This window comes from Nicotiana attenuata, chromosome 11 (assembly GCF_001879085.1).
Source record: "Nicotiana attenuata strain UT chromosome 11, NIATTr2, whole genome shotgun sequence".
Taxonomy (NCBI): Eukaryota; Viridiplantae; Streptophyta; class Magnoliopsida; order Solanales; family Solanaceae; genus Nicotiana; species Nicotiana attenuata.
Genome location: NC_031999.1, coordinates 42,021,072 through 42,093,160, shown reverse-complemented (window position 1 = coordinate 42,093,160; position 72,089 = coordinate 42,021,072). Strand labels below are relative to the sequence as shown.

At 38.2% G+C, this 72,089-nt stretch overlaps 3 protein-coding genes across 4 annotated transcripts; 2 read left to right on the top strand and 1 right to left on the bottom strand.

Annotated features, from left to right (window-relative positions):
• LOC109234395 (putative B3 domain-containing protein At5g58280) lies at nt 14,626-19,819 on the top strand. Of its 2 annotated transcripts, none has more exons than XM_019400375.1 (8): nt 14,626-14,748; nt 16,430-16,613; nt 16,934-17,011; nt 17,106-17,201; nt 18,177-18,235; nt 18,312-18,471; nt 18,848-19,054; nt 19,340-19,819. In XM_019400375.1, the coding sequence occupies exons 2-8, from the start codon at nt 16,536-16,538 to the stop codon at nt 19,541-19,543; spliced, it is 882 nt and encodes a 293-aa protein (XP_019255920.1). In that variant the 5' UTR covers nt 14,626-14,748; nt 16,430-16,535; the 3' UTR covers nt 19,544-19,819. The 2 variants fall into 2 exon arrangements, with proteins under 2 accessions (XP_019255920.1, XP_019255919.1); XM_019400374.1 differs by having other exon boundaries at nt 14,645-14,748; nt 16,511-16,613.
• Nucleotides 21,429-23,921, bottom strand: LOC109234394 (60S ribosomal protein L10-like). The gene is made up of 4 exons (XM_019400373.1): nt 23,816-23,921; nt 22,405-22,906; nt 21,788-21,869; nt 21,429-21,687 (listed from the first exon to the last, which is right to left on the bottom strand). The coding sequence occupies exons 1-4, from the start codon at nt 23,823-23,825 to the stop codon at nt 21,616-21,618; spliced, it is 666 nt and encodes a 221-aa protein (XP_019255918.1). The 5' UTR covers nt 23,826-23,921; the 3' UTR covers nt 21,429-21,615.
• LOC109234393 (26S protease regulatory subunit 6B homolog) lies at nt 27,262-34,315 on the top strand. The gene is made up of 6 exons (XM_019400371.1): nt 27,262-27,844; nt 29,125-29,355; nt 32,876-33,034; nt 33,133-33,285; nt 33,483-33,566; nt 33,826-34,315. Exons 1-6 carry the CDS (start codon nt 27,365-27,367, stop codon nt 33,958-33,960), a joined length of 1,242 nt encoding a protein of 413 aa, XP_019255916.1. The 5' UTR covers nt 27,262-27,364; the 3' UTR covers nt 33,961-34,315.

Below are 72,089 nucleotides of genomic sequence, written 5' to 3'. Positions count from 1 at the left end.
CAATGCCTACTCCTACCTTCTACCTTTGTGCTCCAAAAGAATCTTGCAAAGATCTTATGCAAATTCTTAAGAATATTGTCCGGAGGATCAAGAACTGAAAGTAGGTGTACTGGCATACTTTGTAACACACTAGTGATAAGTGTTGCCTTTCCTCCAAATGATAGCAGCTTACCTTTCCAAGAGTGCAGCTTAGCCTTCACCTTCTTGATAAGATCATCATAATAGTCCTTACTTCTTGTAGTGTAGAAGATAGGGCATCCCAAGTAAGTGAAAGGAAACTCTCCTCTAGAAAAACATGTGCCATCATCAACTATTTGGAACAATACATTTGCTATATTAGCATGCATATAGTATGAACTCTTGGCCTTATTGATCAACTGGCCTGAAACCTGCTCATATCTTCCCAATACTTCCATAACCTTACTCAATGAATTAGGATGAGCTGAGGCAAATATAATGGTGTCATCAGCATATGCCAAATGGTTTAACAGATCAGTCCACTTAGGCATTCCAAATCCTACAAATGACTTGTCTTTAAATAGCTTGTTCATGGACCTAGATAGAACCTCGACTGACAAGATAAACAAGGCATTAGACAATGGATCTCCTTGTTTCACTCCCCTAGTAGACTAGAAGAAACCTGAGGATTGCCCATTCACCAAAACCGAATACCAATTGTTAGACAAAAAATTCTATACCATGTTAATGAAGTGTTCTACAAACCCCATTCTCCTTAGAACATGCAACAAATACTTCCAAGATACCCATCATAAGACTTTGCCATATCAAGCTTAATAACAACATTATCAATCTTACCTCTCAACCTTATGTTAGTGACAAGTTCCTGTGTAAGAACGATGTTCTCAAAGATGCTCCTACCCTTCACAAAACCAAATTGATTAGGAGAGATAAGAGAGGGCAGTAACTTCTCCAATCTATTATGTAGCACCCTAGACAACACCTTGTTGATGAAGTTACTCAAACTTATAGGCCTTAAGTCTCAGAATGTTTGGACCCTTGGCTTCGTTGGCAACAACACCAAGTTGGTATGTGTGATGGACTTTGGCAATGATGCACCTCCATAAAAGTGTAGTACCATACTATGTATGTCATAACAAATAATCTCCCATCATTCTTGATAAAATGAACCAGTGAATCCATCAGGACCACTAGCACTATAACCATTAAGCTAAAAAAAAAATAGCCCCCTTAACTTCCTCAAGTGTTGGATATCTACATAGCTCCAAGTTCTACTCCATAGTAACCATAGCTGGCACATTATCAAGCATAGAAAAATCTGTAGGATCGCCCTCTTTAGTGAACTGTCTTTGATAGAACTCAACTGCAGCATTGGCCATTTGTTTATGATCTTAGCCAGTTCCCATCTCCATTCTGAATCCTTTTCAATTGAAGCATCTTCCTCTTGCCATTGACATGATTGTGAAATAAACTAGTATTTATATTACCCTCAGCAAACCATGTCATCCCAGCTTTTTGTTTCCAGTATTGCTCCTCAATACTCAAGTATTTCTTCAATTCTATGTGAGCTTTCTGAAGAACTATTATATTCTCTATATTAGGATCCTCATCAAACAGCCATTCCTTTACCTTTATAATATTTTCCAGTATTGCCAATTGTTTTTAAATATATCGCCAAATGTATCTTTACTCCACTTAGACAATGCTGCCTTCACCTTCTTTAGTTTGTGTTTAAACATAAGAAATGGATCTCCAATAAAATCCGCATTCCAATTCTGCCTCACCACCTCCTTGAAAGTAGCATGTTTGGTCCACAAGTTCAAGAACCTGAATGGCTTGAAAAAAATTATAGACTGTTCTCCACAAGTCATGAGTAAAGGTGCATGATCCAATCCAGTTCTAATAAGATGTTCCACTTCAATTTTAGGAAAGAGATTTTAAAAGGAAGATTCACCAAGATCATGTCCTATCTTTTAAAAATACACTCAGCATTTGGTCTCTCATTCCACCAAGTAAAAGGACTTTCTTTATACCCTAGATCAAACAACCCACTAGAATTCACACAAAATGCAAAGCCCTCATATTCAGGAGGATATACAGGCAGGCCTCCAATCTTCTCATCTTCATGTAGTACCACATTGTAATCCCACCTACTAGCCAAGACAACTCCAGATTACTTGCAAGATAATACAAGCTATTCCACAACTCTAACCTCTCTAGTGCTGAACATTTACATACACAAAAGTCATCATAACATGTTGTCCAATGTCATGGTAAAATAATTTAATAGTCACTTGTTGCTCAGCTTCAATACCAATTCCCATCCACGACAGCATAAAAACAACCATATCTTCCCATTGATATTTGAAAATGCAACTTCCATATATAGTTTTCTTCTATACCTTTGTATATGCCTTGCATTCTGAAATGGTTCCATCAATGCTATGACAAAGAAATTAGGCTCCATTTGCATATTGATCACCCTAGGAAAGACCAATTGTGTATTCACAGACCTTGTGTTCCATATCAAAGTCTTAGGCAAAACTCTTGGTTGTTGAGGTGCTTCTTTATTTTGTGCTTTCTTCATGATTTTATTGCCTCATTTAGCACTAGCTCTAGGTAATAAGTCAGCCTCTCTTGCCACTTGTTTGAAATTTCCAAGAGTAGACTCATTATCTCCTTCTTCCTCAAATTGTTGTTGGTTTATTAGAGCTTTCTGAATCTCCAAAGGCGTCACATTATGTGTCACTGAGTCATGCATGGTCTGAAGAGGTGTCTTCAAAGGTACATTGAGTTGAAGTTGCATGGTCTGCCCAGTTCCTGATGCACATGCCATTGGAAGTGGTTCATTGTCTCATGTTGCCTTTGGTACTATAGCCTTCTCATTCAGACCTTGAGTCATCATGTTTGCCTCCTTTAAACCCTTAGAATTATGCTCTATAGCTCTCAATGCCTTCTGCATCACCCTGAATTTAAGATCATAAACAAAACCCAAGCTAGGGTTTACTAATAGCAACCTGTGCAGAAGTTACTGTTCTATTAATATCAGAGGTCTTGCCATCAGATTTTTGACGGTTTGACCTTACTGTATCCTTTAAAACCTCCATATTATCATTCCCAACCTAATCACCACCCAAAATCTCCACCCGGCCCACCTCCAGAATTGTCAAAAACCTGAACAGTTCCTCTAGGGTTTAATGTTCTATTGGTGTTCTTCTTCCCAGATGCCTTAACAGCTGATCCACTAGTGATTTTAGCTTGTTCTAGTGATCCTTTATGACCTCCAGTTGGTTGATTAGCCTGCTGCTGAGCTTCTTCCATATTTTCAATCCCATGTTCCTTACTTTCCTTCCCTAATCCCTGTAGTAATAGGATTAGCATTACCATCATTAGCCGTTACAGTAATCCCATCTTTACTTGGATTGGAGCTGGAATTGTCAGCATTCCTCAACTGCCTCTTCTGCTTGTCCTTCTTGGATTCATTCTCCAGCTGTTTCTTCTTCTTTTCCTTGACATTACCATTTCCTTTGCCATCAGTGACCATCAGTGTTCAACCTCTAATGCATCAAATTTGTTCTTAGTTTCTACTACTTCTTCATTAGTCTTTCCCTTCAATTTGTCATCCTCTTTCTCCTTTGCATTATAAATAATGTGACCTCTCTTATCTCTTTGATATTTATTCTTTCTTCATTGCATCCATTCTTGCTTTGTAGGATTAGAAAGAGGCTTCCAAGAGCTTTTCTACTTGTGAGCACCTTGGTGGTTTTAGTTGCAGTATCTACCAACTCTTTGTGTTTGCTACTTTCATCAACTTCATCAAACTTCCTATGTAACTTAGGATGAACTACCCCGCAATCCAATTCAATATGCCCTTGCTTCTTACAAGTATTGCAATACTTTGGCATGTAATTATATTTAATTTTGATCCACTTAGATTCCTTAGGCCCAAATTCATCTTCCGCATCTACTATTTTAATTCGTTGAGTAGGCTTAGCTAACAAATTTATCGCAACCTTCACCTTTGCACAACTAGGTCTAGTACCATTTTGTGTTGCCAAATCAACATGTAAAGGATTACCTACTACCCTTTCCAAGAAGAAGACAAATACCTTACCAAAAAAATTGGGAGGCAACTCAGGAAAGTTGATCCAAGCTACTGTAATAGGTGTTTCCTCCTCAGGCTTCCACCATGGATTCCACTTCGTGCACCTCATCTACCACATCTCACCTTGAGCTTTCAAGTAGAATGCATGCTTGGATAGAAGTTGAACACAATCCTCCATTAAATATAACCTTATCAACACATGATTATCTTCGACAAAACCTATTGAACAGGCTCCTTTAAGTTCACATTGAATAGGAATGACTTTATGTAATTCATTGATCATCGGCTTGTATAAAAAAATTGCAAAGAACTGCCAGTTGTAGACCTTGTTAAACGATTGATTGTTTAACTTCTTTCTTCTTCCACTTGATTACAGGCTCCCTATGTAAAAACTCGACTGGTTTGATAGGTATTTTGGCTAGGGTTTGCATGGGCGCATTTAATGCTTTGGGTTGTAATAATTGAGCGTAGTTTTGGAATGGATTAGAGTTGGAAGATATTGTTTGGGGCTATGGGGATGGTAGGGACGACTGACCAGCCTCATGAGGAGGCTTCCAGTGTCCGAAGAAGCCATGGGAGAGGCAGCGAGAGAAATCTCCTCCAAATCACCTCTCTCGGAGCTCTCATGCGCGGGGTTTAGGGTTTTGGGGTGAGTTTAGTGTTTAGGGTTTTAGAAAATATATTAAGTTGGAATTGATCCTTAATACTCTTTGTAAATAACTTAACCTTCAACAAGTACACAATTCAAGCTTCTTGTACACAAAAGAAAACTTGCACCTAAAGCTATGGGAGTTTTTCTTTATTTTTCTAGGTGTGGACTTCTTAAACTTTTCACCCGATTAGTTTTATATTCATACATACAAAAATTTATCTTGTCCACTTGATTCTTGGTATTTTTCTATGTTTGTGAAAATCACAAAGAGGTTGTTCTAGAGGAAGAAGAGGATAAGAAAATCAAGAAAGTAAAGGGATGAGTGGTAGTAACATAAGTGAAGAAAGAAGAAGAATGGAGTTTGTGGGTCAAAGCTAGAAGCATTGTTGTCAAATTGATTGCACCGCTAAGTTGAACAATATTTTAACTTTGCACTGTTAGTTCTAGGGTATGAGTAGGGCTGTCTAAGGGGAGGGTACTATACTCTTAAGGGGACTGAGTACAAGGGTGGTATCGGTATGGGAGGGGTTCCTTAAGGGGATATAAGGGTACATGGTAAAGGTACATTTAGAGGCACCAGTGGTCCTAGGGAGTATTTAAGGGCGCGATAAGGGTACTTAAGGAAATTTTTGAATTAAAATTCAAAAAATAGTATATTTAAATACAAACAAACTTTGATGGATGAAAAAATTCAATACTTTTATTTCAATACTTATAAAAATAAAGTTACTTACTTTTTTTGAACGATTTACAAAAAAATTCAATAAATTTTATTGGTTCTTTGCTTGACATTGATAGCACTTGTTCTTCTGCGTCCCTGCTAACTCCGGTAGATAGTATTTCACTATAAGCATCATCGTTTTCTTGAATTATTTCTGGAAGGCCAAAGTTTATTCTCTTCCAATATTTCAGCAAGTCATAATTTTCTTCATCATTGCAAACATTATTTCTAACAATTGTTCTAGGAAATATTAAAAAATGGAATTATACGTTTCTTGTATGTAACGCCTAAATCGGGACTGATTAGGATTTGTTTCATAATGAGGATCCTCCTCCTTAGCATTACCCTTAGTCAATCTATTACACACTTTTTTACCAGTTTAGGATCTATTTTTAATAATAAATAATTAAAATAACAATTAATAGCAACACAAGTATAACAAAAATAAATATGAAACTTAATAATAGTGCTAGAACCATAATTGCAGTTAGCGATAAAGAGAGATAGGAGAAATTTGTGTAAAAACTAAAAGAATGAAATGGATTATTTATGGTTTTAAAATAGGGTCAAAGTGTATTTGAACAAACTTAGAGGTTAAAGACATAAATTATGGAGTAGGGGGTGTTAGGGTGCTAGGAAAGCAAAAATAGCTATTTTTGGCCGTTGACAATGGCTATTTTGTAAACAATAACTGCTGGTTAACGTTACAAAAATGGCTACCTTTAAAAAAATATTAAGGGTATCGGTTAGGTACCGGACCGATACTACCGGTACATCGGTGCTTTTTTTGATACCCTCCCAGTCCCCGTTCCCTTTAACAAAATTCCTTACCTTTATCCCTGAAGCGGACCGGTACACCACGATACCGATACTGGTATGGGTACTCCCATCCTCTTAGATAGCCCTACGTATGAGATCAAAATGATCCACCTTTTACATACATTGAAGACTATTACAGTTAAGGGGTATATATCAATGACCAAAACAGTCCAACCTGTATACATCAAGGACCATTTTGATCATTTTCTTAGAAAAGATTAACAATCTCGGAGCCCTTTGGGATGACCCAGCTAGTTTGGAGGGCGGTTATCCATATAGATGACCTGGGATCGATCCCCCCTCAATACTTTCTGGGTTGAGTCTATCGCACAAGTCTTGTTTAGTGCGGTTTACATCCCCCGCATGTTTGCAAGATATTACACAATGGAGTTTACCCAGTGCGCACAGAGTGCTCACCCGAAGGGCAAAGGCTGTAGCGGTTGCGGGTTTTCGTGGAATTCCAAAAAAAAAAAATTGCTAGTACTTCTCACTTGTCATATTGCTTCCTGAGCCTAGGGTCAATTTGAAACAACCTCTCTATCCTCACAAGGTAAGGGTAAGATCTGTGTATGTACTACCCTCCCCAGACCCCACGGTGTGGGATAATACTGGGTATGTTGTTGTTGTTGTAATCTCGGATTGTTATCCCACATTCATAGGGAGATGGGTTCACGTGAACCTCATCCTTAAATGTGTATATCTCTGTAATTTTTATGGTAAAATAATTAAATACATCTGGGTGAACCCATGCTCAACACATCACTCTGGTCCATTGGTGGTCGTGTGCCCGTTTGATTATCCGGGTTAAGGGTTTCAATGCCCTGCCCTGATATGTTTATCCCCCTTTTTGTTTCTCTTTTATAATTTATCTTCTCTTTTTCGATTTCTAAAAAATTAAAATTTGCAACTTCTCTTTACCCCTTTTTTGTCCCAACATTTTTAAGAACATCGGTCACCCTCTAACCATTTTTTTAATCATTTTTTCCTTTATATTTTTCTTCAGTTTTTTCTTTGATTTTTGAAGTGGGTTTTATATAAATAACGATAATACTATTAATCACTTTTAAAGTACAAAAATTTGTTAAGGATAATCGTGAACTAATGTTTTCTTATGATAATAGTATTAATCACGGTTTACTTGATAAGTTGTTGTCATGGCAAAATTTTAATGCAGTCAAATCAAACGATAGTATAGTACGCTCATACTCTTAGGGGTCGTCTAGTATGGAGGATAAGTAAAAATAATGCTGGGATAAAAATTTAATACCACCGTATACCTTGTTTGGTTACCAAATATGGGATAAGTTGATAACTTATACCTTGTAGGAGGTGGGATAATAATCATAGGATTAATTACAAAAATAGGCCTAAGGTCCTCAAACCCTTTTTCTACATCATTGTTCCCATTCTTTACCCAACTTTGGTAAAGCAACGCCGCTAAAAATTTCTCTGCTCTTGGGGAAGATTTCTTCTCTTTTTTGGATGGAGAAGCTATGTTGTAGTGATTGAAGAACATCTTTGACATTATCTTCCATTTTGCTTTTATCACAAGGTTAAAACTTCTATCAAAATCTATTTCTCTTATTCTTTCTAGTTAAGTTGTTATCATTTATAAGTTCTCTGTTGCATAATTTGGGTACAACCCTCTTCTCTACCAAAATAGTAAAAATCTGAACTCTTTTATGAATTCTACGTAATTGTTTAACTGTAACGACCCGGCCGGTCGTTTGAGAGTATAAGCCCCGATCCCCCATTTATTATTTTCTCCGTATTTTTTCAGCTTATGTGACTTGTCGGGAGGTTTTGTTTTGGTTTTTGGAGTGTTTTGGGACACTTAATCCCTAAACGGAAACCCAAATGTTAAGATTTTTTACCGTAGTCGGAACTGTGTGAAGACGACTCCGAAATGGAGTTCCGTCAATTCTGTTAGCTCCGTTGGATGATTTTGGACTTAGGGGCGTGTCCAGACTGTATTTTTGAGGTCTGTAGCTTATTTAGGCTTGAAAAGGCGAAAGTTGAATTTTGGAAATTTTGATCGGTAGTGGACTTTATGATATCATGGTCAGATTGGATTTTCGGAAGTTGGAGTAGATCCATAACGTTGAATATGACTTGTGTGCAAAATTTGAGGTCAATCGGACATGGTTTGATAGGTTTCGGCACCGGTTGTAGATATTTAAAGTTTCAAGTTCATTAAGTTTGAATTGGAGAGTGATTCGCACTTTTAGCATTGTTTGATGTGATTTGAGGGCTCGACTAAGTTCGTATTGTGATTTAGGACCTGTTGGTATGTTTGGTTGAGGTCCCGGAGGCCTCGGGTGTGTTTCAGATGCCCAACGAATTTAAATTTGAACTTATGCAATTGCTGAAGATTGCTGGTTGCTGGTGTTTTCGCACCTGCGGTTGGGGGACCGCTGGTGCGGGGTCGCACATGCATGAGGTAAGGTGCAGAAGAAAAAATGGGAGGATTTGCCAGGGGTCGTAGGTGCGAGGGAAATGCCGCATCTACGATGCCAGCAGATGCGCTAGAGGAACTGCAGGTGCGGATGGAGACCGCAGAAGCGGGCCATTGTCCGCATGTGCGCACACGCTGGTGCGGCCACCTTATCGCAAATGCGGGTTCAGTGGATTTAAGTTAAGTCCTCACCTGTGATGGAACTTCCGCAGGTGCGGCATAGCAGGTGTGATTTTTGGCCCGCAGATGTGAAATCGCTGGGCAGAAAAGGGCAAGTTCGAGGGTTTTATCCCATTTTCAATTTTTGGACTCTGAGAGCTCGGATTGGGCGATTATTTGAGGGATTTTCAAAGAAAGCTTTTGGGTAACGATTCTTAACTCTTTTATGGTTATATCCCATTAATCTATGATTGATTTCATCATTAATTAAGGAATTTGGTTAAGAAATTTGGGGGAAAATGGTAGAAGTTCTTCAACTAAGATTTGGGGTTTTGATTGGGATTTTGATATTGGATTTGGATAATTTTGGTACGAGTGAACTCGTGAGTGAATGTGTGTTCATATTTTGTAACTTTTACCCAATTCTGAGACGTGGGCCCGGGGAGGTTTTTAAGGGTTATTTCCTAATTTCTTGCTTTAACTTTGATTTTATTAACTAGATTAGTTTCTTATAGTTATATTTATGATATGTAATTGATTTTGTCTAGATTTAGGTCATTCGGAGTCGGATACTCGTGGAAAAGGCATTGTTACCGATTGATTGAGCTTGGTTCGAGGTAAGTGGCTTGACTAACCTTGTGTGGGGGAACTCCCCTTAGGATTTGGTACTATTGTGTTATGTGAGCGTCGTGTACGTGAAGTGACGAGTGCGTACACGGGCTATTTATTGTAAAACTCCATTTTTCACTGAGTAATAATTTATTTTACTTTAATTGAGTTATATTAGCATGTGTAGTTACCCTATTTAGCCTAGAATAGCATGTCTACGTGTCTTTAATGCTTATCTGAACTCCGTGCAGCATGCTTAGTGGATTTCCTGCTTCTTCCTTGACTTGTACTTAGTCTAAATTGTATGGTTTCGTGTTATAACTGTTCTCCATTGTTTGAGCTGCGTATTTACTTTGGGACTACGGAACGGTATTCCGAGAGATCCCCCTGAAAATTTACTTTGGAACAACGGGACGGTATCCGAGGAGATCCCCCTGCACATTTACTTTTGGGACTCCGAAACGGTATTCCGAGAGATCCCCCTGCATATTTACTTTGGGACTACGGGCGGTATCCCGGGAGATCCCCTGCACATTTACTTTTGGGACTACAAGACGGTATCTCGGGAGATCCCCTGTTGTTATTTTTGTTCACAGTGCTAATATTTTCTGTGATTTCCTTCTTGTTAAATTTCAGTCTTTATTATACTGCGATATTTCTTTGTCTTATATATATATATATATATATATATATATATATATATATATATATATATATATATATATATATATATATATATACACCAGTGGGGACCTGACCTGGCCTCGTCACTACTCGACCGAGGTTAGGCTTGGCACTTACTGGGTACCGTTGTGGTGTATTCATGCTACTCTTCTGCACATATTTTCGTGTGCAGATCCAGGTACATCATTCCAGCCTCGCTATTAGTTGTGCATCTGCTGCTGTTACGGAGACTTCGAGGTACATCTGCCGCGTTCGCAAACCTAGGAGTACCCCCTCTATCTTTTGTGTAGTCCTTCCTCTATTACTTCTAAACACCGATGTATAGAACTTTTAGTAAATTCGTAGGAGCTTGTGACTTATGATGTTTCGAGTCTTGGGAGATTTTGTATGTGTTCTTTTTGGGAGTTGTTATTGTATATGCCGAGCAGCATTTCTCTAAATTACTTCTTTACTGTTGATGTTAGTGATTTAGATTTATGTTTTCAATTGCGTTGTTTTTCCGCAATATTAGGCTTACCTAGTCGCAGGGACTAGGTGCCGTCACGACATCTTACGAAGGGTAAATTAGGTCGTGAAATTAACTAAATTTTATTTAGCAAATAATTGAGGAAAAATCATAGCCTTTCAAACCCAACATGTAGTGTCGAAAGAGCTGAAATATATGAAAGGGTACTAGCTATACGTGAAAGAGCTGCAATATGTGAAAATCACAGTTATGGATTGTCCTCCGCCATTTATTAGCCCTTCTCTCTTTATGTTGATGAGAAATCTTAGTTTAGCCTCTTTCCAAATATTCGTTGGGTTCATTTATTTCTCTATGTGCTTGAAAATTATAAAATTTTGCTCATAGATTCCTTTTTCTAATTGAAATTTTTTGTATATTAATTTTTTTTATTATTATGGCAAAATTAAGTTTTCTTATATTGTCCGATATTGAATGCGTTATTATCCTTGAGGAGATATTGTGCCAACAATTTATTATTGTGTTTATATTNACGTAGAATAGGCATGTGATTAGGTACCGTATGAGTGTTCGACTTCCTAAGTTAAGAATGGATAGAAATTCCTTTCACACTTTAGTTCTCCTAAGGAAATTGGAGGTTTGACTGATAGTAAAAATATGTCAAGTAATAAAAAGTTAGCATTATTCTTAAATATCTTGGCTTATCACGAGAAGAATAGATCCATTAAGGTTGACTATGCTAGATCGGTTGGAGCGTAAGTCAAGCTTTCAATAAATGTTTGAGAATTGATCTCAAACTAGCTCCATTGTTACATGTTAATCCCAAACCAGTGCTTGAAGATGAGATTGAAGATCGATGAAGTAGTTAGGTTTAAGGTATGTAGTAAATTTCTATTTGAGCTATTACTTAATTTNACGAAAAGCAATTAATAGTTTGAGATAATATATAATTGATTTTATAGGGATGTCTAGGTGCACAAGATGGTACTTACATCCAAATTAGAGTTTCATCCGAGTACAAACCAAGATACAGGACTAGAAAGAGAGAAATAGCAACTAATGTACTGGGAGTTTGTGATACAAATCTTAATTTTACTTATGTATTACCTGGTTGGGAAGGATCAGCTGTCGATGGTCATGTATTACGAGATGCTATAGTGCGAACGAATGATTTGAAAACCTAAGGGTATGTCATACATATGCTTATACACTCAAATTATATCACAAAAAGAATGCTATATGAAATTTATATTATAGGAAATTATTCTTTGTGCGATGGAGGATATACAAATGGAAATGGTTTTCTTTCACATTAAAGAGGATTTAGATATTAGTTAAAAGATTGGCAAGGTGACAATCCGCCACCTCAATGTCGAGAAGAGCTTTTCAATATAAAGCATGCTAGGGCTCGTAATGTTATCGAAAGAGCATCTGGTCTCTTGATAGGGCGTTGGGAAGTTCTTAGAAGCTCTTCATGGTACTCAGTTAAGATTTATAACAGGATCATTAGTGCTTGTTGTTTAATGCACAACTTTATTCGTAAAGAGATGGAAGTGGATCCCTTAGACATTGATATGGAAGAACAAGTGGAGTATCAACATGACAACATTAATGTTGTTGAATCATCTGAAGAGTGGACCATATGGAGGGATGAGCTGGCTCAATAAATGTGGAATGCAAGTCTAAACAATTGATCATTTCAAATCGTTCCATGCTTATATTATATTTTATGGTGTTTGGGTATTTTTCTCTTTAGTATTTTTGTATGATTGTAAGGTATCAACATTCAGTTTTTTTTTTATTATAAGAAATAGTTACTTACTTTTTTTTTTGTAAATATAGCGTATGTTTAGTTAGCTTTTTTTTGTAATAGTTTTATACTTCCTGTTTAATATTTTTTTTTATGTGTAAAATGTATGAATTTTTATTTTTATGCTAAGTAATGTTAGAGATACTTATGATTCTTGTGATGATAGCTAATACTTATGATGATTTATTTCCCAAAATTATACAGATAAAATGAATAGCCAGGCAGAAAATTCAAAGCTATCGTCAAAAAGATCAAGAAAATCAACACCTTCTTCTCGAAGGATTTGGACTCCAGTAGAAGAAAGTGCTCTTATAGATGGTTTAAAAAAATTGTGTTTGGCGAGCCGATAATGGAACCTTTAGGCCAGGATACTTGATGGAATTAGAGCATTATTTGCATGATCGTCATCCTGGTAGTCAATTAAAAGTTTAACCACATGTCAATTTTAAAGTAAAAGTGTGGAAGAGATGTTATTCAAGCAAAAGTTTATTACAGAGTCGAAGTGGTATGGGATTTCAATATAGTGATGGATCCATAGTTGTTGAAGATCCAAAACATTTGGATGACTTTATAAAGGTAACTTATACTTTGTTTAAGTTATTAGAATATTGTTACTTCATATAGGAATTTTCCTGAGTCCGCATCATAGTTTATAACTGACACATATGTCATTGCTTTGTTTCTTTTCTTATTTTTTTTAGATTGATCCAAAATCAAAAAGCATGAATACTAAGAAATGCCAAATGTTTGAGGATTGGGAGAAATTTTTTGGCAATGATAGAGTGACGGGAGAGTTCGCAAAAGGGCCGCTAGATGCTGCTGAGGAGTCAAGCTTCAAGACTTTCTAATGACATGAGTTTAGGATTTCCTAATAATGTTGATGATGATGAAGAAGATGATGTTGGTGGTGGACCTAATATAGCTATTGGAGAAGCTGAAAATGCTTATGCTGGACCTAGTTTTACTGGAGCATTTGAAAAGGAAGATGCTAGAGCATCTGAAAATGAACATGCTGGATTCCAACAAAATCGTAAACAAAGTGAGCATGCTAAATATGTCCTCTTCTAATTTCAATGAAAAAGAGAAGCAAACAAAGAAAAAGGGTTGTGGAGAATTCTAATGAGACATTTCTTAAGGGTATGACGGAAGTTATGAAAAACTTTATTGAAAGTCAAGACACAAGAATGGGTGCCTTGATTGATAAGATTGGGGATCGTGACCGATTCAATATTCGTGGTAAAATTTATTCCATCCTTGAATCTCCCGCATTTGAGTTGTACTCCGTACAAGAACGTATCAAAGCTACAATGATTCTTTGTGAAGATGTCAAAAAGATGAAATTGTTTTTACGTATGGGTGAACTTGAACACCAAACAATGATGTTCATGATTGTCAATGGTAAACTTTGAAGTATGTTAAAGTTGTGTATATGTGGTGGCACTAGTTTAAGTTCCATGCACCAACAATGTATAAATTTCTTACACCAAAGTTGTTATTTCATGATGGATAGTCCCATTAAGTCCGCATTTTTCTTCCTTTCCCGTTCCTCGTTTCGTTGTTTTCTTTTTCTTTTTGTCTATTCAGTTTGTTGAATCATGTTATTTTGGCATATAGTAATCGGACTTATACTTTATGACATAACGCTTTCAGAATGCCTCCCATATAAATTCAAAAGAATAAAGTGAAAGAGTTTTTGTTCTAATACAGAACAACAAATGCTAACTTCAAGATCATAAAAATTGACAAAGGGTAAGAGAAAATGTATCATGAAAAGAAAAGAAAAAAAAAAACAAGAAAGATATTAGCAGATATATTTCAAAAAATTGAAAACTAGAGCCTCAAAAATTTATTTAATACTTGTTGATGTAAGAATTGAAAATTGACGTATCAAGAAGATGGAGGCATAATAAGATGGAGGGTATTTTTGAAAACAAACAACTTCTTTTTAGAAATTATGCAATACATGTTATTTTTAATACAACATACTAATACCACCATAACCTGTCTTCAAACCAAACGACCCCTTAAAATTCTGAATACCCCTATGCACATATTAACTGTGGTATAAGAACAATATCACAATTGTGAAATAAATAATCTCAAGATTATTATCCTTTATTCTTGTAACCAAACGAGCCCTTGGGTTCCTTTTTTAGCTTAGTGTGTGCACGAAACTCAAAGCAGTAAGGCGCGTGTACTCACTGTTTTCAAATTTCAAAAAGGCGCTTTCTTCTTTCTTCTCTCTGTCTCTCCACATTCGGCCCCTTCAACACCACTGCATTCTCGCCTCAGGTTTGATTTTTCCTGCTCTCCAAAATTCTATTTTTTATTTTGGGGTTGGCGATTTTATTCTCTACGGTTATTTTTCCCCCAATTTTACACATTTGTCTCGTTATGTAGTAATAGGCATAGGAAATCTATATATATATGTGCAATAGTATTCGTTGTTGTGAATTCATTTCTGAGGCTTTTTTTGTTGCTAAAAAGATGCCATTTTTATGAATGACATTGTACATCTTAAGGAAGTGAATACAGGATTTAAAAGTAGTGAACCCTCTTCATAATGTATATGAATCAATTAAAATTTTAATTTAATTTTTTTTAAGCATATGTATATAATCCGAGTTCGAGATAGTGGGTTGCATCCAATACTAATGCTACTCGAAACAAGGTTTTTTGTTTAGTGATTTGCTAATTGCTATTTTAGTATTTCAGCTTCTCAATCTTTTAATTCCCCCCCCCCCCCCCCCCCCAAAAAAAATATTCTTTCTTTTTAAACTAAAAAAAACGAAAGTTTCTTTATGTGAGGTTGAACTCAGTCTATGTGAGCTTCCAAAAGCATAGTCAATTATGAAAGTTGATGACAAATATAAAAGTAGTCAATTATGATGAATTTAATTTTCAATTAGTTTGGAATTGAGGCATAATTGATTGATTGATTTCTTTGTGTGGAGTAGAAGAGTGGACTATAGAGGAATTGACTGTTGTTTAACTATAGATCTGTTTGGTACTTTTTTGTACTAGCATTTACTAAAGGTGAGCAGGGTTATATGAGTTTTTCTCTTGTTTTATTTTGGCCATTTGCTGATAAAGAAGTCATCTAAATATTTCTGTTGGGATAGTATGATTCAAGAGTTTTTGCTTTCTGTTATAACATAGAGAACTTGTGTTAGAAGACCACTATTCGTCTTGAAAGACAAACTTTTGATAACTGGAATGAAACATGTTCAAATGGAGCGGGATGAATATAAAGGATATTGAGGCTCAGTGATTACTAGTTGTTGCTAGACGCTTCTTTTTGGTCACTTCTGGAGGCATTTAGATTTTATGTTAAAATTAAAGCTCCTGATTGGTCCATTGTGGTCAAAGGCGCGCTTAATGTGCGCTTAAGCCTAGAATCAAGGTGCAAAACACGTTGAGCACTCCACCTTGCTTAGCGGGCGTTTGTCATCAAGGCTCTAAGGCATTCTTCTCCTTGCCAATTAGCATAATCCAGAAGAGGCGACACTAAACAGTTGATGCTTCACTTTATCGTAATATTCAAAAAAAAATTCTTTATCCATATATTTGTTATTCATGCTTATAATTATTAGTCTTGGACTACATATATATATTTGTAGTTTTTCTTAATTTGTGCCTTTCTTCATTAAAGCCCTCATTTTATTTTCTCTTTGCGCGTAATGCTTAAAGGATATTAGAGTTTTTCTGCGCTTTTCGCCTTCGTTAATGCTGGATTGGTCAATTGTTGGGAATTTAGATCGTACTGCACTGCAAAGCCACTAGCTTAGAAATGTATTGGCAGTTTAAGGGTGTTATCCATGTATAACATTCTTGAAGAAAGTTTGAATGTATTGGTATTGGTAAACAGTGCAGTAACTAATCTTCCAGTTGGCAACAGTAATTTCTGCTTCCCATGATTGGTTGGTTATCTTTATGCAATTAGCAAATGACCTGTATTTAATATGATTTGCAGGTGAAAAAACGTTAGAGGTGTTTGTTTCACTTTTCAGCTCCAAATTGCATTACAGTAAATACTCTTTCTTCTTCTGATCAGGGAAGGTTTTTGAGTACTACAATCAATGGCAAATGAAAATGGCACAACTAGTTACGAGGAGGTCCGAAGGCAGAGGGTTCTGGACAATAAGAAACGATTCGAGGTAGTAATTTTGTTAAGGCAGAATATCTTTTACTTCTGTTGAGATGGTACTTTTGGGTGCTTCTTTGAAAGAGAAATTAAGTGATTGAAGGCTTACATGTGGATGATATACTAATATCAACTTTATGAAATATTAGGTGGTGTTTGGATTTGATTTGGTTTAAGTTTTCGAAAACAATTTTGGTGGAAAGTAGTATATGTGGATTAGTTTTTATGAACAATGATAAAAGATGTATGTGTTCATAAAACCTACCTTTTGTTGCCAACAAGAAATACTGATTGCCTTCTCTTTCTCTTATTATGTTGCTTTCTTCTTTGAAGGATCTGGGTATTTTGAGTATATCTAAAAACCTTTCTGATCTTGCAAAGTCTGAGAAGAAGTCCGACAAGAAATACGAGGTGACATGTTATGATTATTTTCCTTTCTATAAAGATTTAATGTGGCTCTAATATAAGCATGCATTAGCTGATATTATTTTCTTATCATGCATAGGTAACCCGAGTTAGACAAAAAGCAAACGATGTTTACATGTTGGAGCCAAGAAGGTCTGGACGGGATAGAAATCCTGTTCCATCATACCGCGATGATGTAAGATTTCATGCTTTTCTTTCAGTACACAGAACATTCTACATAGTGAATGATGCACCCTTCAGAATAAAGATAGTAATTGATAAGAATCCACCTAGACTTCTCTAATTGTATGCTCATGCCATTTTCGACATAATACTAGTTTAGATGTACACCTCTTCTCAGGGGCGGATGCACGTGGGCCCAAGCGGTGTCATGTGACACCGCTTCGTCGGAAAATTTAACTAATTTCGTTTATGGTAGAGGATATATAAAAAACAAATAAGATATAAAATAAGTAAAGTGACACCGCTTATCAGCGTCTAGCTCTCCTACTGGAGGTCGGGTGTTCGATTATGCTTGCATGAGTTCACTTTTTTGAGCATTTTTTGCTTCTAATAAAAATAGATGCTTCTGTTTGCACGGGTTCGAACTGCCGACCCTTGCTACAAAATATAATGAACAAGCCAGTAGACCAGACACAATAGATATTTAAGTCACAATAAGAATTATCTATTTGAATACTCGGTAAACTCCTTTACGATTTGCTATTTTTGAATGTGTTGGCTTGCTGCTACTCTACTTGGCTTTCCATCTCTCTTGTCATCTCCCCTACTTCTATGAGTCACCGTCTACCGATTAATTGTGACACTGCTTACAAAAAATCCTGCTTCTATGTAATCATATGCACAATATTGAATCTGGAAAGAGCATCAAGATTGTGATTATTATTATTGAGATTACATGAAATATTTAATCAAGTATATGGAAGCAATTCTTTACTTGATACGTGATCTTGTTACAAAGTTGTGGGATAATCTTATGGTTTGTCCGCTGTTTCTAATATGGGATCTATTTTGGGCTAAGAGTCTAGGAAATGGACTGCTTATGTTGCTAGTGAAAAATTTTCGTCTCAAAGATTTGTTTGCTAATTTTCTTCCTCTGGTTATCAGTTGTTTATTTTTCTCATTTGTTGCTAATCAATCATCACCTCAGATTGATATGGAACTTCCATCTTTTCGGAACAGATCAAGATTGAGTTCCTCATGGGCAAGGTGAGATGGTTAATTCTCAGCCTTGACACCATTGTTTTACGTCCCAGTTCTGGAATAATTGCTTTTGTGTTGGCAGTTATCTAGCAAGACCATTGGAAGAAGTAAAAATGGCTTCATGTCAAGCAAGAGCGCAAGCTATCAAAAGTGCAGAAAAGCTCCAGAGCAATCTACAGTCTGCAAATCCATCTTTTATCAAGTCTATGGTCCGATCTCACGTCTACAGTTGTTTCTGGCTGGTAAGTTGCCATAGACTCTAGCTACAAAAGCCAGGATACATGGAGGAAACAACAAGGGCTTTTTTCATTTTTGGCCTATCGGCTCGAACTAATTACAGACACTAGCCCAAATATACAAAAAAACATATACACGGATATTATATGTACATTCATTTGACATACAAAGCATATACATGTTGCCGGCTATAGTTTTGGAGAGCATCCCAATAAGGTAATTCCCAATGAAATTTTTTTTAGTAAAATCTTGCTAGATTCGCATGGTCTATCCTTTCTGTAAAATTCTTATTTATGATAAATAGATTGCTTATGAAATGAGATGACATTGAGCTTTCATCAACATATAACTATGTTTTCACTAAGCATGCTATGATATCAGGGACTTCCTACTAGATTTTGTGAAGACCATCTTCCCAAATCCACCGTAAATGTTCTGTTAGTGGATGAGGAAGGTTCAGAGTATGAAGCTCTCTTTATTGGCAAAAGAACTGGACTAAGCGGAGGATGGAGAGCATTTGCGCTAGATCATAAGCTGGATGATGGGGATGCTCTAGTATTTGAATTGGTTGAGGCAACAAAATTCAAGGTTGGATTTTAGTATGCAATCCTTTTGTCCATGAAATAAGCTGACTTTGAATATAGTCATATGATATAGTTCAAATTCGAAGGGGAGCCTTGGCGTAACTGGTAAAGTTGCTACCATGGAACACCCCCCCTTGCAGAAATGCAGGGCAAGGTCGCGTACAATAGAACCTTGTGGTCCGGCCCTTCCCCGGACCCCGTGCATTGCGGGAGCCTAGTGTACCAGGCTGCCCTTTGATATAGTTCAAATTCAATGCATTACTAACTTTCTCATTTTTGAGATTCACAGGTGTACATAGTTCGAACATCCCATTGTTCAAGTAGAGAGGATAAATCTGGTGCGGAAAAAGGAGAGAATGAAGCTGAAGAAACATCAAAGAGTGTGACAAAGAAAAGAAAGAAAAGTAGCAAGCAATCAGAAGTTCCAACGGTAGCTAAAGAAGAGATTTCTGTGGCGGCTTCAGCCACGAGGCGCAGTACTAGAAGAAAGTAAATCATGTAAAGAAGCATCATTTTGTAGGCATGTCAAAAATTAAACCTTTGTTGGGGTAAGCATATGAAGTTTACTGAAACAATATGCAGGACATGTTCAAATTTTCGGTGGTAAATTGCATTTACCACAAACTAATTAGACACCTGCCCTGAAAACTCTTGATGTTGGCACCAATGGTATGTAAATGTAACTCGCTGTTCAAACAACTATTCGGAGTTCCTAGAGCCTCCTCGTAAGGCTTACGAAAGAAATACAACTGCAGCTCTTTTGCACAAATTTTACTAGCTTTTCAAGGTTAAGTGATTCATACTTAATAGTGCTCGGACGCAACTTATGTTGTTACTATTGTAAGATCATTTTCATTGTTTTGTTATTATGTGAGTAATCTGGCCATATGGTCTTGTGTCAGATCATCTCCAATAGATGATTGATAGAATTTCTCCCAATTCTTGTCCACCATTAGCAGCCTTTTAAGGTTGCTTTGCATGCTTTGGATCATATTAGGCGGTTTGTTAGTTTGAAGTTTGAAGCCTTGAACTAGATGAATTTGGCTGATTATGCAATATGTTACTACTGCCTCACCATCTGTATAGATCAATTGGCTCACATTCTACATTTTCACTCCCATGTTGGACTAGGGATTATGTTGCTCGGCTACGACTGTGGGTATCCAAATACGAGTGTAGATCTAGCGGTCGGATTCATTATCACATAAATGTTACTCCGTATCTATGGTACAAATCGACACATGTTTTGGGGTTGAAAAATAACATATTCCTCCGTTCAGTTTATGTGAACCTATTTCTTTTTAGTCCATTCCAAAAAGAATGATCTCTTTATAAATTTGAAAATATTTTAACTTGAACTTTCAATTTTAGCCTCAATGACAAGCTTTTATAGTCACACAATTACTATAACATATTTACGGCCACAAATTTTTATTGAATTATAAGCACACAAATGTTATGGCTTGTTTAGAACCACAAGTTTCAACAATCTTCATTTCTTTCTTAAACGTTGTGCTCAGTCAAATATGTTCACATGTATTCAAGTAGATAGAGTATTTTAAGTCAACAATGTCATTTAACTTGATTGATATATAATAAATTAAATGGTCGATGATTATTATGTAATTATGGCTCGAGTTCTACTCAGCTTCATTAACGGGTTTTGGGATACCGTTTGCATATTTGTTGGATTGCCCTTTTATTTCTCAGTTATTCTTTGCAAATGAGAGCCACTTTCAAATGACTAAATTCCGCTTGCATTTTTATTGCAAAGACTCATATTTAATTGTCATTCCGATTTTTTTTTCCCTTAGACCTGATGCGTTCCAAGAAACTTATGATTACTGTCATTCCCTTGATATTCTTCTTACCTGAAAATCTGGAAAAACTTAGGAACCTTCCTTGATGTGATAATTGAGAAAAGTTAATCTCTAAAGAATTGATGAGAAAGCTTATGCAAAATGTGCAGGCTTAATTTGGCTGGTAAACTTACAACTCTTATGTATCAACTCACCATACACAAAATCCTAAGTACTGTTCATTGTTGGAATGACATGAATTTCCGAAAACACCATCTTATTGTATTTGCACTAAAACTACTGAATTTCTGAAGTATTTATTTTCTATATTGTTGTCACTTGCATTCTTGCTTTCGCTTGAAGCCGAAGGTCTATCATAAAAGTACCCTCCCAGGACTCCTATTTCCAGGATTACATTGAAGTTGTAACCTTTTCGGGTGTTTGTGCACCTAGGTGGCACAGAATGATAATTTTTTCTAGGAATGATCTCCCAGAACTAAGAAGCGATTTACGCTGCTTCAACAATTCATCAAAAATAATGTAGGAGGAATTATGAAATAGCTCCCAGAAGAAACAAAGTAAACAGCGGAGGAAATAATATATGTAAAAACCAAATAAAAGCAAGCCAATCTTTATCAGTAAACTAAAATGTTCAAAGCAGTAACAACTCAAGTAATGGTTCATAGGTAGATCGATGATCAGGACACAAAATTTCATTCAACAGAAGTAGAAAACTACTGGTTCAGTTTGGTAAATTCTGCAAACTTCAATTCCCTACTGCTTCCAAAAAAGCTCTTCCAGGTTGACGTGCAGCAAGTCGACCATGGCAACCAAGAAGCTGCAAAAGCATAGAAAAGCAATAAGTTTTCACATACCACCATGGGAAACAAGATCCAACTCTTGTACTGTGTAAACAATAGACTATGAACAAAACATACCTTGGCATTGACACCATCTGGAACAATACGATTCTCTGACTTGTATTTCAGATAATCAGTACGGCTGAACTTAGTGAACCCCCTGCAATCAAAGAAAAAGAACTGTGATGCAAGCACAACTTCTATCCAGTGGAGCACCTTGGAAACTAACAATGATTAATCATGTAGTTTTCTTAAAAGAAAGAAAAATAGTATGCGAACACTTTTGACACCTTAGCACTCAATGATGCTGCAGTACGAGCCTATACAACAGATCCTGTTCTAGTGAGGCCGCAAGTAAAAATGCTAAGTATATTGACATTAAAAGAAGTAGAGCAAGCCAGGTTTCAAGGCACTTAACAAGTATTGGAAGGAAGCAGACCCCTAGGAGTTTATCTCCTATTAACGATGTTAAAAAATAGAGACCAAACTTTGTGATCTCTCTAGTATGAGCTTCTGTGTGATATGAGGTTAGTACATGTTGATCCTTAAAACCTCTATGACTGTTATAATAAAAGAATAGCACCATGACATGCCTATCCTTCATAAATCAATCATGTTTAGTACGGGAAGATATAAAGTGCTAAAAACCAGTGTAGTGACAAAAATTAAAGTGATGCTTTAGATAAAAGTCTTACCACTTCCTGCTGACGATGATCTTTTGTCGGCCAGGGAACTTAAACTTTGCACGGCGCAGTGCCTCTTGAGCATGGTTAGCATTACCATCTTTGCAACGAACAGAGAGAAGAACCTGACCAATAGCAACACGAGCACAGACTCCCTGTGGCTTACCAAAAGCTCCCCTCATACCAGTTTGGAGCCTATCAGCCCCAGCACATGACAACATCTTGTTAATTCGCAAAACATGGAAGGGATGGACCCTAACCCTGAGGTGGAAAGCATCCTTTCCAGCGGACTTGGTCATGTACTTGTTGCACGCAATACGAGCAGCTTCAAGTGCCTCACTTGAAACATTCTCCTTCTCCCAACTGACCAAGTGCACACAGAAAGGAAATTCATCAACTCCCTTTTTCTTCATACCCACATCATAGATCCTGATCTTTGGATCTGGCACACCACGGCAAAACCGTGATTTTGGGTAAGGCTTGTTCTTAATTTGGCGATAACATCTTGCAGGTCCTAAGAAAAAAATCCAAACCAGTTACATATGTTTTGAATGACTCGCACAACTACAAGTAACAGGGATAGGGTCAACTAATTGTTGTATAAAACAATAGTAATACCAATAAGGAGTCTGCATCAACAATGCACTCATAACTCCATATTAGTTTAAAGTCCCCTTATCACCAAAAGGAAAGAGAAATAGTGTAGAACACCTTGTCAGCAAAATTAAGGAGTGCGCTTTCACTCATTAAGATTAGCAAAAAATAGTGGTCACTGCTTGTCATACTTAAGATGTTCTGCTTCATACACAAAATTTAATGCTTCTTAGATACATTTTTTATCACCAACTTTATTGTTTACATTGATTAAACAATTCATCAGACAAACAATACAACTACTACTGGATCCCAACTATCTCTAGCCCTATATGAGTCCCATTATCCATTCCGCTACATCTGATTCAGTGAGAAAACCCCAATAATAACTCGTCTTATGGATAAATTAGGGTTCTCAAACGCTATAAGTTCTCTACATTTACTATGAACAGATGAACAAAAAGCAGAATAATGGAAAATCAAATGAAAGCCTCAACCGATTACCATCTCAAATCACCTCTAATATATCACTTCAGAAATAATAATTTGTCTTGCCGAAAAATTAGGGTTCTCTAGCACTATATGTTTTCTACATTTACTCGAGACAAATGCACAAAAGACAAAATAAAAACAAAAACAATCAAATGAATGCTAAAAACACATCTAATAATATCATTTCATCAATATATCCTAAAAATAACACAAAAGCTACGAACAAAAACATATAGATCCAACAAGTTTTTGGGCAAATTGAAACAATAATAGCTAAATGAATAAGAATATGACAATTAACGTAAAAAATAGAGAGATTTGGGAGCAAAGAGCTTACTTCTCCCCATGGCTAATTCTCTCTGCGATTGGTCTGCGGCTTGAGGAACACGGTTATGAGAAAACCCTAGGGTTTACGTTCTTTATGTAGGAGTTGGTAACAGGTGAATGAATTGATTGGGCCTTATGGGCTTACGTCTGGGCTTACGTCTGGGCATGCGTCAGGTAAAATGGTTGGTGGGCCGATATATGCTGAACTTACTTCATGCCCAAAAATTGACCCATTCAGCATACACAATATTTTGAGAAATATATAATTTTAGCCTTTCCCAAAAATAATAGCAACAAAAATATATTTTTATATATATGTATATTATATACAAAAGATAGTTATATTCTCAGCTAATGAATGCAATTAATTTCAGCCGATTGGCTAGTTTTATATTTTTCCCCAATTTTTTGAGGATATTTTGACAAATAGCCACTTTTATGGTTGCTGATGGAATAATCGGTCATTGTTTCTAAATAAATTAAAATAAATTTATTCTTCAATAAGTAAATAATATTTGAATAATAATACTTCTCCACATATCAACGGCACACAGCAGCTTCTTCTCCAAAAAGCGATTCTTTTTCTCCTTCTCTTCCTCCTTCCCAAGTTTTACTAGTAGAAATTGAAACTCACGAGTAAACTCTAAAGGTACCTGATAAAATAGGGATAATTTAGATAATTTCAATCTAAAAACATATAAAGGACATTATAATAGGATAATTTTATGGGTGTTATGGTACTTATATAAAACTGAAATTCTAGGTGGATTCGAACTTACGGAAGTGAAATTTTAGAACAATATATTGATGTTCAAATGGTTGAGAAATTCAATCTTCTTCCCTGCGCTTCTACAAACAATAAAAAGAGAAGAACAATAGAAATAACTTATTTACTTTTACGAGTTTGAAAATCTATCAGTCATCCGCAGACATATTAAAGTAAATAAAGAGCAAAATGCACAAAAATAGTAATTAAATACTGATCCAGAAACCAATCACCTAAGGGTGTGTTTGGTATGAAGGAAAATATTTTTTATGAAAAACGTTTTCTTGGAAAATATTTTCCTAGAGAATGGATGATTTCATTACTTATTTTCACTTGTTTGACTGGTGGATGAAGAAGTTTTTCCGAAAAATATTTTCTAGTACTTGGTTAGAGAGTAAAACCTATTTTGTAGGAAAATAAGTTTTTGTGCTACTCTTCTCGCCCCCTTCCCCCAAACCCCTATGTTTCCTATGCTCCCTGCCTTCGCCCCCCCCCCCCCCCTAGATAATACCAATATTTTAAGGACTTTATATTATTCAAAAATTCAATTATTCTTTTAAAATTCACACAAACTAAAAGGAACTAATGTGCTTCTTTACCTTTTCACGCAAGGCCAACATTAAAATTTGAGTTCCATAACTAAAAAGAAAACGCTCCTTTTTGGTAAAAAAGAAAGTACTCTTTCTACAACAAGAAAGGAAAGTACTTGTTTAGTTGAAATAAAAGATAATACTTATTTTACATCATAAAGAGAAAGTATGCGTTATGTTGAAATGAAAGAAAATATTTTTTTTCACATCATGAATAAAATGTACTTGTGTTTGTTGAAATAAAAGAAAATACTTTTATCTACATCATAAAAAAATACTCATTTTGTTGAAATAAAATAAGAAAGTACTGTATCTGCACCACCACCACCAACAACAACAAAAAATCCAGTAATTATCCACAAGTGGGGTTTTGGGAGGATAAGATGTACACAAACCCCTTCCAAGGGTAAGGGTAAGTATGCGTACACATAAAAAGAAAGTAGTTAATAATATTTTTATTTAATGTTGAGTTGGGGGTCGGAGTAGGGTGGTTTTTGGGTGGTGGGTGAGCGTGGGCGAGGATTAGTGTGAGCGAGGGCGTGGTGGGGGTAGGGATATGGGTGGTGGGGGTAAGGGGTGGGCTGGGGCGTGTGATGGTGGGTTGGTGGGGATGGGGAATAGGTTGGAGAAGGTTGAAAAATGGTTTTGGAAAAAAATAATCATTCTCTTAATAGCGAAAATATTTTTCTTATCATTTAAGTCAACTAAACATAGAATAATTAAAATCATTTTCGGGAAATATTTTCTTTCATACTAAACATACCCCTAAGTTTAAGCTAGCGTTTGGCCATAGATTCCCAAATTTGTTTTGAAAAATCTGATTTGGGTGAAGTTTGGTTTGAAAATGAAAATGTCTTTGGACATAAGTTTTCAAAACTTATTGTACTATTTTTTTTTTTGTTAGAAAAAACATGAAACATGACTTATACCCACAAGTTCTAAAAACTATTATAAATACCCAACGGTACCCTTATCAATAACATTCATTATATTATCGCAAACCATAGTCCCGAACATAAATAAATTTGGTACAAATTTATCATTTTTATAATGAACTACATAATACACTATCAGATAACCGAGAAGACGAAATAGCATTGTTACAAAATAATAAATAATGAGCTCTTTTATAAAATACAAAAGTTTGGGGCAATTTTAAAAAAATGTAATAGTGATATTTGGGCCAAAACCAGCTCAAGAGCTGGTTTTGGGATTTGGGTTTTTGGAATTTGCCAAAACGTAGATAAAATCTATGGCCAAACATGAATTTACCAAAAAAAACCCAAATATATTTTGACAAAATTTACGTCAATACGAGTCCTAAGATTTACTATAAAAATTAATTTAGGAGTCTAATCTATATCGATACTATATTAAAAGCACGAAGGCCCTTAGCGAAATGTCGTTTGTTTTTACCCTTTAAATTAAACTTAACATTAAACAAAATTATAATTTTGGTTATTCCTAATATATAGGACTTTAAATTTAATTAAATTTTTTATTATTAAATCTTTCATTATTTAAATTAGGTAAGAAGTCGTAATATTAAGGACTTTAAAGTAGATATTATTTTGGAAAATAGAAGTAATATTACATTTCTTTTCCTTGTATATCCGACGACAATTTCAATGGATTTTTTTTTTAAAGATTCATTCTTCTTATATTGGGAAACTTATAATTCTAATAAGATATAATACTAAGAGTAAGAGATCTGGTACCTAACTAAATATATATTTTAATTATTAAATATTACACAAATTGACAAAAAGAATAATATATTATTCGAATAGGAAAAAGTTCGAAAAGAATTTGTATCTTCTATCATTCGCACGTGTACCTATATCAATAAATATTAAATTTTAAAATTACGTAAATATTATTAAATGATGTATTTTGAGTTATTGAATAAATATTAAAAATTATAAGTTCCTAAAAATAATGAACTTTAATCGCAATAAGCTAGCTCTGTCAATAATATTTGTTCAATAACTCAAACATATTATTTAATAATATTTACGTAATTTTAAAAGTTATATATATCAATATACCTCAAAAGCGCGTACCCTTAAGTGTTTAAAAATGGTCCAACTTCTAAATCATAATAGCAATAAAAGTGATCACACGTACCCGAGTCCAAACACCCAAAACACAAATTCTGTCTTGTTCCCTACTCCATTCTCTCTTCCTCGAAAATCCCTTAACAATGGCTTCCCCTATGGTCCTCGACCCAGCACCCTTACTTAAGCCCCCTTCAACCCGACCCGAACCCTCCATCCCCTCCTCCTCCTCCGACGTTGAAGATGACCTCTACGCTCGTCTCAAATCACTTCAACGCCAACTCGAATTCATCGAGATCCAAGAAGAATACGTTAAAGACGAGCTCAAAAATCTCCGTCGCGAACACTTGCGTGCACAGGAAGAAGTTAAACGGATCCAATCGGTGCCGTTAGTGATCGGTCAGTTCATGGAGATGATTGATACGAATAATGCGATTGTAGGGTCCACTACGGGGTCGAATTACTATGTTAGGATATTAAGTACGATTAATAGGGAGCTTCTTAAGCCGTCGGCTTCTGTGGCTTTGCACCGCCATTCGAATGCGCTCGTTGATGTTTTGCCGCCTGAAGCTGACTCGAGTATTTCGTTGCTCAGTCAGTCGGAGAAGCCTGATGTTACGTATAATGTGAGTGTTGTAATTTTTGAATTATTTAGGTAGGCTTTATGCTTAATTATACGTTGATTAGGGTTTATTATGCTTAAATATGGTTGTGTGCTGCTTAAATATGTTAAATCTGCTTAGGGATTGTATACTGCTTGTTTCAGTAATTACTACCAGGGTCTTATTCAATCTATCAATTAACCAACCATGACTCATTCTCGAAACTAGTTGGGTTTGGCTGTATGAATTCTCTGTATTTTTTTTAACTCTATTTGGCCAAGAGTTTAACTGCTTTCTTGGCTTCAGTATTTTTATCTTGTTGTTATTCCTTCTTGTTGCCATTACTTTTGCATTCTACAGCCGAGGGTCTCTTGGAAACTGCCTCTCTGTTCTTCTAGGGTAGGGTACATCTCACCCTCCCCAGACCCCACTTGTGGGAAAATACTGGGCTTGTCGTTGTTGTTTGGCCAAGTTTCGTTCCTATACTGTTAAGTCATTGTGTTTTAGGGAAATTAGAAGTTTTCTGAATCTCACACATATTTCAGCATAAATTTCACTTAGATGTTTCTGTAGCTTCATCCTCGGAAAAGAAAGACATAGCTCAATCTTGATCTTGACTATTTTTATGGGACTTCACTTATCTAATGTAGTAGAAAGTCCAATTTCTGTAGATTTTAGTGACCATCTTATCGATGATACTGCTACATGTAGCTGCGGGTGTAGAAGAATATCTGTAGCTACAGAGCAGGTCATAATCAACTAATATTTTTAGGTACTATGGTCTCCTAAGGCTTTGGTATAGTTGTAACTTGTAAGAGGACATCACGTGATATGTGGGTTAGGCACACATCTTGGGTTTGAACCAGATCGTAGACAAAAGTTGTGTTTAAGTGGAGAAGGTATAAGGGCGATCCCATTATCCACCTAGTTTCGAACCGTTGTCACTGTCCTCAAGGATTTCTCGGTTAGAAAAAAATTTCTAGGTCCTATAACATTTCTGGAGAACTATTAATTAGCTTGTTTTAGAGCTGGTCAATTGGCTTCTCGGGGCACATTCTGTATACTTGAGATAAGTTGTGTTTTTTGCTGAAGGACCCAAGAAGGGTAGTTGTTATGTATGCAAAACTTCAATAAACCATTTTGTTTTAAAGCTTTTGAAAGCTCCTTGGCACCCTTCCTTGCAAATTATTGCTGGAACTCTTATAGCCTTCTAATGTTTTTTGATTATGTTTCCTCCACATTGCCACCTTTTCGCAGGTCATAATTTGTTTGTTAGTTACTGAGCTTATATATTCTAACAACAGGATATTGGAGGATGTGACATACAAAAGCAGGAAATCCGTGAAGCTGTTGAGCTACCTCTGACTCATCATGACTTGTACAAGCAGATTGGTATAGATCCTCCCCGTGGTGTCTTGCTCTATGGTCCACCAGGCACTGGTAAAACTATGCTCGCAAAGGCTGTAGCACATCATACAACCGCGGCTTTCATAAGGGTTGTTGGCTCAGAATTTGTTCAGAAGTACTTGGGTGAGGTATGTATTGAAGCCTTAGAATTCCCAAAACATTGTCATTTTTATGCATCAATATATTGTTAATCACCAGTGTAAATGTTTGCTAAATCTGTCTTAACAACACGATATGTGACAAAGAGTTGTCACTTAAAGTGCTTATATTTCCTAAAAAGAGCTTGGAAGAGCATTCAGTCTCTTCCTATGGCCTATATTTTTTATTTTTTTAACTTTCCAATTTCCTATGTAGTAACCTTGTTTGGGAGTGAGAATAAGGCAATGAGCTATTACTATCTCCTTCGAAGTTGTATGACAGCTTCATGAGGATTCGCTGGATTAATGTCTAGCATTGGATGTTGATTTATTTGTTTCTTTTAAATTAAATATTATAAATATAGAAATCATTGAAAGAAGCTACAAGTATAGAAACCATTAGAAATCATCAAGAACGTTGCAACTAAAGAAGAATATTGTTGACTACCTTACTTTATCAAACAAAAAAATGTTGTTGACTGAGGGGCATGATCCTGCTAGTTTAGGGATTGTTGATGAGCTGTGTTCAGCAAACCTATCCATTATAAATCCAAATGAAGGACAAGTTGAAAAGAGGTGATTAGCAGAACAGCTTTCGTCAGAATCATATATGTTTTCTTTAATTGTCTTTTAGCCTAGTGGTAACAAGTAGTATTTAATTGTTTTTTTAGCCTAGTGGTAACAAGTAGTATTTAATTGTCTTTTAGTCTCTAATTAAGAGAGAAGTTCGTATTATTTTTTGTATTCTAGCAAAGTAGCTGGCTCCCTCTTTCCCTAAGTAAATCCTTCCTATATGTATGAATTCTTTTGTTTAAAAAATATAAATTCAAAATGTATTTTGACATTGCAATGTTGTTACAATCGAAAAAGGGTCAAAATTGCCTTATCGTTCTGGTAAATAGTTTAAAATTACCCTCCATTCACCTTTTGGTCCAAAAATACCCCCATCGTTATTTTTATTGTTGAAATTACCCCTTGATTTAACGGCAGAACTTGTGGGCCACGATTTTAATGTGTTGGCATCTTTTTACTAGGCCATGTGGCTCTTTGGGTCAGACAACAAATATGGGTAATAGTACCTTCCCCATTATCCCCACTGCCCCATTCCTTTTGTTACTCGGGTTAAAAAATAACCTTAACAATAGCTAAGGGTCTCTGACACGGCAGTTTAGGTGCCGCACCCGTGTCGGTGTGGGTGTGGGAATAGGATCCGTATCGGATCTGGTCAAACAATTTTGGGTACTTTGGACACGACGGAAGGAAAAATTTGAGATGAGATACAATTTGATTCCCGAAGTCAGAACCAAAATTAGGGTAAATAGCATAACTTATCTAGGAAATTAATCATTTACTTATCTACTACTTGAGAATAAAAAAGAAATCCATACGTTACAAGCTATACGTAAGTATTCCATAAAATTTCTCATAATTTAGAGATATTTTCATTTTTTTTGAATTATTTTTAGCTGGATCCTCGCACCCGTATCCGTGCTAGGATCCATTTCCCCGGATCTTAGAATTGACCTTTCGAAGGATCCAATCTCTAAATCCGCACCCATGTCGGACACCCGCACCTGTGTCCGAGCAACTTAGAACAATAGAACCATTACCAAAATATAGCCCAACTGAGTTTTTCTTTGAATTAACTCTGATATCTCATCACTTGTTCATAATCGTTCATTACAAACCTTGACCTCTTTTGTGAATAACTGATCCTTCCTCCTATGCCCGTTCTGGCATCTTTCGTTTTAATAATTAAACAACCAGAAGAATTTTTTCCTCAGTACAACTCCTCCTGATCACACTATCCTCCATCTTCATACCTTAATACATAGACTAAATCTCATAATCCCCATGCAAAAGTCACATTTAAGTATTACCAAAATTATTCATAACTCCAAATTCTATCTTTACTTGTTCAACGTTGGTAGATCTGAAGTTTAACCCCCCAAAAAATAAATCCCAACCTTAGATACAAAAGCAGCAGAATATTTTCGAATATAAATTTGGGAGCGAGTGAGAAAAAATCGGCGATCATTACCTAGCTAGAAAGTTTCGGCTATTTGTCGATTTCACCAGAAAAGAGATGCTATGGAAAACCCTCAAAATCTTGCAAACAACAGATCAAGAAAGCAGAAAAAATGGTACCATTTTCAATGCATCATCCCTCTTCCATTTTACTGAAGAAAGAGTATTTCAAGAAAAAGAGAGGCTCTTATAATTCTGGTTCATTATCCGTAAAAGAGGAAGAAGAAGTGACAAACGATTTTCCAGTAATTAGCAGCGATAAAATGTCCATAATCCCATCACCATTATCATCAGCTTTATCATCTTCATCCAGGAGGAAATCAAGATGGTGTTTGTTCTTGTTCGGAATTACTAAACTTCCAACGAAGAGGAAATATTTTGAGAGAAATAAAGAGAGCTTAGTAGATGGTCTTAAATTGGAGGAGAACTATTAATTTTTTAACCAGGATAATAAAAGAAATGGGTGGGTCGGATAATGGGGCGGGTAATATTGCCCATATTTGTTGTCTGACCCAAAGAGCCATGTGGCCCAGTAAAAAGATGCCATCACATTAAAATCGTGGCCCACTAGTTTTGCCGTTAAATCGATGGGTAATTTTAAAAGGGCAGCCCGGTGCTCTAAGCATCCCGCATTCATGCAGGGTCCGGGGAAGGCCGCATCCCAAAGGGTGTGATGTAGATAGCCTACCCTATTGCAAGCATTAGTGGCTACTTCTGCGGCATGAACTCGTGACCTATAAATCACACGTAGACAACTTTATGGTTGCTACAAGGCTCGAGGGGTAATTTTAGAAAATGGGGGTATTTTTGGACCAAAAAGTTGATGAAGGATAATTTTAAACCATTTACCAAACTATAGGCGTAATTTTGACCCTTTTCCGTGTTAGAATCCATGTCCTCCCAGTGGTCAATTCACCTTCAGTCTTTGGTGTGTGGACTGATTCCCGTATAGCTCTGTAGAACTTAAAGTCAAGACCTCTCTCAATAGCAATTGCCTAAATAACTTTTAATTTCTGATTACCTTTTTTGGCGTAACAAAAGCTTCGTCCAGATCCTCTCACTACAAAGTAATATAGAATGTCTTGATATTCCTCCATAGAAATGATATAGAGACTTGGACTTCCCTGCCTCGATCTTCTTGACTAGTAAAACATTTGTATACGACAGTTTATGTAGAAGTGGCTGTAGAAACAGATCTTGCTTTCATCGCACCCAACCTAGCCGATCAGTTCAGCTCTCTCAGCAAGTAGCTTTGAATTCAATCATGTTCCCCAAGTCTTTATGCAACTTCAGATCAATATCATGTCACTGCAAGTTTCTATGCAACTTCAGATAATGTACAACTTTGTTCATGTTAAAATTTCATTCTCTTCCTGTCTGAAGAGTGATATCAGATCAGATTGTGTTCATGAAGAGTTATGAGACACCATTTGTTTCTATTACTCTAGTTTTTGTCTTCTCACTTACTCACTGATTCTTGCAGGGCCCACGAATGGTTCGTGATGTCTTTCGCCTTGCCAAAGAAAATGCTCCAGCAATCATATTTATTGATGAGGTTGATGCAATTGCTACTGCTAGGTTCGATGCTCAGACTGGAGCTGATAGAGAGGTCCAGCGTATCCTCATGGAGCTACTAAATCAAGTAGGCTTCTGTACATAGATTTAAAGTAACTCTGGAAGGATACAAAACTCTGCATTGTTTGATGAGCCACCTTTTTCCCTTGGGTTTGTATTCTGTAGATGGATGGGTTTGACCAAACAGTGAATGTGAAAGTTATTATGGCAACTAATAGAGCTGACACACTGGACCCTGCACTTTTACGTCCTGGAAGGCTAGATCGGAAGATCGAATTTCCTTTGCCTGATAGACGTCAAAAGAGGCTCGTTTTTCAGGTGGGGTTTTGGTTTATGTTATATTATGATGTCGTCTGCTTCTTCTTCGTCGTTCTCCTCCCCTAAAAAGAAGTGAAGAGGAAAATATTGTAGAAGTTTAGATAGATGGATTTTTGAATTGCTTTTCTGCTTCTGCTGCAGTCTACCTGTGTTTCGCATGAATGAACCAAACTAATGCTGGATTATTTTTTTGGCAGGTATGCACTGCTAAGATGAACTTAGGTGATGAGGTCGACTTGGAAGATTACGTTTCTCGCCCTGATAAAATCAGTGCTGCTGAGGTTTGTCTTTTAACTCTATACAATTTTGTCGGGTGACTGTAGGATGCTCTGGTAATGTTAAAAAATGTGGAAGAACCCCCACCCCCCACCACCCAAAAAAACAAAAAAACAATGAGCTAATTTTTCTTTCTAATTGGCTGCAACTGTTTTTTCCTTTTTTCCTGCAAGACTGAATTATTTTATGCTGGACTACTAATGCGAAATGAAAATGAATTGGAATTTGTGGGTGCATTAGTGATGTATGTTGCAATATTTGCAGATTTCGGCAATCTGTCAAGAAGCTGGTATGCATGCAGTGCGCAAGAATCGATATGTCATACTTCCCAAGGACTTCGAAAAGGGTTACAGGACCAACGTTAAGAAGCCTGACACTGACTTTGAATTCTACAAGTGATTGTTGTTAAGGCTAAGCAAGTAATTAAGAAATCTAGTATCTATGTCCCTGAATGTTTTCTTTGTAGTGCTGGTGTATTGGATATTTAATGGCTGTTTGCAGCCTTTTAGTACAATCGTTCCTTCATTCAGAAAGTGTGTGTTAGGCTGTCTATTGTTTGAGTTTGGGTACGCCCATCTTATTTGCTGTTTCACGTGTTGTCTCAAGCCATAAGTTTTTCTGATTGTGAGGCGTTTTGCTAAGATCACGTTGAGTTTCCAATGATGCATTCCTGTGGGGTGTTTCTTGTCCCACCAGTGGTGGCGGATTTAGAACTTAGGCACTGGTTTCTGAGTTAAAAGAGTGTGTTCTAATATGTTTACCTATACCTATTATTGGTTCTGCTGGCGGTTTGTATTAGTTATGCTGACATATTATTTTGTATGAAAAAAGTTTTTAAAAAATTATTTAATTTGTCTACCTATATTGTAGTATAGAACTGAATATTTATTTATAAAAAATATATATATATGGTAAGTATTTATTTATTTACTAGGGATATAATTTTATTTCTCATTATTTGAATTATCTTAAACTTGCTTTGATAAAATAGCATATTTTAATCAAGCATAAATTTTGAAGGACAATTTTGTCTTTAACTAAGCTAATGCATGCATTAAAAACCATTGTATTGTTAATATCATGGTTTTCTATACATTAGTTATACATAGAATAATATCAAATAGGGTGTATAATTAATGTATAAGTTCAGAAAGTATACCAAACAAGATATTAATTAATACACAAAGCTAAAGCATATATTGTTTTATCTAGTGCATTCCACCAAACGATCCCCTACTCATTTTATGGAAGAAGTCTACTCTACTTGTTTCAGGAAAATTAGACACTTGAAGAGAAAAATAACATAGACATACACATCAACAGTTAGATTAAAGTGGCGAGAATGAACATTTGACACGTGTAATGAATACTTATTTTAAAAATGATGATTGAATGGCACTTGCTCCCCTCAATCTTTCTTTAGTAAGATGCTTTGCTTTTAATTAGGTGAACAACGCCTTGTATTATTCATGTGAATATTCTTGCATAATTTGACCATGGCTACGTGTGACGCCTCATAATATTTTACTAATGTATTCCGCCGTCGGAATGAAGCTTTGGAGCAATAATAAATTGTCTCAGCAATAATCAAAGGTTTCGGGTTTGAGCCCCTGAGTATGTAATCACTTTTATTTGGGAGTGCTTTATTTCCAATGTGAAACTTCCCGACGCGAATCCGGATTTAGTCGGGCCCCAATGTGGGTACCAAATACCGGGTGGGAAACCATAAAAAAAATATTATCTCAGTGTGACCTATACATTATGAGTTTGGGCCGTCGAAGCAGACACTGACACTTGCATTAGGATAAATTGTCTATATCACACCCTTTGGGATGTAACTCTTTTCCCAGATCCTGCATGAACACGGTATATCTTGTACATAGGACTGTCTTTTATTATTATTTTTAATTCCTCTGCCGACTCTACCTTTTTCTCCATAATAACTTGGAAATAGGTACTACAAGATTCCATTGCCCACCGAAAGAAAACAGGGTCTTTGCATCTTTTTTTTCTCTTCCTTGTGGTTGGAGTATAAATATTCCATTGGTCCTTCCAAGGTCAAAGAAAAAGAAAAGAAAGAAATACAAAAAGAGAATCATATTCGGACCCGAATTTCTAAAATACAAAGTTTGAAAATGCAAAAGAATTTGATTTGAAAACCAAAGTCCTAATCATAAGGTCATATTTGCTTAGGAGTTAGAAAAAAAAAGACCTTACCGTTTGAGTTTGTAAGTGGCCGTTTGGACATAAGAATTGTAAAACTCCAAAAAAGTGAAAAATTCTTTCAAGTGAAAATGGTATTTCAAATTTAGAATTGTGTTTGGACATGGATATAATTTTAGGATATTTTTGAAGTTTTGTGAGTGAAAATTTTGAAAACAATTTTTTTGGAGTTTTCAAATTTTCGAAAAATTCTAAAATTCATCTTCAAGTAAAAATTAGAAATTTTGTGGCCAAACATTATTTTCGAAAAAAAGTGAAAAACAATAACATCGTATATGTAATGAAACAATAAAGAAGAATATTGCAAAGAAAGAGAGAGAGAATTCTTATTGCTTTGGTATGAATTACAATGGAATATGATCCCTCTATTTATAGGAAAAGAGTGACTTAGCCACCAAGTAAAATTTCTAAAATCTCTCTAAAATATAGACATTCACCTTAAATAAAACCCTATTTATGACACCCCCCTGAATGTCTATTCAACAAATAATGTACCTCGTTAAAACCTTAACTAAAAGAAAATCCAGTGGGTAAAAATTTCTAGTAAAGGAAAAAGAGTGCGCATATCTAACAATACATCTTTTGGTTGCCTCATTAAAAATCTTGCAAGGAAAACCTAGTGGGACAAAACCTTGTAAGGGAAAAAGAGCACAACGCATATTAATTTCCCTTGATGAGAGCACCAATTCACATCCTTGAGCCTTCGCATCCCGATCTTGTACACTAGCTTGACGTCAGTACTGATTTGGTGAGCAAATCAGCTATATTATCACTTAAATGAATTTGTTGCACATTGATAACACCATTATTTTGAAGATCGTGTGTGAAAAATAACTTTGGTGAAACGTGCTTTGTCCTATCTCCTTTTATGAATCCTCCCTCCAATTGGGCTATGCATGCTGCATTGTCTTCATACAAAATCTCGGGTAGTTTGTTACACTTCAAACCACATTTGTCTCGAATAAAATGTATTATACACCTCAACCATACACATTTTCGACTTGCTTCATGAATAGAAATTATCTCAGTATGATTAGATGAAATAGACACGATTGATTGCTTAGTCGATCGCCAAGATATGGTAGTGCCTCCACATGTAAACACATAGCCTGTTTGAGATCGAGCCTTGTGTGGGTCAGATAAATAACCAGCATCGGCATAACCAACAAGGTCGGGACTGCAATTATTGTCATAAAATAAGCCCATATCGGTAGTCCCTTTTAGATACCGCAATATATGTTTGATTTCATTCCAATGTCTCCTTGTGGGAGTAGAGCCATATCTTGCTAAGACATTAACTGAAAAAGTTATGTCGGGCCTTGTAGTGTTAGCTATTAGTGCACCAATTGCACTAAGATACGGTACTTCAGGACCAAGTATCTCTTCATTCTTTTCTTGAGGTCGGAATGGATCCTTATTCACATCAAGTGATCGAACAACCATCGGAGTACTTAATGGATGTGCTCCATCCATGTAAAACCGTTTCAATACCTTTTCTATGTAGGTAGATTGATGAACGAAAGTTCTGCTTCTCAAATGTTCAATTTGCAAACCGAGACATAATTTTATCTTTACGAGATCTTTCATCTCGAATTCCTTATTTAAATAATCAATTTCCTTTTGGAGTTCTATAGGAGTTCCAATAAGGTTTATGTCATCAACACATACGACAAGTACAACAAATTCCGATGTTGTTTTCTTTATAAAAACACATGGGCTAATGACAACTTTTATACAGCCTCCTTTAATAATACTCACTAAGACGATTATACCACAGTCGTCCTAATTGCTTTAGACCCGATCACACCCAACTATAGTCCTAAAAAGGATAAGCGGTCACTGCAAATATAATCCGGTCTAAAAGTCCGGAGTCGAATCCCACAGAGAACTAAGGTTTCGCTGTAATTGTTCAATATCGCAAAGAAGACAAGTTTGAACAATTTCTAAATTATAATATTAAGATTTTTATATCTAACTAATTAACCAACAAATACTATAAAACGGTAAAATTATCAACTAACGAGACAAAGGTTTGGAGACTAAATTAAGGAGGTCTAGAGTTATGATTTCCCCAATTGTTGATTCATTAATTGTATGTTTCTTATAGCTTTGACTTAGTTGCCTCTATCAATCATGAACTCTCCAGCTATCATAAATCTCTCTCAAGCAATTATGATAATTTACTAGACGCACTCTCTCAAGCTACGCTAGCTAGATTCACATTACAGTTCACTTAGATCGCACCCGAGGTATTGTTATCTCTAATCCAACCTCTAAACCCTAGGTTATGACTCTCGCCTATACTCCGGGAGTGATGTTGTTCATACAACTACCTAAATATGCACTCTCTCTCAAGCAGATACATAATAAATAGGAACGGCTAGTTGAGGATCCTTTCAATTAACCAGAATCAAAACGTAGTTGAACAAATAGAGATAAACAACCAATTCAAAACTATATTAATATAACAACCAATTCATCCCCAAAAGGTTCCATCAAAACCCTAGAAAACGAATTAGCTATTCATAATAGTATGTAAAACTACAATACTAAAAATCATAACCAACAATGAAAAAAATAGGAAGAAGAAGGAAAAACTCGTTGAAGAATTCCGCGCCTTGCTCCTATTGTGTTCTTGACTCCTTAGGTCGAATCTACGGTCTCCTTAGCCTCCTTAGGTCTAAATTATGTCAAAAGTATGTCCAACTCTTCAAAATAGCATTTTTACATGTATTTATACCAAGTAGGATCGGGACCAGATGAAAAAAAACTTTTCTGCGCGAACTAGGACTTCGCTCTGTAAAAATTGAATAGCCGCGCCGCAGGCTGCGCCGCACCATTCGACGCGGTAGTGCATTTTAGCTGCAGCTTCATATTTTCAAGTCAGGCACCATTTTACACTGCTGCGCCGCGCCTTGTGGTGCCCCATGCGGCGCAGCAGTGCAATTTTCTCAGAGTAAACTTATTTCATCCTCTTTTACAGAGCGAAGTATTGGGCTTTTACTCAGACTTCAAAGCTCTAAATTGATCAATTTAGCTCCAAATTAACTTTTGAGCTCCGGATCGCTTCCTGCAAGGCATAAAACACGTACTAAGTGTAATTCACTATCATTTGAACTCAAACGCACGTAAAAAATGCAGTCATTGGCATGTAATACTACGGCTAAAACACGAGTTTCTAGCCTAACATCAAGACCATACAAATATCTTTGCAATTTGATTGAAAATATTTCCGGGGACTTTGAATTATATGCGTTACGCATTTTAAATCCCTTGGGAATATTCATGTATATCTCATTATCAAGTGAGCCATAAAGGTAGCGGTAACCACATCCATTAAATGCATGTCAAGCTTTTCATGGACAACAAAACTAATGATATAACGGAATGTTATAGCATCCATAACGGATGAATATGTCTCTTCATAATCGACACCAGGCCTTTGTGAAAACCCTTGTGCAACAAGGCGTGCCTTATATCTTTGTACCATATTTTTCTCATTCCTCTTGCGTACAAAGACCCATTTATAGCCAACAGGCTTAACACCGTTAGGTGTTTGGACTACAGGCCCAAAAACTTCACGTTTTGCAAGTGAATTCAACTCTGATTGGATTGCTTCTTGCCATTTTGGCCAATCAAGTCTTTGTAGACATTCTCCAACAGATTGAGGTTCAAGATCCCCACTATCTTGCATAAGGTTAGATGCAACATTATATGCAAAGACATAATCCACCACTATATACGATCGATTCAAATCTATTTCAATATCGATTGGATTTATTGATAGTTTCTTATTTTCTTGAGTCTCGGGATCAGTGATTTCCTCATGTTCTCAGGATTGGTTAAATTGTGGATTTCTTCATGAGACTCTTTCGTAGTGTCATCTTGATTATTTTTTTCCTTTTTCTAGGATTTCGATCCTTCTAACCTAATGGTCCGCCACGTTTTAGGCGTGCTTTCGACTCATTAGCTATGACACTAGAAGATTATCCAACAGAGACATCAATACAGATTGGAACATTCTCTGCAGGGATATGTGATTTTGTTATCCTTTTCAGATCCGTAAATGCATCTGGCATTTGATTTGTTATTTTGTGCAAATAAATAATCTTTTGCACCTCTTTTTTACAAATAGAGGCACGTGGATCAAGATGAGACAATGATAGATTTTTTCACAAAATTTCCCGTTTGGTTTCACCATTTTCTTCCCCTAATTTTGGGAAAAGTGTCTCATCGAATCGACAGTATGCAAATCGTGCAGTACAAATCCCCCGTTAATGTTTCGAGGTAGCGAATAATGGAGCGCGATTCAAACCCAACATATATTCCTAACCTTTCTTGGGGGCCCATTTTGGTGCGATATGGAGGTGCTACAAGCACATATACTGCGCATCCAAAAATTCTTAAATGGGATATATTAGGTTTATGACCCAAACTAATTGCAACGGAGAGTATTTATGATAATTTGTTGGTCTGAGATGAACTAGCATTGCTGCATGTAAAATGGCGTGACCCCAAACAAAAGTGGGCAACCTCGTTTTCATGAGTAACGGTCTTGCTATCAATTGCAGATGTCTAATTAAAGACTCTGCAAGGACATTTTGAGTGTGAACGTGAGCTACATAATGTTCCACTTTTATCCCAATTGATAAGCAATAATCATTAAATGCTTGGGATAAAAACTCAGCAGCATTATCAAGTCTAATAGACTTAATTGGATTATCGGGGAATTGCGTCCTTGATCGAATTATTTGTGCCATTAATTTGCAAACGCGAGGTTGTGAGATGATAATAGGCCACATGAGATCATCTAGAAGATGCATCTATTAAGACCATAAAATATCTAAACGACCCACTAGGTGGGTGGATAGGTCCACAAATGTCCCATTGTATACGTTCCAAAAATGCAGGGGACTCAATCCCAACCTTTGTTGCTGATGGTCTAATAATTAACTTGCTTTTGAGAACAAGAAGTGCAAAAAAATTCATTATTTAAAAGAATCTTTAAATTCTTTAATGGATGCCTATTTTAGTTTTCTATAATCCGTCTCATCATAATTGATTCAGGGTGTCCCAATCGATCATGTCAAGGTACAAAAGTATTGTAATTAGTAACATTTTGGTTTACAATAGAATGTGCATCAATTGCACTAATTCTTGTCCAATACAGGCCACAAGATAAAGATGAGAATTTCTCAATAACCCTTTTCTGGCCAGAAACATTCTTGGTAATGATGAGATATTCAAGATTATTCTCATCTATTATCTCAATATGATATCCATTTCGGCGGATATCTTTAAAACTCAACAAGTTCCTCTTGGACTTAGAGGAGAACATTGCGTTCTCTATGATAAGTATTGTTCCCTTAGGCAGAATTATAGTAGCTCTTCGAGAGCCTTCAATTAGATTACTACTACCAGAAATTGTAGTAACATCTACCTTACACATACTTAAATGAGAGAAATATTTCTTCTCTTTGAATATTGTATGTGTCGTACATGAATTAACTAAACAAATATTTTTACAATTGAACTTTGATCCAAGTTTATTTTGTGACATATCCATATTTGCTTCCCAATGTTTGACATACAAAAAAAATATACAAATAAACATTAGTATTTTTGAAGAAAAAGGGAAAGAAACAAAGTTAAATCATTAACTCAATATTGACTTTTAATACAATTTCGAACAAGCTCTAATTATGATACAAATAATTACGTAGCCAATTTTAATACAATTATAAGTACAACACATATGACTAATACAACATAATAATGACACAATAAATATTATTAGTGTCCGGAAAACGAAAATAAAGTAAAAATCAACGATACAATAGACTTATTATCTAATAAAATTTTAAAAGGTATCATACAAACGAATAAGGCTGAACAAATTAATTATAAATTGATGCTGTTACGTTCCCAAAAACAAAACGTTTCAACTTGTTTCCTTTTGAACATATACCAATAGTGGTAAATATACGTAGCCATTAATAGTATAATTGGAGTCTTTATAGTAGCAATATTTCACATTTTGCAGTGAAAAGCCCCAAGTAGCATTGCTACCATAGATCACACATGAGTTCCACCTGTATTGTTTGCAATTTAGGTAGACTATAATGGAATGTATTTCATTCCAACAGATTTTGTTCAAGACGAAAGACCATTAAGCTCATTTCCTTGGTGTTGTTGTTCGTCACTTTTATTATCCTCATTTGTTTGATTAGTACTTAACCAATTCAAAAGAAACGCTAAGTAAACCAAAATCACTAACAAACAATGATTAATCAAAATAAAATCAGACAGAACGAAAGTTTTATTAAATAAACGACTATAACTAAACTAATTAATACTAATTGAAAAACTAATACTCATGTAAAGACTACGATTACATGATCTTTATTTATTAACTACTACGAATAGGCAAATAAAAAATTAAACTACTCAATCATCTTTAACCACAGATCCATCACGGATCAAGTGGTCTATTTTCCCATCAGGGTGCTCAAAGAAGTCTGCCACATTCAAGTGGGTGATATCAAATTTATTGTCATTGACAAGATTAGCTTCAGGGCCTTTATTCTTTAGCAGTTCTTGATAAAGTTCAACCAAATGTCTTGGTGTACAACAAATATTTACCCAATGGCATTTTCTACCGCAACAATAGCATTCGGTTTCTGAACCATTTGCCTTTGGCTTCTCATCTTTCCCTTTCCACTTTTGGTGGTTATTTTTCTTCGGCGGGTGATTAACACTAGGAGAATTTCTTCCTTGTTTACGGTCACGGCCACGACCACGACTACGACCACGAGCACGACCACGAATAGGGCCACGTCCTTTTCCATGCTTAGCATAATTGAAATACACCTCATCCACTTCAGGCAATGGTGTAGACCCAGTGGGTTGATTTTCGTGATTTCTCATGAGCAAGTCGTTGTTTCATTCAGCCACAAGGAGAAGAGAAATCAACTCAGAGTACTTCTTGAAACCTTTCTCTCGGTACTGTTGTTGCAAGACCATGTTGGAGGCATGAACGTTGTGAACGTTTTTTCAAGCATATCATAATCAGTGATAGTATCTTAGAGTTTCAATTTAGAAGTAATTCTGAACATTGCAGAATTATATTCAGAAACAGACTTAAAGTCTTGGAGCCTCAGATGAGCCCAATCATATCGTGCTTGTGGAAGAGTGACCAACTTTAAGTTGACGTATCTTTCCTTTAAGCCATTCCACAAAATAAGTGGATCTTTGATTGTGAGATATTCTATTTTCAACCCTTCATCAAGGTGATGACGCAAGAAAATCAAGGCCTTAGCATAGTCTTGGGTAGATGCTTTATTTTTGTCTTAAATGGCGTCTCCAAGACCCATTGCATCTAAATGGATTTCAGCATCCAGCATCCATGTCATATAGTTCTTGCCCAAAATTACAAGGGCAACGAACTTTCTTTTCATAATATTAGTCATAATTAAAAGAGGAGAAAAGTTATACCTTAATCTTGTCAAAGAGTTTCTTGAGACGGTAGAGTCTCGTGCTGATAATGTGTAATGAAACAAAAAAAAAGAATATTGGAAAGAAAGAGAGAGAGAATTCTTATTGCTTTGGGATGAATTACAATGGAATATGACCCCTCTATTTATAGAGAAAGAGTGACTTAGCCACCAAGTAAAATTCCTAAAATCTCTTTAAAATATAGACATTCACCTTAAATAAAACCCTATTTATAACAGTATAGAAACAATAACATCGTTTTCCTTTTTTCAGTTTTTGCAAAAAACAACTCAAACTAATACTACTACTTTTATCTCTTGGTGTTGCTCGACATATGTTGCTCGACATATGCACTGGTGCATTGGGATAAATAGTGATGTGCACAAGCTGTTGATATCCAATTTTTCCCTGTATATTTTTTTATATGCAAATACCTTCAAAATAGTATATATATGCATATATAAGCATGTCCAAGTATTTTATTATTTTTTCTAATTTTCAAAAAAGATTTTTAAACCGATTTTTTGCCCTATTTTAGCAATACAAAAGCCAATAAGTGTTCTTCAAAAATTATTATTTTGGGGATTAATCTATTTTATTCTTATATTTATGCCAATATATATCTAAATTAATTTTTACACATTTTTATAAGTCGATTTGGTATTTTTAAGCTAAATTTGCACTAAATTGCAATTCTAGCCTATTTTAAGATTTAAATAGCGTTTATAATTATAAAATTTATTCCAGTATTTTTAGTTTAATGATTATATATTATTAATTAAATTAGTGCCTTCAATTTGTTTCAAAAATCATTTTACTATTTTTTATAAATTAAAAAAGGGAAAAGTGGCTATTTAACTGATAGCCTTATTTGTATTTCAATTATAGCCAAAATCAACCACCCCGATAACCCAATTCCAATTTCAAACGGACCAGCCCAAATCCTAATATATAACCCGACTCCTAACCCGTTAATAAAACCCGCCCGGTTTTTCTTTTGATTCAGGCCGTTGATCATTTTGATCAACGACCACGATTCCCCTTTACCATTTTAATTCACCCAAACCCCAACCCTAATTCATTTCCCTCCAATGACGCTGCCTTGAAACCCCTTCGTCTCTCAAACTCTCTCAAATGTTCTCGAAACCCTAATTGTCTTCTACTGTCTTCTACATCAAGCTTACCGGAATCCATGGCCTCTCAGGCCATGGATGGTTTATACTCATCTCCCTCTGCTCTTAAACACTTGGTACTCGAAGTTTCGAGGTCTGACCTCGAAGGTTTTCGTTCAGATCTTTGCAAACTCAAGGTTCTATGACCATCTCCGGCCTTGCTCCGGCGTACAATGGTGTTTTGAGCCTGATTCTGACTTTCCGACCAAGATCGGACCTTTTCCAAGCCTTTCTCATTCTAGGGTTCTTCTGAAACCCTAACTAGTCGAGGTTTTCTCCGATTTTTTCTTAAATTTGTTATATATATGTGCTCTACTTGAGTTTTTGAACGATTTCCTCAACTTTTCTTTCAAAAATTACTTTCAAAAATTACTTATTTCTGATTTAGGGTTTCCTGAAAATGTTCAAATGTTTCTCTGACTTTTCTTTCCCTTTTTCTTTGTGTGTATTTGTCTCCGCTATGTTCATGTTTTCTTTTCTACCATGCATGCTCTTCTACTGTGTTCTTATGTTTTTCCTTTTATCACGCATGCTCTTCTACTGTGTTTTTTATATTCCGTTCTTTCTTCTACTGTGTTTCTATGCTATGTTTTCACATGCTTTTCCACTATGTTCTGCTATTTGCCTTCCACTATGACTTGATATGCTTCGCCTACTGTATCCTTCTACCACGTTCTTAAGGGTTTACTGTTTCACTTCTACTTTACCTTGTTTTAAGAAATGTTTAGGCATGTTTTTCTCTACTGTTTCTTCTACTCTCATTGTGTTTCGAATTAGTTTCTTCACTCTGTTTGCTTTGAACTTTCAACTGTATTCTCTTGCTTTCTTATGAGTTTTCGAAAGAAATCTCTGAGCCTGCTGCCTCCTCATCTCTGTATTTGACTCGAGGTAGAAACCCTAGAATTTAGGGTTTCTCCGAGTTTGGTCATATGATTGGATTAGGGTTCTGTTTGAGAACCCTTGACTCTTTCAGACTAACCTCTGAGTCTATGAACTAAGTGTGAATTTCTTTTGTTTGCACACAATTCTGATTCCCCTACACTAGACTCTTCTATGAAATAGCATGACAAATTTCTTCATGTTTAACGTGTCTGTATGCTTTTATATATGACGAATCTTTCTTCAAAAGGGTTTTCTAACTTGTGATTGATTCAGAATTCCTTTTAATGAGTCTAATTGATTGTTACAGATTTTTCTTAAGTTAAAATCTTTCCCATCTTTCTGACCTGGTTCATTCATACAAAATCTTCAATTTTTGATTTACTAGTTGTTAATTGATTCCCTTGCCTTATTTGCACAAACCGTGTACTGTCAAGACCTTGTCCTTAAATAAACCTCTATGTATTTACCCCTCTTGTACTGCTTTGTAAAAAGTGTTTGAGTAATCTCTTTCCTTAATTATTTTTACCCGTTTGAAATCAGAATCCTTTAATTAAAGGAAAACCTTGTGTAATTGATTTTCAAACTATTTTCTTACCTATTTCTGCTTGCTTTATACACTATAAATACATGACCCTCTTTAACACAAGACACGATCAACACACATTACACACTTCAGACACTTATAATCTCATAGTTCTCATCTAAACTCATAGCATTCTGACTACTTGTTTGCACTTTGGCTTTACAAGACTACTGCTTTCCTTTGCTTGTTTCCTCGAGACTGGTATGTTCTAGTTTTGGTTTCAGCATCACCCCAACGTGTTTATTTACAGCCTTTACATCCATGTCTACTGTATTGTCTTGTGGAGCTAAATGTTAACTAGCATGTTAATCATATGTTTCTGTTGTGAATCCCTGCACCCCTGTCTCCCTCTATGTGTTTTGAGTTGTAGTTCAGAACATGGCAATATTCCAGTTATTGTTCATGTTTGGACTTGATCCCTTAGGGGATCCTAACTCCCAAAACAATGTGTTCTAACAGGCTGGTGTGGTGTGCCAGCATTTTGTATTGCTGGGTATGACCACTAGCCTGTCTTTGCCACTCCCCTTTTCCCCTTTTCAAAATTCCTTCTATGCACTTACACCCATTCCTAGTTTCTAAGTTCTGCCCCCCCTCCTGTGAGCCTTGCCTTGGGACCTTGAGCTCCCTTTGAACTTGGACACTTGAGGGCTGGCCCTTCCACACTGCACTATGACTCAATCCTGCAATGTATTTGGGTGTGAGCACTGCCCGGAGTCCATTTGAGGCTCTTAGGGAACTCTGACACATCCCAAATGAGAGAAAGGCTTTGGATCTTGATCTTTGGAGTTGATTTACTTCATGCTTCAGACAGGAAGTCTGAATCAGGCTCTCCTTGGTTGTAATTTTAATTTTTTTTATCTGATGTAGTTTTCTTTATTTTATTTTTTGGACTGTAATAATTTTGTAATAAACCTCTGGGGTGATTAGTGAAAAGGGAAGGGTAACCATGCATGCAAAAGGGGTAGATATCATGCTCATAGGGAAATACTACACTTCTGTACTCATGTATCTTGTCTACAGCTTTGCACGTTTGTATATCACACGTAGATACCATGTCTATAAGGAATTCTGCATTATCACATGTAGATACCATGTCTATAAGGAATTCTGCATTATCACATGTAGATACCATGTCTATAGTTTTCTGCATCATCACATATAGATACCATGCCTATAAGTTAACCAGAAATCCAGACTCTACATATGCACTGGTCACTAAGCAAAACTGTTTATAGGATTAAAACTAACAGTATTCAGATACCATGCCCATAGGATTTCTGCACTCTTGCCACGCCCGTAAAAAATGTTTAAAATCAGTAATGCCTAGAGAGCATGCCTATAGGAGCTATCATCAAAGCTGAATCGTTCGTTCGCTTATAAGTCTAAAATCAGTGGTAGTAATAACGTCTGTAGAATTTATGTTCCTGTAATTGACAATTTCTTTCTTTTAAAATCAGTATACTTCTTTTCTGAAACTAATAGATATCATGCCTATAGGTTTCATTTAATACTTAGGCAAGCTATAAGGTAAACCTATAAATCGAATCAGAATTTATTAACTACAACCAGCAGGCAGGCCTAATTCGGGCTTCTTATCTGAAATATGCAATAGATCAGTCTGCCACAACTTTTAAGTTTAAACAGGCCATAATCAGTACGTGTAAGACATGCTAAACTATCTGCTTCTCTCTGGTTTTTAAGGAGGTTTGTCTGAGCCTTTCTATCTGCTATGTGCATCTCCCTATATTTGCTATATATGTGTTTTGATTGTCGCCTTAGCTTTTTATCCTTTGAAACTATAAAGCCTCATACCCCTTCCCTGTAGGATTAGTAGTCCAAGTACCTCCGGGACTGACAGGATTGGGACGGGTAGTAGCATGCAATAAGTAACGAAACTATTCCGCGCTTTAATACCTTAATGGGGTGGGAAATGGTAGATATGGATATGATGACCATGCGATAACACCACGTGTATAAATGGTTACCGGGTGTTGCATGGGGTGATCCATATTATTTGTAAACCTAGGACCCTCCCCCCTACCCCCCCCCCCCCATTCCCTTTACTTGTTTATTTTATTCAGGATTTCAAAAACCGCTTCTTCAACTTCTTTTAATTTTAATTACTTACAACAATTATGTGAAACCCCCCTCATATTTGTAATTTTTACTTGTCTACTTGTTGTTTGCACTTAAAGTCACAATTATAGTATGGCCGGGAACCACACTGGTGGATCTCGAGGGGTGCCTAACATCTTCCCCTCGGGATAATTTCGAGCCCTTACCCAATCTCTGGTTTTCTAAATCAAAGTTCTTCTTAGTGTCCTAATGCACTTAATCATTAGGTGGCGACTCTTCAATTCAAACATAATTCCCAAAAGAGAACGAGTTGTCCTCCCAAATGTCATAAACCCGATTTCGCGAGAAAAGGGGGCATCGACAGCATGGCGACTCTGCTGGGGATTCTTTAAGGCTTTTACCATTTCATGCTATTTGTCACTTTATGCTTCTTTATATGTCTTTACTTGTTTAAATGCCTTTAAGTATTTATTCCTTCTTCTACTACCAAACTGACTTGGCTCTTTGTTTCTTTCCTTTATTAATGCTTTCCTTTAATATTATTATAAATTATGAGAAACTGTTGTAATTATTACTTTATGAACGTGCAAATACGTGACAACTTGTTTGATTATTGTAATTGCATATTCAACATCATATTCCACTCGTGCCAAACAAAATACCATAGCAACGCTTATAATGAGTAGTTGCGCTCTTCCGAAATTATCACCCCCTAAATCCGGCAAAGGCATATTTGCGGTAAAACCAGTCGATCAACAGTGTAGTCGACGATTCCGTGCCTTTCCCTCTTGAGTTGTCCGGTCATGGGTACCAGTCTAATACTCCATAGAAACCTTACTCTGTTTAAAGGTGCATGCATCACTATCAAACCTAGCCGAGTCAGTTATGTTGTCCGCATAATGACTCTTTAAGATAGCCTTGTCCAAGTCCACCGGGTTTTCCCAAAAACCAAACGGACGCTACCATGTTTTGTGCATTTATTTGGAGAACTAAATGCTTGTTATGCTAATTGTTGATACTAAACAGTCGAGTCTGGTAGGGGTGAGGGCCTAACCGTTTGTCTTGCAGAAATATGAGGCACGAAGTCCCCAGATTCGGCATGGCCACCAACATCCACCCCAAATTGCTAAGATGGTGGGAGGATCTTCATTCCAGTGATCAAGCTCTTGTCCGAAAATATCTGGGAAATCTACCTTCTTTCCTGGAAATTCAACCCAACAACAAAATCATAGAAGCGACCACTCTATTCTCGGATTGTGATAGGTCTGTGTTCCGCTTTGGAGACATTGAGATGACACCCCTGCTCGAGGAAATAGGAGGAATGGCTGGGATACCGTGGGAAACTCCGGGTTTGTTAATGCTGGAAAACCGCAAAGGTAGAGGTTTTCTCAAAATGATGGATCTAAAGAAGAATCCTGACTTAACCTGTTTGAAGGAGTCGTATATTTCCTTTGACTACTTGTATGAGAGATACGGTCACAACAAATCTTACGGTACTTATCCTGACGAGTTCGCCCTCACATCATTGGGGCATATCCATCGAAGGGTCTTCGTCTTCATGTTCTGTTTCTTGGGGATGATAGTGTTTCTAATGAAGAAAGCAAGAATCCATACCAGTCTAGCTATGGTCACCAAAACTCTAATGGAAGGAATTGACGGACAACCATTCAGTCTTGTGCCAATGATCATTACGGAAATATACCGAGCCCTAGAAAGGTGTCAACAAGGGGCCAAACACTTTGAGGGTTGTAAGCTGCTACTTCAACTATGGCTTGTGGAACATCTCCAAAGGGGTGAGTACCGACAGGAAATCCATCGAAGGGACTGGGACGATCATATCGCTTTCCATCACCCAAAGGGAATGAATTACATGCCCAATATGTTCGCCCAACCAGAGAATGCTAGAGAATGGGTTGAACTCTTTGATAATTTGACTGAAGATCGGGTACAATGGATGTTCGAGTGGTTCCCTACTGAAGAATTCATCGTTCGTTCCAAGGATGCGCCATTTCTGATACTGATCGCTTTGAGGGGGACCTACCCTTATGTCCCTCTCCGAGTTATGAGACGGACTGGCAGGAAGCAGGTTATACCAAGTGTCGACAAGATGAACCACTTCCGAGCTGACTTCCAGAATGACGATAGTCCGCATAGGTGCCATGCTCAGCATATGTGGCATTGCAAAATTGTCTTGGGAAAGGACACCATTGAACCAGACAGATACCATGCTGGTTATACCCCACACTATTCAGGCTGGCTGGAGGACAATCACAACGGTTTGGGTCAACCCGGGTTTATTCGAGGTCACAGGATCATCGATGAAAAGGCTGAGGCACATGTCAAGTACAACCAATTGCGCAAGAGGATTCGGGAATGTGAAAATGAGCACCGTGAAATACAAGAAGCCAATCAAAAGCTAATTGAAGAATGGAAGGATATAGCTGTCAAAGCCAACAAGAGATTGGTCTATTTGGAGCGAGGTATAGTAGAGTTGGAGAAGAAGTTTCTGAAGAGGGTCGAAGATTGCCGGACTGCTGAAGGAAATGAAGGCGAACATCTGGCCGGAGCTTACCTGCTACTGGGACTGCGCGAGATGGGAGAACTGTTCGAGGGAACTAACAATGCTGAGTCTGGGGAAGGTCCTTCTGGGACCAAATAGATAGGAATTTCCATAAAGATGTAATAAGGCCAACGACATTAGTGACTTTTTCTTATTTAGTGTCATCTTGGATTTCGTCTACCTTTTTATCAATAAAATGAGGCATTTAGCATTCTAAGTTCTCCAAATTAACTTGTCGCTAGGCCTACCTCGGGCACAACGAGGTCCCCCAAAATTAGGACGCGCATTATATTTCCTGCACTATGTGTTTAAATATCGCAATATTTTTTCCTTATGATCCTTACTGACTTATCACCTTTTTGTTTTTACTTTTTTGTTTATTCCCCTCCCCAAAGGTTAGTTCGTGAACTCTGGCAACATCATCATATTTTACAAGATCCAGGGGCCCTCCACCTACTCCTCCTCCCAGTCCTGTCTGACATAAAAGCAAAAGAAGAATGGAAGATTCGAACAACTCAGCTGAACGGGTAGAGGTCACTCGTGGTGCTCTGGTCTCCAAGGAAAATACCTATCAACTAGAACAAAAGCTATTAAAGTTTCAAGAAGAACTTGATCAAGTCCGGAATTTGGCAAGTCCGTCATTTTCCCTCACCACTCCATAAGTTACTTTCCCAAATGATCAGAATCCCATACCCCCACAAAACATCCCAAAGCAACAAAACGATCTCGCTCCTCACCACCACTACAATACTTGCCACACCTCCAAAAATACTCCACTGCTCATCCCGGAACCTTTGAACCCCACAAAGGACCACTGCCACACCCAACACAATACCCCCATCTACGTGGAGACTGTGCCACACTCCACCCAGCCCATCTCAAGCACACTCGAGTCCAATGATAAGGACTCGCTCATCAGAAATTTGGCCGAAAAGCTTAAAAGGTTGACCACCAGAATTCAAGGCGTTGAAGGAAGTAAGGGAATTGAGGGACTAAACTATGAAGATCTATGCATCAACCCGATGTCGAATTGCCCGAGGGGTACAAACCTCCCAAGTTCGAAATGTTTGATGGTGCAGGGGATCCCAGGGTTCACTTGAGAACATACTGTGACAAGCTGGTCGGAGTAGGAAGAGATGAGAAGATCCGCATGAAGCTTTTCATGAGGAGCCTGAAAGGAGATGCTCTGTCTTGGTACATTAGCCAAGACCGAAAGAAGTGGTCAAACTGGGTAAGTATGGCGTCCGACTTCATGGATAGATTCAGGTTCAACACGGAAAATGCACCGGATGTGTTTTACATTCAGAATTTAAAGAAGAAACCCACCGAAACATTCCGCGAGTATGCCACTCGTTGGAGATCAGAGGCTGCTAAGGTCCGACCTGCTTTAGAGGAAGAACAAATGAACAAGTTTTTCGTCTGGGCTCAGGATCTGCAATACTATGAAAGACTAATGCTGATCGAGAATCATAAATTTTCTGATATCATCAAGCTAGGAGAAAGGATCGAGGAAGGCATCAAGAGTGGTATGGTTACGAACTTTAAAGCCTTGCAAGCTACCAATAAGGCTATACAGTCTGGTGGTGTGTCCAAGAAAAGGGACGTAGGGCCATAATGGTTGCACAGAGAACCAAATCACCTGTCAAATAGCAAACTTATCCAACACCTCCACTTACATATCAGCCCACTCCAAATTACCAAACACCCACACCCTCTTACCAAACTCCACCGCTCACTTATCAATCACCTCCCACATATCAGCCCACTTCACCTAAATACTCCCAACCAGCACATGTTTACCAAGCCTACAACACTCAACCATCCCACTACCAATCCCCTCCTCCACGTCAAAACTTTCCTAGACCCCGACCAAATTTCGACCGCAGACCTCCCAAACAGTATACCGCCATTGCTGAACCAATTGACCAGCTGTACGAAAGCCTCAAATCTGCTGGTTATGTCACCCCTATACCTGCTATAACCCCTGAAAACCCTTCCTAACGGGTCAAACCAAATAAAACCTGTGCATACTATTTTGGCATGAAAGGGCATACCACTGATGAATGCCGCTCCCTGAAAGATAAGATCCAGGCTTTGATTGATAACAAGACCATCGTGGCAAAGGAGCCTGCTCCGAATGTCCGCAATAACCCTCTACCAGACCACAAGGGTGGAGGTGTTCACATGATTGAAATAGAGGATGATTGGGATCCCAAGGGATCAATCGGTTTGGTCACAGAAGGTGACGATCCAAAGAAACCAACAGTCACCCTTAATCCGATTGTAGTCCAGATTCAGCCTTCTGGAGACGACGAGGTGAACATGTCCATACCACTTGAGTTTGAAACACCAACCTCTGCGAAGACGCCAACACAAATTGAGGTCGAGTTTGGGTCCCCAAAGGCACCTGTACCATTTGAAGTTGCTATATTACCTCCCAAAGCAAGAGTGCCCATTCCGGCAGCAATGACAGCCGTTACACCATTCCACACAAAGGCCATACCATGGGACTACACAGCCGAGGCAAGAAGGAAAGGGAAAGCCAAGTTCGGGGAAGCAGTTGCGGCACAGGGTATGACGAGAACCGTCAGGGTTTATACCCCGGAACACTTGGCTGAGTCGAGTAAGTAGACCTCTGGTCGACAATCCGTAACTGAAACTGGGCCCGATGATCTCTGAAGAAAGATGCAAGCGAAGGAATACTCAGTCATTGATCAACTTAACAAAACACCGGCGCAGATTTCTATCCTTGCTTTGGTACAGAGTTCCGATGCACACAAAAATGCCTTGTTAAAAGTGGTGAGTGAGGCGTATGTGCCAAGCAACATCAGTAGAGGAGAAATGGCAAACATGGTAGGCCGGGTATTGGAAAGTCACAAGATCACTTTCCACGAAGATGAGCTGCCGCCAGAAGGGTTGAGTCACAACAAGGCATTGCACATCACCGTGCGGTGTGAAGATTATTTTATCACCAGGATCCTGGTCGATGGGGGGTCCAGTCTCAACATTTGTCCGTTGGTAACACTCAGGACGTTGGGAAAAGAGTTCTATGAAATCAAGGACGGGGCCATCAACGTTAAAGCTTTCGACGGTTCTCAAAGGTCTACCATTGGGGAGATTAGCTTATGTTTGCAAATGGGGCCTACTTGGTTTGATATTGACTTTCAAGTGATAGACGTGTCGGCGTCTTACAATCTATTGTTGGGACGACCATGGATTCATGCCGCTGGGGCCGTAGCATCAACACTACATTAGGCAGTGAAGTTTGAGTGGAACCACCAAGAGGTGATCATTCACGGCGACGGTAGCAATCCCATATGTAGTCGCCAGACTATCCCAGCAATAGGAGGCAGAAGAAGGATAGGCGGGGAAACTTACCACCACGTCGAGCGAGTCAACGTCGTTGATAAGGCAAGTGGTGGGACAACAGAATTGAAAGTATATTGAACTGGTGCGGGTATGAGCCTGGCAAGGGACTTGGCAAGAATCTCCAAGGAATCGCTAAGCCTATCAAGCTGAAGAAACACGGCACCACCTTTGGATTGGGGTATGAGTATACCTGGAAAGAATTCAACGAGTGGTCGCCACCCTGGCGCGGTCCTTACTAACCATTGGAGCAGCCGATACCCCGTTTGGAGCAGACCTTCCAACCGGCCGAGTTTATCTATGGGTCAGAAGAAGAATAAGCACTAGAGGCAATGAAGAATTTGTTCCTAGAAGACGATGATATGGATTGTTGTGTCATTTTCGAGGAGGAGGGGGAGGAAGGCCCTTCCATACAGGCTGTAAGCAGAGGAGCATGCCTCAATAACTGAACCGTCAGAACCACCAGAGCCTGGCGAGCCTCGGGGTAGCAAGGCTGAACAAGCATCATGCACTATTTTATTAGTTTACTAGTTTACTTTCCTTTCGCATTTTTATTTTTTGCAAGAAAGAGCTCCAATGTTCGAAACATTTATGGAATTTATCAAAGCATTTCAATTTTCTTATAAATCTTACTCTTATTATTTTCTCTCATTACTTTACTTATACAACATTACTATTACTTATCTTGATGAACCAATGACCGTGACATGCAACAAGACAACGCAACAAACGAACATAGATTCAGAGGAAGATGATATACCAGAAGAGATTGTTAAAGAAGTTGAGAATTTTGAGAATAGACCTAAGTCCAACCTGGACGAGACCAAAATCGTCAACTTGGGAGATGCAGAAAACATCATAGAAACACGAATCAGCGTTCATCTGTAACCATCAGAAAAGGAAGAATACACAGAGTTTCTAAGAGAGTATGAGGACATATTTGCCTGGTCGTACGATGACATGACTGGTCTGAGTACATCTATTGTGGCCCACAAATTGCCAACCGATCTAGCCTGTCCACCAGTAAAGCAGAAGCTCAGAAAGTTCAAGCCAGATATGAGTTTGAAAATCAAGGAAGAGGTCACTAAGCAGGTCAAAGCTAAGGTTCTCAGGGTAGTGGAGTATCCAACATGGTTAGCCAACATCGTGTCAGTACCGAAGAAGGACGGGAAGGTTAGAGTTTGTGTCGACTACCGGGATCTCAACCGGGCCAGTCCGAAAGACGACTTCCCCTTGCTAAACATACACATCCTGATTGACAATTACGCCAAGCACAAGTTGCAATCATTTGTAGATTGTTTCGCGGGGTACCATCAGATCTGGATGGATGAAGAAGATGCTGAGAAAACGGCTTTCATTGCGCCGTGGGGAATGTACTGCTACAAGATGATGCCATTCGGGTTAAAGAATGCAGGGGCCACCTACATGAGGGCCATGACCACCATTTTCCATGATATGATACACAAGGAGATCGAAGTGTATGTAGACGATGTTATCATCAAGTCCAAGAAAGCCACCGATCACATGGAAGATTTGAGGAAGTTCTTCAATAGACTGCGAAGGTACAACCTGAAACTGAATCCCGCAAAATGTGCCTTCGGGGTTCCTGCCGGAAAATTACTTGGGTTTATTGTAAGTCGCCGGGGAATAGAACTAGATCCATCGAAGATCAAAGCCATTCAAGAATTGCCACCACTAAGGAACAAGAAAGACGTAATGAGCTTCTTGGGGAGACTTAACTACATCAGCCTGTTCATAGCACAATCAACATTTATCTATGAGCCGATCTTCAAGATGTTGAAGAAGGATGCCGCCACCGAATGGACTGATGACTGCCAGAAAGCTTTTGACAGAATCAAGGAATACTTGTCAACGCCACCAGTTTTGGTCCCGCCCGAGCCGGGTAGACCTTTGCTACTCTACATCGCAGTATTGGATGGTGCCTTCGGTTACGTCCTGGGGAAGCATGATGAGACAGGAAAGAAAGAACAAGCCATTTACTACCTCAGCAAGAAGTTCACTCCATACGAGGCCCGGTATTCTCTGTTGGAACGCACTTGTTGTGCTTTAACTTGGGTAGCTCAGAAGCTGAGGCACTACTTCTGTGTCTATACTACATATCTCATATCAAGGATGGATCCTTTGAAATACATCTTTCAGAAGCCCATGCCCACCGGCAAGCTCGCCAAGTGGCAGATCCTATTGAGTGAATTCGATATTGTCTACGTAACTCAGAAAGCAGTCAAAGGACAAGCACTAGCGGATCACCTTGCTGAAAACCCTGTGGATGGAGAATACGAGCCCCTAAAGACGTATTTTCCAGATGAAGAGGTATCATTCATAGGAGAAGATATTGCAGAGTCCTATGATGGTTGGAGAATGTTTTTCGACGGAGCAGCAAATTTCAAAGGAGTTGGCATAGGAGCAGTTCTAGTGTCAGAAACCGGTCAGCACTATCCGGTATCCGCCAAGCTCAGATTCCCATGCACCAACAACATGGCCGAGTACGAAGCCTGCATCTTAGGGCTCAAAATGGCCATTGACATGAACGTCCAAGAGTTCCTGGTAATTGGGGACTCAGACCTACTCATACATCAGGTCCGAGGAGAATGGGCGACCAAGAATTCCAAAATACTCCCATATCTGCACCATGTGTAGGGATTGAGAAAGAGGTTCACAAAGACAGAGTTCCAGCATGTTCCCAGAGTCCAGAATGAGTTTGCCGATGCATTGGCTACCCTATCATCCATGATACAGCATCCAGATAAGAACTTCATTGATCCTATTCCGGTGAAGATCCATAATCAGCCAGCTTACTGTGCTCATGTCGAAGAAGAAGCAGATGGAAAGCCCTGGTTTCATGATATCAAGGAATACTTGGCGAAAGGAGAATACCCGGAACTTGAAAACCCTACTCAAAAGCGTACACTTCGAAGGTTATCCAACAATTTCTTTCACAGTGGAGGAATCCTGTATAGGAGGACTCGGGATCTGGGATTACTAAGGTGTGTCGACGCAAGGGAGGCGTCCAAACTGCTAGAGGAAATTCATGCTGGAACCTGTGGACCGCATATGAACGGTTTTGTCTTAGCAAAGAAGATCCTCCGTACTGGTTACTTTTGGATGGCCAAGGAAACAGACTGCATCCAGTATGTCGGGAAATGCCACCGCTGTCAGGTACATGCAGACATGATAAAGGTACCTCCAAATGAGCTTAATACAACAAGCTCACCATGGCCGTTCGCCGCTTGGGGAATGGATGTTATTGGACCAATCGAGCCTGTCGCTTCCAATGGGCACAGATTCATCCTAGTGGCAATTGACTACTTTACCAAATGGGTTGAAGCAGCATCCTACAAAGCAGTGACTAAGAAAGTCGTGGCAGACTTTGTCCGTGACCGTATTGTTTGTCGATTCGGGATCCCGGAGTCAATCATTACTGATAACGGTTCCAACCTCAACAGTGACTTAATGGAAGCTATGTGTGAGACCTTCAAGATCAGACACAAGAATTCCACAGCCTACAGGCCCCAAATAAATGGAGCCGTAGAAGCCGCCAACAAAAACATTAAGAAGATATTGAGGAAAATGGTAGAGATGCATAAGCAGTGGCACGAAAAGCTATCGTTCGCTCTATTGGGGTATCGCACCCAGTCCGAACATCAACTGGGGCAACTCCATATATGCTGGTTTATGGTACGGAAGCCGTCATTCCCACCGAAGTAGAAATTCCTTCCTTAAGGATCATACAAGAAACTGAGCTCGACGACGCAGAATGGGTGAGAAACCGCTATGAGCAGCTGGCTCTTATAGATGGGAAGAGAATGAATGCAGTTTGCCACGGTCAGTTTTATCACAACAGAATGTCCAGAGCTTTCAACAAGAGAGTCAAGCCAAGACGGTTCACACCAGGGCAGCTGGTGTTAAAGAAAATTTTCCCACATCAAGATGAGGCCAAAGGGAAATTCTCTCCCAATTGGCAGGGTCCATACATGGTTCATCGGGTTCTGACAGGAGGAGCCCTTATACTTGCAGAAATGGATGGAGAAGTTTGGCCAAAACCAATCAACTCAGATGCAGTCAAGCGCTACTATATGTAATCTTGTTTTCCTATATGATGTAATTTGAACTACGTCTGACTTGATTCCCGTTAAGAGGGGATACGTAGGCAGCCTTATGGGTTCCATCACAATTCAATAAAATTTTCATTTCCCCCCGCAATTGGAAACTGGGGCAGAATTTTGAGGGGGACCCTCAAAATTCCGAAGTGACTTCAGCCGATCATCGCAAGCAGCCATCAGAAGCAGCAACCCGGTAAACTGGGGCGGAATTTTGAGGAGGACCCTCAAAATTCCAAAGCGATAGAGGTTGCAATGTCCTGAACCACACCACAGTCGTTGGTTCATCTAAAAACTATTTCTTAAATATATACTTATGTCATATCTTTAACAAACTCATGCATATTTATTATCGAAGTCGCTCTGTTAAGCAACGCTACCCCTATGATACATGCCGTGTCATCAGATCAGAGCCGAGCAGGGCAAGCAAAGTCAGCAGGGACACGAACTAACCTTTCCCCTTTACAAAACTCACGATTTTTCTTTGGATGCAGGCACCCAAGTCGCAAAATCATATGTTATACACTCATACTGTTCAGGAATACAACTCTCAAAACTGTCACACCTATTCACAGTTGCTATCCGCATACAGTACCCCCAGCAGCCATGATATCACAATCGGCTATCAGCTATCAGCTAAAAAAATTTATTACTATTCACCTTTTATTTCTGCATTGCATAAGGCTACCATTCTGCCTTCCGAGACTAAGCACTGTCTCCATCTGCATTTCCGCATTGCATAAGGCTACCATTCTGCCTTCCGAGACTAAGCACTGTCTCCATCTGCATTTCTGCATTGCATAAGGCTACCATTCTGCCTTCCGAGACTAAGCACTGTCTCCATCTGCAATTCTACATTGCATAAGGCTACCATTCTGCCTTCTGAGGTTAAGCTCTACCTCCATCTGCATTTTCTGCATTGCATAAGGCTACCGTTCTGCCTTCCGAGGTTAAGCTCTACCTCCATCTGCATGGCTGAAATATCGCCACCTTTATTTACCCTTGCATGGCTGAAAGATCGCCACCTTTATTTATGTCCTGCATCGGCTGAAAGATCGCCACCTTCATTTATGTCTTGCATCGGCTGAAATATCGCCATCTTTATTTATGTCTTGCATCGGCTGAAATATCGCCATCTTTATTTATGTCTTGCATTGACTGGAATATCGCCACTTTATTTACGCTTTCATGGGCTGAAAGATCGCCACCTATCGCATTGCATGGGCTGAAAGATCGCCAAATTTGTCCAAAGGCATCATTGTTCGGAGGCACCATTCACATAGCCCGAGAATGCCATGCCATGGCCTGAGGACCCCTTTTAATCTCTTGCATATCATTATTCAAAGGCATCATAGTTTGGAGGCATCATTCTCATAGCCCGAGAGCATCATTTCATAGCCTGCGAATCTTTTATTATATGCTTCATGGCCCAGGACATCATGGTCTAAGGACGTCATCCTAACCGTCCGAAGACAGCATTCATGGTCCGACGGGAATTTGCATCACGTTTAATTTTTCTGCATGATATGCGCTTGTATTGCTTGTTTGCAGGTAATCCGGCTAGCAATGGCCGTCTCAGCAGGAGCGATCCCGCTCCAGTTCCCGCAGCCCTGGCAGACTTTAACCATCCATCCCAACATAAATATCGCGTCCGTTCTTGAAAGATCTACATCGGCATGTTCCGCCGTCGGATCCTGAACTACATATGGCCTGATTCCTATAAAACAAGGGATATGTAGGCAGCTCAGGAACCAAAGCGCGGTCAAATTCTTCAAACTATTCCGTTCGGTCAAATTGGCCATCATATCTTTACCCGACAACTCTTTCATCCTTCCTAGGTAAAGAGGGGCAGCTGTTAATACCCAATTTTTTCCCGTATATTTTTTTTATATGCAAAATACTTTCAAAATAGTATATATATGCATATAAGCATGTCCAAGTGTTTTACTATTTTTTTAACTTTTAAAAGATTTTTAAACCAATTTATTTCCCTATTTTAACAGTACAAAACAAATAGTTATTCCCAAGAATATCATTTTTGGTGATTCACTTATTTTATCCTCATATTTATACCAAAATATAGCTCAGGCAATTTTTGCACATTTTTTATAAATTGATTTTGTATTTTTAAAGCTAAATTGCACTTAATTGCAATACTAGCCTATTTTAAAAAACTAATTGCGTTTATAATTACAAATTCGATTCCAGTATTTTTAATCCAATATTTATATACTATTAATTAATTTAGCACCATTAATTTATTTTCAGAAATCATTTTGCTACTTTTATAAAATAAAAAGGGGGAAAAAATGCTATTTAAAAGTTAGCCCTATTTCATTTTCAATTTTAGCCCAAATTGACCCCTCATTAAACCCAATCGCAATTGTCAAACGGACCGGACCCAAGTCCTAAAATTTACCAGCCGCATAACCTCAATTAAAAAACCGCCCGGCTCCCCTTTGATCCAGCCGTTGGATCATTTTGATCAGACGGCCATAATTCCCCTCCTTTTTTAATTCCTAAACACCCCTAACCCGTAATCACTTTCACCTAATCATTCCACCTTTTGGAATCCCTTTGTCTCTCCAAACTCTCTCGAACATTCCTGGAAACCCTAATCGTCTCCCACCTTTCAACTCGAAACCCACCAGAAAACCGATGGCTTCTCCGGCCATAGGAGTTTATATCACCTCCTACGCTCCTTATGTGCTCGAACTTAAGATTCGATGGCCAGCACCTCGAAGTCTTCCACTCAGGACCTTCGTCGACTCGAGGTTTTCCGCCATCTCCGGCCTTTGCCCGGCGTGCTTATAGTTGTTTGAGTCTGATTAACCTTCATCCGACTCCCGATGCGTGACCTTTTCAGAGCCTTTCTCATTTTAGGTTCTTCTGAAACCCTAACCCTTCGAGGTTTTCCTTCTCCGATCTTCTTAAATCCATTTTGGTATCTGTGCTTATTGAACTTTTTAAAGGATTCTCCCGACTTTCCTTTCAAAATCACTTTCAAAAAACCTTTCTGTTTTCGATCTAGGGTTTTCTGAAAAAATGTGTAAAATGTTTTATGATTTTTCTTTTGCTTTATGTGTATTCTGTCCCTACTGTTCTTGTATCATGTTTCTAATTGCTTCTCTTACTATGTTTTCCTATATTAGAGGTCTCCATATGCTTTTTCTATGTGTGTTCTTATGTTTTCCTTCTACCACGCGTGTCCTCTACTCTTTCTATATTCCTCGTTCCTTTTTACCTGTTTTCTTCTATGCTATGTTTCTCTATTTTTCGCAATATGTTCATAAGGCTGCTCTACTGTATTTTTTACATGCTTCTGATACTGTTTATCTTACTGTTGTTTTCCTAATCTTTCTGCTATACTTTTCGGTGTTCTTGTGCCCTTCTACTGTATTTTCTTGCTAGTTTTAAGTTCTTTGTTTGCCTCTACTAAGCCTGTTTAAGTCTTTCTTCTAAGCATGTTTTTTCTAACTGTTCTTATCATATTTACCATTATATTTTTTAGTCCTTCTATTGTGATTGCATGTTACTGCTATCATTATTTCATGGAGTTCTGAAGCTTCCCAAACATGATTTCGATTCAGTTCTTGCCCTTCATCCTTGCTTAGGGTTTGCTCAAAAGACCCCCTATTCTTTCTAGACTAACTGTTCGTCTCTGAACCAAGTTCGAACATCTCTGTTTTCATACATATTCTGAATTTTTGCTGAACTCTCCTATACTGGAATTCTCTACTTGATTTTATGACAAGTTCCTTGTCATGTTTAAACGTGTCTTATGATTTATATGTATGGATCCTCTTCAAAAAGTTTCAAACTAGTGATTGACCAAATTCCTTTTTATATAGGTCCTAATTGATTGTTTGCTGATTTTTCCTTAATTTAAAACCTTTTTCCATATTTCTGACTTGTTGTTATGCATTAACCAAATCTCAGACTTGTGATTCTTGCGCTGTTAAACTGATTTTCTTTCCTTAAATTGTACAACCGTTGATTTTACAGAGACCTTGTCCTTAAATAATCTTTATGTATTTACCCTCAATTGCACGCTTTACACAAGTGTTTGATTAATTTCTTTCCTTAATTGTTTTATACCCGTTTGAATTTGAAGTCCCCTAATTTAAAGGGAGTCTTATGTGATTGATTTACAATCAGTCTTCAATTATTTTCTTACCTTATTTCCTCATGACTTCCACACTATAAATACACGACCCCTCTTTTCACAAAGCACATACGATTAGCACATTTCAGACCTCACAATTTCACATTCTCTCTTGAACTCACACTCATAATATTTTGTCTTCCTGTTTGCACTTTGGCTTTTACAAGACTACTGCTCTTCTTACTTATTTCCTTGAAACTGGTATGTCCTAATTTTAGTTTCAGCATCACCCCAATATGTTTACTTACAGTCTTTATATCCATGTCTACTTTACTGTCTATGTAGAGTTCAATATTTAATTTAGCATGCCTATGTGCTATTGCCTGTTTCTACTGTGAATCTTTGCTCCCTACCCATTACCCTTATGTGTTTGTGAGTAGTGACTTAGGTCATGGCAACAACAGTTGTTGTCCATGAACTGGGTTCTGAATCAATGAGGTCTTAACCTCTAAAACAGGCTGGAGGGTATGCCAGCACATCCCATTGCTAGGTATGCCCATCAGCCTGCTCTGCTTGTGTTCTTGCAAATTCTCCACTTCCCTATGCCCCATTGTGCACTGATTTTAAGCTATTCCCTTTTCCTCTCCCCTTTCAGATTTCCCCTTCTGCACTTACACTCTCTCCTAGTTTCTAAGTTCTGCCTCTCTCTTGTGAGCCTTGCTTTGGGACCTTGAGTTCCCTCTGAACTTGGACACCTGAGGGCTGGCCCTTCCACACTGCACTATGTCTTAATCCTGTAATGTATTTGGGTGTAAGCACTGCCCGGAGTCCACATGAGGCTCTTAGGGAAATCTGACACACCCCAAATGAGAGAAAGGCTTTTGAAATCGGATCTATGGAGTTGGTTCATCTCATGTTTCAGACAAGGAGCCTGAATTAGGCTCCCCTTGGTTGTACCTTTAATTTCTGATGTAATTTTGCTTTTCTTATTCCATTCTAGGCTGTAATAACTTTGTAATAAACTTTCGAGGATGTTTAGTGAAAAGGGAGGGGTGACTATGCATGAAAAGGGTAGATACTTGCCTATAGGAATCTCTAATTTCAGTATTTCTCATGTAGTTACCATGCCTATAAGACTTCTGCACTTTCATATAGTTACCATGCCTATAAGATTTCTGCACTTTCATATAGTTACCATGCCTATAAGATTTCTGCACTTTCATGTAGTTACCATGCCTATAAGATTTCTGCACTTTCATATAGTTACCATGCCTATAAGACTTATGCATTTTCATGTAGTTATCATGCCTATAAGATTTCTGCATCTCATTTAGGTATCATGTCTATAAGAAACTTTGCATTCTCATTTAGATACCATGACTGTAGGGATTCTGCACTTTCATGTAGATATTATGTCTATAGCTTCTGCACACGCACGTAGAAAATATGTCCATAGGCCAATTTGAATCTTGCATACGCCTCTATCACTACGCAAACGTGTTTATAGGCTTTAAATAAAACAATGCAACACCTAGATATCATGTTATAGGATTTCTGCACTCTTCTAAGTCTATAACAATGTTCTAAGTTGGCAAACACATAGAAAGCATGCCTATAGGGGCTCTAACTCAAATCTGAATAGCCTCACTCGCTTATGAGTCTAAAATTAGCAGTAATAATGCGTTACCAACAGCAGAACTCGTGTTTTCTAAAATTCATTTTTAACTGGTAACTTCCCTTTAAATCAGCATGTAATTAGTTCATTTTCTTATTTCTGAAATCTGTAGACATCATGCCTATAGGTTTTCGTCTATCACTTAGGCAAGCCTTAGGGTAAAAGTTATAAACTGCAACAGTCTTTATTAATTACAACCAGCGGGCAGGTCTAACTCGGACTTCTTATCTGAAAATATGTGATAAATCAGCCTGCTTTAACTTTTTAGTTTAATCAGACCCTAATCAGTACGTGCAAGACATGCTAAACTATATGCTTTCTCTGATCTAAGGAGGTCTGTTTGAGCCTTATGTGTTTGAATGTCTTTCCCATATTTGCTCTATGTGTTTTGATTGTCGCCCTAGAATTTTCTCCTTTTAAAACTATAAAACCTCATACCCTTTCCCTTTAGGATTAGTAGTCCCAAATGCCTCTGGGACTGATAGGATTGGGGCGGGTAATAGCATGCAATAAGTGAAATGAGACCATTCCGCGTTTTATACCTTAACGGGGTGGGAAAGGGTAGATATGGATATGATGACCACGCGATAACACCATGTGTATAACTGGTAACCGGGTGTTGTGTGGGATGATCCATATTATTTATAAACCTAGGACCCCCCCTCTCTTTTACTTGTTTATTTCATTGTTTATTTTCAAATTTCTCAAACTATTTTTTTCTCAAAATTCAGCTTTTCTTTTGACTCCATCTATTTGCAACCTTTATGTGAAAATCCCCTCTTATTTGAAGCCTTATTTGTCTATATGTTATTTGTACCCTAAAGTCACAATAATAGCTTGGCCGGGAACCACACTAGTGGATTCTGAGGGGTGCCTAACACCTTCCCCTTGGAATAATTTCAAACCCTTACCCAATCTCTGGTTATCCAAACAAAAACCTTCTTAGTGTCCTAATGTACTTTAATCATTAGGTGGCGACTCTTCACTTCTCTTAAACCCAATTCCCAAAAGGGAACGAGTTGTCCTCCCAAATGTCATAAACCCGATTTTGCGAGAAAAAGGGGGCATCGACACTACCTGCACGTTAGTTAAGCACAAGGAAAGAATAACAAGTAAAGTGGAACAAGGGCCTAAGAACTCATACCTAAGGTGTGAAGTCAAAGGCTTCAACTCCAATATGGGAGGCTCCTCGATTGAGGGCTTTGTTGGTGGAGTTTTCGGTTCTCAAGATCCAAGGAAAGTTTCCGGGGCTCATATGTATATGAACGCATTCCTTGCAAAGCATTGACATATTCAACCAAGCCTTCCTTCTCATCCACATCATGATTCAACAACACAGCTTCCAATGGGTCTTCCACATTAATCACAGCACTTGCGTCTTCAACAATCACTATGGTCACAAGATCCACAAACGAACACACTTTATTGCTATTAGGTTGCCTCATCGACTTGAAAACATGGAACACAACTTTTTCATCGCCCACGCGAAAAGTGAGCTCCCCTGCTTCCACATCAACTAAGGCCTTCCTTGTAGCTAGGATAGGTCTCGCCAATATGATTTGCACCTTGTAGTCAACCTCACAGTCAAGTATTACAAAATCCGCGGGGAGTATGAACTTGTCGACCCGAACTAGCACATCATCAATTATCCCCAATGGCCTCTTCATTGTCCTATCCTCCATTTGCAACACAGAGTATGGCATCAAGTTAATGCTTGCCCCCAAGCCACACAAAGCTTTGGCGAAATCGGCACTACTAATAGTGCATGGGATTGTAAAGGCACCGGGGTCTTCTAACTTTGGAGCCATGGAGTGCACAATAGCAGTCGCTTGATGTGTCATTGTGATCATTTCACAGTTCATTGATCTCTTCTTTGTTACCAAGTCCTTCATGAACTTGGCATATCCCGGCATTTGCTCTAGAGCTTCAACCAAAGGCACAACTATGGACAAACTTTTCATCATGTCAATGAATTTCTTGAATTGGTTCTCATTGGTTTGTTTTGCAAGCCTTTGAGGATATGGTGGAGGAGGCCTTGGCAAAAGAGCCTTGGCTTTGGGCACTACCGTTTTCGGTATGTATATCATATGTTCCCTAGACGGGTTCACATCATTTTGTGTTTCCTCCGCGTTGTCATCAATGTCTATCCTCACTTCATCATTCACATTCTCATCATTAACTTGCACATCATTGCTTTGCTCATCATCATCTTGCACCAGCACATCATCACTTACAACCTTTCTTGGATTAGAGGTACTAGCAACTCCACCTCTACCACTTCTTGTAATCACCGCCATAGCATGGCCCGTATTGTTCCCACCCTTCGGGTTCACCACCATGTCTTTTGGTAGTGCCCTCTTAGGGTGAGTATTCAAAGCTTGAGAAATTTGGCCAAGTTGAACTTCCAAGTTTCGGATAGAAGTATTGTGGGAGGCCAATTGGGCATCGGAGTCGGCATTTTTCTTCATCATTTGCTCAAACATGGATTCAATCCGTCCCGTCTCATTGTTGGAAGAGCTAGGACCTTGTGACGGAAATGGAGGCGGGTTGTTTGGTTGTTGATACATCGGGGGCCTTTGAAAGCCCGACCCCCGATTCCCTTGATTATTGTTGTTCCAACCCCCTTGATTGTTATTGCCTCCATTACTATTATTGTTGCCACCCCAATTGCCTTGGTTTCCTTGGTTACCCCAATTTTGATTGTTGTTGTTCACCCAATTGCCTTGGTTGTTGTTGTTGCCACTATTCCAATTTCCTTGTTGACTTTGATTTCTCCAATTTCTTTGTAATCTCCATTGTTGTTGATTCGGAGCATTGCCCCGTTGACCTTGGTAGTTGTTCACATATTGAACCTCTTCACTTTGATCATCAAATGAATCATCTTGATTGTACCCACTACCACTTTGCTCAAATTGATCTGGATTTCTTTGAACTTGTTGACCCCGTTGCCTTCTATTATTGACCATCATATTCACCCCTTCCATGGCATTCACTTGTTTTTGCCCTTGAACTTGTTGCAACTGAGCTTTGGCCAATTGGTTCATGGTAGTAGTCAACTCAGCTATAGTTTGGTCGTGGTCATGGAGCTCCTTGTGTAGGTGAATAACATTAGGATCACCTTGTGGCACATTGGCTCGACTTTGCCACGCCGAAGAGGTATCTGCCATCTCATCATGTATTTCACACGCTTCAACATATGGCGTGTTCATGAAGTTCCCCCGGCGAGTTGGTTAACCACATATTGGTTTGTTGTGTTGATGCCACGGTAGAATGTTTGTTGGATCATGGCTTCGGTCATATCATTATTCGGACATTCTTTGACCATCGTCCGATACCTTTCCCAAATCTCATGAAGCGGTTCATTTGGCTCTTGTTTAAAAGCAAGGATCTCATCGCTTAGCGACACCATATGTCCCAGAGAAAAGAGATTTGCAATGAACTTCTCGACCAACTCATCACAAGTGGTGATGGAATGATTGGGTAACCTTTCTAGCCAATCCAAAGCCTTCCCCCGTAGAGAAAATGGGAAAAGCCTTAACCTCAATGCATCCTCGGAGACATTAGTTTTCTTGCTCCCGCAACACGTATAAACAAAACCTTTGAGATGCTTGTAGGCATTTTGGTGTGGAGCTCCGGTGAAGAAACCCCTGTGTTCCAAGAGTGTAAGGATGACATTGGTTATTTGAAAGTTGCCCGCCCTAATCTGGGGCGGGACTATTGCACTTGCATAGACTTCGTTGGGCAACACCCGGTGTGCTGCCCTTGGAGGAGCTGGGAGAAGGTTTGGAATATTATCATGAGGCGGTCGGCCTCTCCTTTGTGCTTGAGGTTCGGGTTGAATCTCATCCACGTGATCATCATCTACCTCCTCCCCCAATGGCAAATTCCTTAGGGCTTCATTGTTAAGAGCCATTTGGTACCTAAGAGCAATTCACACACAAATTAGAAAAACAAAAGGAAAGAAAAATAAAACACACAAATACTCAGATATATAGCTAAAACCGTCTATTGAGTAGCGAGGATGGTCGATGCAGTTTTACCCAACTAGGTCAGGATCGAATCCGCAGGGAGTTAACTTGTTTGGAATTAGATTTATATCCTAGTCTGGATGCGGGTTTTGCTCTTAATTACACTTCCACAAATGTTTGGTTTTTTTCTACTTCTAATGCTATTCTATAGTATGCAATATTTGAAACTAAGTATAATGTTTTTGTTGTTGATTTTCAAGGGTTTAATGGGACTAGGGTAGTGACTTCCACCTAGGTGGATATCTAACGGGTAGCAAGAATCTAGGGCAATCATGTGATTAATTGGGGTCGTGATATAGCTATCACACCCCGGTACTCACTCTTTACCTCTCTGTAGTTTGAGTGATTTTGCCCAATTTGGCTTTCTCAAGTCCAAATGGGTATTCAAGCAATACAAGTGATATCAACTCAAGTCGGGTATTACTATCTCTAGGTTTAACCCTTTAATTGGGGCTATCAATTTCTTGAGTTCACCCCAATTCCTTGTTAGCCTATTTTTCCTAGACCTAGTCCCTCTTTCTCAAGTAGAGACTAAGTCATAGAGGCATGAATCAGTGTTTGAAACCACTAATTCCATAGTTCTAGCAAGAACTAAGCTAAATACCACTAACCCATACACATTCAAGCCCTAAAATTCAAGACCCATCAAATACCTACACTAGGATTGGGTCACAACCCTAGCTATGGGTTTAGCTACTCATGGAAATAACAGAAATCAAAGATGAAACAAAGATAAAATTCATAATACTAGATTAAAAGATTAAAATCTAATGTTGAGAGATAATTTTAGTACAAAATTGCCTAGAACGGAATCTCCAGCCGTCTCACATGCTCAGCTAAAATATAGCATAACCTAAAAATGTCAAAAAGATCTATTTATACTAAGCTAAAATTTTCGGACAAGAATACCCCTGTGGAGGTTTCGCGGCCGCATAATTCTCATCGCAGCCGCACTCTTGCTTTCGCGGCTGCGTAATTCTAACCACGGTCTGCATTTTTAACTTCTGGATCTGGGTTGAGCATTGTTTCGCGGGCCGCATAATTTCCATTGTGGCCGCGTAGTGGACTTCCACGGCCGGATAATTCTGACGCAGACCGCACTACCTTCTTTTGCTCAAGTTGTGAGCTCTTTGAACTTCATGCACCGCGGTCCGCATAATTTCCATCGCGGCCGCTGTGAGACTTTCGCGGCCGTACATTTCTGGCGCTGACCTCGCTTAACATTTGGCCTCAAAGTGCACTCTCTGAATCACCCATTTGCGGACCGCGTATTTGTGATTGCGGCCTGTGGCTTCCGCGGCCGCACAATATTTGTGCGGTCCGCGTTTCAGATTTCTTGGCCCAGTCTTGGTTTTTGTTCTAGTTTTGACTCCTTTATGAGTTGATTATGCCTCCTTTGGCTCATTTTGAACAATCCCTACAAGCAAGCATATTACATTAGTTTCCGGGAATACCTACATGCATTTTTGGCCTAAAACGCAAGTAAAATAGAGCAAATAATAGATTAAAATCCCTACTTATCAGCGTGTACCATAAGAATTGTGACTTAGTCGATTCCATGGAACTGTATAGTTGATTAATCTTGTCATTATCCATATTTTCACCATGTGTTAGAGAAATTGAGTTGCCAGTCGTGTTAGAAATCCTGCTTAGGCTACGTGTTGGTACTGTTGGGACCCACAGAGGTCGTGTTACATATTGAATTATTTGCTTAATTACCATTTTATACTCAGTCACAGCTATTATTTACATATTGTATCTCTGTCTCGATTGTCCTTTACTGATACATTATATCATCATTGTTTGGGCTGATTATCGTGATTCTTGAGAGCCCGAGAGACTGTAGAGATTGATGACTGAGTGAGGCCGAGGGCCTGATTATGAGGATATTTATGGGATCGGGATGCATGCCGCAACATGTTATGTGATTCATGCCATGATTGGCTTATTATAGCGCTTGGACTAGAATTGCCCATCTGGAGTCTACACATCCACAGTGAGCGCAGGTACCTATTGAGTGCGAGTGCCGGGCGATTGTAAGGAATGAGTGACTGTGAGGATGGAGTGAATGGGAGGACTGAGCGACTGATACTCTGAGAGTATGCCTATGATTTCATTACTATTTGTACTTCAGTTGGTATATATATAACTGTCATGTAGATACTGAGATGTATCTTGTTTCAATTGAACTTGTCATGATTTACCTGTTTGGGCTTTAACTGTTGAACTTGAAAGCATACCTACATTTCTATATTGAAATTCTGTAATTGAACTGTACCTGCAAAGCTCGTCATTACTTTCAGCCCAATAGTTAGACTTATTACTTACTAAGTTGGTTGTACTCACGCTAGACCCTGCACTTCGTGTGCAGATCCAGGTGTTTCTAGACATGGTGGGTGCTAATTCTCAGAGTTTACTATCATTCGGAGATATTCGAGGTAGCTGCCCTGGCGTCCGCAGACCTTGACTCTCCTCCCGTATCCCTCAATCTTATTTATTAAGTTTCAATTTTCTTAGATAGTATTTCATGTGTGTGTTTTATAAATGCTCATGTACTCAGTGACACCCTGATTTTGGGAATTTTCGCATTGATTTATGGTATTTTATCCAGTTTATGAGAGTTTTACTTATTCAAACCTATTTTAGTATGTCTTAAATTTGAAAGTTTTGGTAATGTCTGAGTTGTCGGCTTGCCTAGTACCATGATAGATGCCATCATGACAGGTTGAGTTTTGGGTCGTGACACTTATTCCTCTTCGGCGCAGAGCTAAGCATATATGTAATATTCAAATTCCTTGGGGAACATGTCAGTTTTCCACGTTTAATGATGACATCAACAAATTCGTCAAATGTACAATTACTAGGCATACAAATAGGTACCGTAACCTTTGTATAGGAATTTCAATTCCAAGTAGTGGCCCCTCAACCTATTCACCAGAATATAGACCGCATACTAATAATAATCTCCCATCGGTCTATTGTGAATCAGTGGTCTATTATACACTAGTGGTCGAGCACTGTGCAGAATATTTTTGCAAAAACGCAGATTAACAATGACGAAGAAGATGAGATGGAAACACTTGCCAGATGAAGGAGTTACTCAACACCTAGAATGAATTATCAATCCAATGTACTACCAATTTCTTCTCCAAATTCGACAGATCCGAAACCCCACCCCACCCCCCCTAATTTTTATTTCTTCTCCATAAATGATAAATCAAAAGAATGAAACTTTGAGAGGAATAGGGGAGAAGGGATACGACCTCGGTGTGTTGAATGCAAGAAAAATAAACTGCAATGGGGGAATCAGCCATGAAAAATGGATATTGGGGTGGTAGATCAGGCGGGAAGAGATGGGTTTTTTAAAAATAAAAAACTAGTAATATAAGAATTATATAGGTTGAGGCCAAAGTATAATAAGTGAAACTTTAGTGATAAAGACTGAAATCCCCCCCCCCCCTCCCCCCTTCACTTTATAATCCCACTTAAGCACTAATTAAGCATGAAAGTCAATCTGACAATAATTAAAACTTGAAGGTCACTTGGCCAATTTAAGTCTAAAACAGGGTCACTTCGCCAACTATCCCTAGTTACTAAAAGAAAAGAAAAAGAATATTTTAGTTTGTTCTTTTGTCACGCCCCAAACTTGAAGAGGCGTGGCCGGCACCCGGTGCCATAGTTGGCCCGAGCGTACCATTCTGTAACTGTGAACCCTGGAGGGGTAACCCTAACTTTAGGCCGATGAGGCCATATTCTGAGTCATCTGAAAATAACGTCTACAACCAGCAATACCAAACTAAACATCTACATAGGGTTGGTAAAGCCATAATACTAATATAAAAAATGTACAGGACTCATCTACAAGCCTCTAGGGATAACTGAACTGTATTATGGTCGGTACAGGGCCTCGACCTACCCATCAAATCTGTATATATAAAGTGGACTCCAAGGTCTAGACCTAGTAACTTCGAGGAAGCGGTAAGGGTGTATTGTGGGCCGGGCCCAGCCCGGGACCGGCCCGGTACCGCGGGCCAAACGGGCCGGTCTCTAGCGGTCCAAAAGCCCACAGTGGGCCGGTCCTTACCAAAAAGCCCGTGAGCCCGGGACCGGCAGGCGGGCCTGGGCCGGTTCAACTGGGCCCAACGGCTATCTTTTAAAAAAAAAATTTAAAAAGGGCCAACGGGCAGAAATTTAAAATGTAGCCGTTGGCCAGCAATTTTAGCCATTTGTCACTTTCAAAAATAGC

Coding starts and splice junctions, on each gene's coding strand:
- LOC109234395 (XM_019400375.1), top strand. CDS start 16,536: ATGGCAAATGAAAATGGCACAACTAGTTACGAGGAGGTCCGAAGGCAG. Junction 16,614..16,933: donor ACAATAAGAAACGATTCGAG/GTAGTAATTTTG, acceptor TCTTCTTTGAAG/GATCTGGGTATTTTGAGTAT. Junction 17,012..17,105: donor AGTCCGACAAGAAATACGAG/GTGACATGTTAT, acceptor TATCATGCATAG/GTAACCCGAGTTAGACAAAA.
- LOC109234394 (XM_019400373.1), bottom strand. Junction 21,870..22,404: donor ATCATCGTCAGCAGGAAGTG/GTAAGACTTTTA, acceptor CTTTGATTGCAG/GGGGTTCACTAAGTTCAGCC. Junction 21,688..21,787: donor CAGATGGTGTCAATGCCAAG/GTATGTTTTGTT, acceptor ATGCTTTTGCAG/CTTCTTGGTTGCCATGGTCG.
- LOC109234393 (XM_019400371.1), top strand. CDS start 27,365: ATGGCTTCCCCTATGGTCCTCGACCCAGCACCCTTACTTAAGCCCCCT. Junction 27,845..29,124: donor AGCCTGATGTTACGTATAAT/GTGAGTGTTGTA, acceptor TTCTAACAACAG/GATATTGGAGGATGTGACAT. Junction 33,286..33,482: donor AAAAGAGGCTCGTTTTTCAG/GTGGGGTTTTGG, acceptor TTTTTTTGGCAG/GTATGCACTGCTAAGATGAA.